Here is a 70847-nt window from a genome sequence, read left to right as displayed (position 1 = left end):
TTGCTAATGCAATTTTTTTTACGAAATTACCCGTAGAACCGCGCCTCCCCCCCCCCCCAACAAAAAATCTTGGTGACTGTAAAATTTAACAAATTAACTGATATTAGGGAATACAAGATTGAACGAAATAATGAAATGAAAAGGGCTAAGACAATTCTTGTCCACTGATGATCTTTTCTACTTGTTTAAACGTTTAAGCAAGGGGCATCTTTACGTTGACGATTTCTTGACGTGCAAGACATGGGGCATGTATGTTTGGCAATGGTTGTACCATCGAGAACACTTCTCATGGGTAATTTCTTCAATGTTTTCTTTCGTATGTCTGGCCGGACACTTATTTAAAGGGCTCATATGCAAAGTAATTTACAATGCAAACTTTGAAATAAAAAACTTCTTTATATCACATTTAACCTCATTTTCATTTTTTCCTCTAATTTTAAACGGTGCTTTTGTGCATTCTCCTTTGTATGCTAATGCAAAGTTCATGTTTATGAGCAAAACTTTGACGTTATTCCGGTCATAATTAGTGTTACATGCATATTTCAACTATGGAATTTCCTTCATACAAACTTGCACAATGCCAAAACTCTGTGTCTCTTCAAAACAAATTTAAAGATTCTAAAATCAGTTCCTATTGTTTAATTTAACCTTATGTTCTAATTTATGAAACTTATGTTTTTCTTTTGCCAAGCTGCTTAATCCTGTTTGCTATTGCTACACATTATATATATATAGTTCTTTTGTTATATGTGTTTGTTTGATTTCATGTTTCATTACGTACTTCCGCTGATGACACAACTTATTATGTATTTTTGGCCCTGTAACTGTTATTATTTTGTTTGTTATATTTCGTCTAACTTATCCAATTTAACTTGACCTGTACATAATCAAATAAGTCTCTTTATTTTCCAAACTTTGTTGTCCATGGGTCCCGTACTCGACAAGCTCTGCTTCCTACGGGTCCCTCCACTTCACTGTTCTTATGACATTGTGTTTAGTATTTGTATTTTCTGTGTTTGTTAATGCTGTACTCTTGTTCTCTGTCTGTGTATGAAGTCGGGAAATAAATGAAATGAAATGAAAACTAAACAGTGTCTTCCAGAATGACATCACCATAACATTCATTTGTCACGCTCAGCAGTCCGGAAAAGCATGGAAACTTGTACCCTTACATAACTCAACCCATCAACCCAAACGGCATGTTTTGTTGGAATCTGTCAAGATGGGTACAGTAGGCCTAAACTGACAGTCTTTTACAGTTTGGGTTGGCACCTCCTACAGAATCAAAGCCAAAAATATGTCTGTGCAGTTGGAATTTGGAAGGATGGGCATGCTAGGGAGTTGGAGATGCAATAAGATTAACCAAAAAAGGATGTCAATGTGTAGTTTTCATACATTTCAGAACAGTAGATAGTTGCAGAAAATATATTCCTGAACAATCATTTCACGGACCCTTTAATTGAGAAAGATAGGTGTGCATTTACCGATTGAAGACATCAGGTATGATTTACGCCGAGATAATTAAGAATCTTACATGCAGGAAATCTTAAAACATGCTCGAAAAACTGTTAAATATATTTGCTCATTAATGCAAAGGAATGCCCGATCAACCCCTTGCTGCTGGTACGCAGACAAAATTGAATGAACAACGGGGTACTTTTAATTTGAGTGCATCTTTTACAGGGACGAATGAAGCTAAAAGACGATAAAATGCCCAGATAGAGAAATTGAATGATTTATTTTGATTGTCGAATTTCGGTCACTGCGTGATCTTTCAATTTCTAAATCTAAATTAAATAAGCCAGGCGTTAAATTGAATGAAAACTTGGTGTAATCGCCACGAAAACCTATATTATTCTACTATCATTTAATATAATTTAATATAATATCAGAAGAAGAAAAACAAATGGTTTCGAACGTGATGAAATTAAGACTTTATTTCCCTTAAAAAAAATCCTCGAAAGTCTCAGATTAGAAAAAAAATCGGCCAAAATGGTGATCCGAACCCATACCGCGGGCATCCCTCGCGGATCTTTTCCAACTGAGCTTATGATTGCATTGCTTGACAAATTCTGGAAATTCATGGTAATAATAGGCCATATATATACCTGTGTACGTATCATAAAAGTATCGTACAGGACACCGAGCTAGCAATCATGCACATGTAATGCGGAGGTTGTTTGGGAAAAAATAATTCGCGGACCGCAATATTATTTCTAATCAGAGTATCCAGCCTACCAAAAATAAATGTTAGTCCCTTCCGTCTTAGCTTTTTTTTCTCATCACAACCTGCACCAGAAGTTTTTCTTTGTGATTATATTCATTCCCAAGTTAACCCTCCCCTTCTAAGATTTTTTTTTTGATTGGAACCTTGACCCAACTTTTTTTTATCGTACCGCCCGACTGCGTTATTATTTCCTTCCCGAGTATCCAGCCTGTCAAAAATATGAATCCCCTTCTAAGCTTTTTTTAATTCACAGAAGCCTGCACCAGATGGGTTTGACAAGTCCGATAAATAGTTATATACACCCCCGACTGGAAATATGCCCAGTTTTGTTTTGTCCAGGCATGCATTGGTAATACATTGTGTAAGAGATCTCCTTGTAAAATGTAAATAAGTTAAGTTACATTCCATCAATAATTGTGAAGTAAAACGCAGTCACGTCTTGTTTTGGTCTGTCTTTGACGCGAGATTGTATTGTGAACTGGTAACACACCACAAGGTATGTCAATTGCCTGTACAGGTGAGACTCTGAATAATAAGTAATTTGGTCTATTATTTTCCTTCCCAGTTTCACGCTGCATAGCGTTTCCTGCTGAGATCTGTTCCCGAGTTTCGCCGCCATTTTCTCCGTGTTTGCGTGCAGTGTTTTTATCTTGAATTGGATATTAATGTAACCTTGCCCTTTCATTATACCCGGTAATATGAAGGCCAATATTCTTGCCGGTAAGTTTTGGTCGTAATGCTTTGGTTGATGTTTTATTTGGTCTTTGACAAACAGCCTGGACGAAAACGTCACTCCACATCGCGGGAAACGCCATCTTGGATTTGAATATGAAATCAATCATCTACACATGTGCTTATCCCCCGACCTATTAGAAGGATTTTACAGTCATGATTATCCTCATATTCTGAATGGTAAACTAAGGATTGAGGAAAGAATGTTGCAACCTGACGCAACTTTATTGTGTACAAAATCCATGGAAAGTGAAGAACATTTTCTTATAATATAAGTCTTTCCTAACAAAATTGGAAAATGTTTCTCAGTCAGAGATTTATGTCTAATCATCATTTTTGCAACGACTTACCTTCATTGAGATGATATATGAAGAAAAAAGCAGCATCAGGTTGCAACATTCTAATTTCAGGATTGAAAATCACCGACGCACATTGAGACAGAAATGTCTGAAAACCAGTCCAAAAAAATATCAACCTTTTGTGTACTGTACGTAAAGTGTAATTGAATTTCAAGTCCGAACATTGCTTGACAAAGAATGTGCATGTACTTCTTTTGGTGTGTACAAAGTCTATGAAGAGCTGATTTTCAGAGTATTTTCTAAATTTCAGATTTATTTTCAATATTTTGAAATGACCAATGTTCATTGAGATAAGATATTTCTTAATGACAAAGTTGGTGTCGGTATGCAATATTCTTTCCATGGTGCTGGGTAATAATTATGTATACTTCGTGTAGACCTCCATGCACCCTTTAAATGTGGGTTTAACACCGTGTGCAGTTCTGAGGATATCAGAGGGGCATTTTTGTACTGTTATGAAAACAGTCTTGTCGTCGCATTTTCCCCTATTTTTGATTTTTTTGGTCAGTGAGTTTTCAAGTAATGGTAGAAGCTTCTATGTGTCACTACAGACAGGGCTCTGGAGTGCTCTGAAATGTGCAAAATAAATCAGGCCCACTTTACCCACAGTTTAGCCATCAAATTTCACCAAAAATGCCACTGGGGCAAAAAGAATGTCTTCAGTATTTCACCAATCAAGTTTGCAGACTCAATTCAATTTTTAAAGGAGACTTTTCTTCAATATTTTGCACATGAGAGGGAAGTCAAGTGATTTCAAAATGGGGCTAAATGCTAGACTGGTACATGTCCAACCATGGTCCAACTATTTGAAAAGACTGACCTCTTTTATTTAGTGTAACTAGTCTGGTGGCTTGACTATGGGAAATGTGTAGTACATTGAGACTAGTTCCCGCTTCATGCCACATGTTTCTTAAATTCTTTGGGCATGGTTGATTGCTGCAGTACTGAAGCTGTGTTGGACTGATTGATTTAGGTGCCAGTCTATTTTTGTTTTCTTGTTTTGCGTGTTTTCAATACCTTCAGTTTTGGGACTCTCATACACAGTATTGAGAGTCCCAAATTTTCGGAAAAGTGTCACTATAGCACTTGGTGGTCAGTCACCGAAAATTGATCAAAGTGTGCATGGTGTTCCTTGTGTGTTATTGGCGTCGCATGTTCAAGCTCTGGCAGGGGTCATTTAATTTAAACATTTGAACTTCGATTTTCGAAGTGGAATTCGTCAGAAACTGGAGAATAGCAGCAGTAATATTCTTTTTAAACATGAATTAATGACGGGAACAAGATTGGGGGGATGGGGGGGGGGGGTGTTTCATACCAAGACGCAACTGTGATATTCCAAACCACCAAGTTTTGTGCCGTCATTGTACAAGTGTGCGTGTATGCAGACAGCCGAGCCGATCAATCGGTTTGATCTCCGATCTTTTTTAACGTTTGGTATATAGAGATTCCACTTGTTCCACAACTTCCACTCGTTATCATTTTTTTCACAACATGAAGAGGTTTCTCAATGAAAACACATGTTGAAAGACAACGGTCCTGAAAGATAAAAACATTGAATTTGAAATTGGGTGCCTATTTTGTAGTTTTTATTTATATGTTCAGTGTTATTATTTTAACAATGTGTGGCGACAACAGATAATTCACTCTATCCCCTAGCATACAGAGGGTGGAAATGGAACTGCCAAGTTACCACGTATTAAATTAAACTATTTCTGCATCCACATCGAAAACCTGATCAGTTATTTTTGACCCTGGTGATTTCCACACTAGTAGGCCTAAACCACTTTTTCTCGAAAAACAAGTTGCAAGATTGCGTTCATTTTGCGTTGCCTGCACTGACTGAACCAAACAATTTGGTCTTACATCTGGAATTTTTCTATATTTTTTACTCTTTCGGGTCAAGTGGAACTTTTGTATTCGGGTCTGTATGACAATTTATCTACCAAATCGCCTTATTGGGTCTGCATGACAATTTATCTACCCAAACTTCGGTAGATAAATGTAAAGAAAAACCTATAAGAGTTCTCTACGAGAGCGCCCTCGCAGTATGGGCTTGGTCGCGTGCAGTCATTCAGGGTGCAGACTGTAAATAGACCCAAATTGCCTACGCCGGCCAAATCACGATTTGCAAGCCCTCAAATTCTCCGGTATTAGAGCATTTTGTGACCTATGAACTGAAGGTTTTGTGGAAAAGTAGAGTGGAAGCCATGTACAGGACTGTTAGCTTGTATTTCTGTATTAATTGGATGAAATCGGCCCTACGGGTGCTCTATTTTGCAATGGAGCGTATGCATTATCAGTACTTCGGTGCTTTATTTAGGGGGAGCATTATCTTCGTACTCTTGGATGAAAGTTCGAATTTAATTTACTTTGTGCCTCGTGGCCTAGCTTGCACAGTTGTGAGTACAAACACCGGCAGTCGTGGACTAGGGCCAAAGGGTTGAGGCACAAAAATGGGTCCACGATTGACCAATAGAACACAATTGAAATTTGTGTGCAAAACCAATGAGAGCTATTGATAAAAAGTTGAAATATAAACAAAGTATTGAGGATCATCGACAATGGAAGGGGGGGGGGGGCGTGCACTATTAGCAGTGTTTCTGCTGCCCTGAAAGATAAAAACATTTAATTGGAAATTGGGTGCATATTTTGTAGTTTTATTTATATGTTCAGTGTTATTATTTTAACAATGTGTGGCGACAACAGATAATTCACTCTATCCCCTAAATATCAACAAAGTATTGAGGATCAGGAACAATGGAAGGGGGGGGGGTGCACTATTAGCAAGGTTTATGCTGCCCGAAGACCTTGACACTATCTTATGGGGCTGTCGAGCAAAAGTAAAAGTACAAACAAAAGGGAACAAAATAAGGAAAGGGGCAAGTTCTCTGAGGGTCCGCTGTTGGGGTTTGTGAGTTGAGTTGTGCATGTTTAATTTCATGCTTTTTCTTAGAGTTTTATTGTGTAGTGGGGCCCCTGTGTTTGTATGTATAGGTGTTGAAGTCAAAGACTTGCTTTCCAAAATGCAACATAGCCATTTGGAATACTGGTGCCAAATGTCTAGAGTCTTAAGACTCCAGAGAGTAAATCACAGCAGAAAAGCTGACTCTCGAGGAAAATTCTTCCCAAAAAGTGACGAAGAATGGCGTTATGGCATTTTGGAGGGAAACTCTTTGATTTGATGTTGAAATCAAGTTCATTAGTGCACAGACTAACCCTCTCTTTTTTTCTTTTGCAGTTTTTTTCTTTCTTCCCTGTCTCTTGTCCGAGTGTACTTGCAGGTATTGACGACGGCCGGGACGGGATGTTCTCTGAGGGTCCGCTGTTGGGTTTTGTGAGTTGAGTTGTGCATGTTTAATTTCATGCTTTTTCTTAGAGTTTTATTGTGTAGTGGGGCCCCTGTGTTTGTATGTATAGGTGTTGAAGTCAAAGACTTGCTTTCCAAAATGCAACATAGCCATTTGGAATACTGGTGCCAAATGTCTAGAGTCTTAAGACTCCAGAGAGTAAATCACAGCAGAAAAGCTGACTCTCGAGGAAAATTCTTCCCAAAAAGTGACGAAGAATGGCGTTATGGCGTTTTGGAGGGAAACTCTTTGATTTGATGTTGAAATCAAGTTCATTAGTGCACAGACTAACCTCTCTTTTTTCTTTTGCAGTTTTTTTTCTTTCTTCCCTGTCTCTTGTCCGAGTGTACTTGCAGGTATTGACGACGGCCGGGACGGGATGTTCTCTGAGGGTCCGCTGTTGGGGTTTTGTGAGTTGAGTTGTGCATGTTTAATTTCATGCTTTTTCTTAGAGTTTTATTGTGTAGTGGGGCCCCTGTGTTTGTATGTATAGGTGTTGAAGTCAAAGACTTGCTTTCCAAAATGCAACATAGCCATTTGGAATACTGGTGCCAAATGTCTAGAGTCTTAAGACTCCAGAGAGTAAATCACAGCAGAAAAGCTGACTCTCGAGGAAAATTCTTCCCAAAAAGTGACGAAGAATGGCGTTATGGCGTTTTGGAGGGAAACTCTTTGATTTGATGTTGAAATCAAGTTCATTAGTGCACAGACTAACCCTCTCTTTTTTTCTTTTGCAGTTTTTTTTTTCTTTCTCTGTCCTGTCTCTTGTCCGAGTGTACTTGCAGGTATTGACGACGGCCGGGACGGGATGTTCTCTGAGGGTCCGCTGTTGGGGTTTTGTGAGTTGAGTTGTGCATGTTTAATTTCATGCTTTTTCTTAGAGTTTTATTGTGTAGTGGGGCCCCTGTGTTTGTATGTATAGGTGTTGAAGTCAAAGACTTGCTTTCCAAAATGCAACATAGCCATTTGGAATACTGGTGCCAAATGTCTAGAGTCTTAAGACTCCAGAGAGTAAATCACAGCAGAAAAGCTGACTCTCGAGGAAAATTCTTCCCAAAAAGTGACGAAGAATGGCGTTATGGCGTTTTGGAGGGAAACTCTTTGATTTGATGTTGAAATCAAGTTCATTAGTGCACAGACTAACCCTCTCTTTTTTTCTTTTGCAGTTTTTTTTCTTTCTTCCCTGTCTCTTGTCCGAGTGTACTTGCAGGTATTGACGACGGCCGGGACGGGATGTTCTCTGAGGGTCCGCTGTTGGGGTTTTGTGAGTTGAGTTGTGCATGTTTAATTTCATGCTTTTTCTTAGAGTTTTATTGTGTAGTGGGGCCCCTGTGTTTGTATGTATAGGTGTTGAAGTCAAAGACTTGCTTTCCAAAATGCAACATAGCCATTTGGAATACTGGTGCCAAATGTCTAGAGTCTTAAGACTCCAGAGAGTAAATCACAGCAGAAAAGCTGACTCTCGAGGAAAATTCTTCCCAAAAAGTGACGAAGAATGGCGTTATGGCGTTTTGGAGGGAAACTCTTTGATTTGATGTTGAAATCAAGTTCATTAGTGCACAGACTAACCCTCTCTTTTTTTCTTTTGCAGTTTTTTTTCTTTCTTCCCTGTCTCTTGTCCGAGTGTACTTGCAGGTATTGACGACGGCCGGGACGGGATGTTCTCTGAGGGTCCGCTGTTGGGGTTTTGTGAGTTGAGTTGTGCATGTTTAATTTCATGCTTTTTCTTAGAGTTTTATTGTGTAGTGGGGCCCCTGTGTTTGTATGTATAGGTGTTGAAGTCAAAGACTTGCTTTCCAAAATGCAACATAGCCATTTGGAATACTGGTGCCAAATGTCTAGAGTCTTAAGACTCCAGAGAGTAAATCACAGCAGAAAAGCTGACTCTCGAGGAAAATTCTTCCCAAAAAGTGACGAAGAATGGCGTTATGGCGTTTTGGAGGGAAACTCTTTGATTTGATGTTGAAATCAAGTTCATTAGTGCACAGACTAACCCTCTCTTTTTTTCTTTTGCAGTTTTTTTTCTTTCTTCCCTGTCTCTTGTCCGAGTGTACTTGCAGGTATTGACGACGGCCGGGACGGGATGTTCTCTGAGGGTCCGCTGTTGGGGTTTTGTGAGTTGAGTTGTGCATGTTTAATTTCATGCTTTTTCTTAGAGTTTTATTGTGTAGTGGGGCCCCTGTGTTTGTATGTATAGGTGTTGAAGTCAAAGACTTGCTTTCCAAAATGCAACATAGCCATTTGGAATACTGGTGCCAAATGTCTAGAGTCTTAAGACTCCAGAGAGTAAATCACAGCAGAAAAGCTGACTCTCGAGGAAAATTCTTCCCAAAAAGTGACGAAGAATGGCGTTATGGCGTTTTGGAGGGAAACTCTTTGATTTGATGTTGAAATCAAGTTCATTAGTGCACAGACTAACCCTCTCTTTTTTTCTTTTGCAGTTTTTTTTCTTTCTTCCCTGTCTCTTGTCCGAGTGTACTTGCAGGTATTGACGACGGCCGGGACGGGATGTTCTCTGAGGGTCCGCTGTTGGGGTTTTGTGAGTTGAGTTGTGCATGTTTAATTTCATGCTTTTTCTTAGAGTTTTATTGTGTAGTGGGGCCCCTGTGTTTGTATGTATAGGTGTTGAAGTCAAAGACTTGCTTTCCAAAATGCAACATAGCCATTTGGAATACTGGTGCCAAATGTCTAGAGTCTTAAGACTCCAGAGAGTAAATCACAGCAGAAAAGCTGACTCTCGAGGAAAATTCTTCCCAAAAAGTGACGAAGAATGGCGTTATGGCGTTTTGGAGGGAAACTCTTTGATTTGATGTTGAAATCAAGTTCATTAGTGCACAGACTAACCCTCTCTTTTTTTCTTTTGCAGTTTTTTTTCTTTCTTCCCTGTCTCTTGTCCGAGTGTACTTGCAGGTATTGACGACGGCCGGGACGGGATGTTCTCTGAGGGTCCGCTGTTGGGGTTTTGTGAGTTGAGTTGTGCATGTTTAATTTCATGCTTTTTCTTAGAGTTTTATTGTGTAGTGGGGCCCCTGTGTTTGTATGTATAGGTGTTGAAGTCAAAGACTTGCTTTCCAAAATGCAACATAGCCATTTGGAATACTGGTGCCAAATGTCTAGAGTCTTAAGACTCCAGAGAGTAAATCACAGCAGAAAAGCTGACTCTCGAGGAAAATTCTTCCCAAAAAGTGACGAAGAATGGCGTTATGGCGTTTTGGAGGGAAACTCTTTGATTTGATGTTGAAATCAAGTTCATTAGTGCACAGACTAACCCTCTTTTTTTTCTTTTGCAGTTTTTTTTTCTTTCTTCCCTGTCTCTTGTCCGAGTGTACTTGCAGGTATTGACGACGGCCGGGACGGGATGTTCTCTGAGGGTCCGCTGTTGGGGTTTTGTGAGTTGAGTTGTGCATGTTTAATTTCATGCTTTTTCTTAGAGTTTTATTGTGTAGTGGGGCCCCTGTGTTTGTATGTATAGGTGTTGAAGTCAAAGACTTGCTTTCCAAAATGCAACATAGCCATTTGGAATACTGGTGCCAAATGTCTAGAGTCTTAAGACTCCAGAGAGTAAATCACAGCAGAAAAGCTGACTCTCGAGGAAAATTCTTCCAAAAAGTGACGAAGAATGGCGTTATGGCGTTTTGGAGGGAAACTCTTTGATTTGATGTTGAAATCAAGTTCATTAGTGCACAGACTAACCCTCTCTTTTTTTCTTTTGCAGTTTTTTTTTCTTTCTTCCCTGTCTCTTGTCCGAGTGTACTTGCAGGTATTGACGACGGCCGGGACGGGATGTTCTCTGAGGGTCCGCTGTTGGGGTTTTGTGAGTTGAGTTGTGCATGTTTAATTTCATGCTTTTTCTTAGAGTTTTATTGTGTAGTGGGGCCCCTGTGTTTGTATGTATAGGTGTTGAAGTCAAAGACTTGCTTTCCAAAATGCAACATAGCCATTTGGAATACTGGTGCCAAATGTCTAGAGTCTTAAGACTCCAGAGAGTAAATCACAGCAGAAAAGCTGACTCTCGAGGAAAATTCTTCCCAAAAAGTGACGAAGAATGGCGTTATGGCGTTTTGGAGGGAAACTCTTTGATTTGATGTTGAAATCAAGTTCATTAGTGCACAGACTAACCCTCTCTTTTTTTCTTTTGCAGTTTTTTTTCTTTCTTCCCTGTCTCTTGTCCGAGTGTACTTGCAGGTATTGACGACGGCCGGGACGGGATGTTCTCTGAGGGTCCGCTGTTGGGGTTTTGTGAGTTGAGTTGTGCATGTTTAATTTCATGCTTTTTCTTAGAGTTTTATTGTGTAGTGGGGCCCCTGTGTTTGTATGTATAGGTGTTGAAGTCAAAGACTTGCTTTCCAAAATGCAACATAGCCATTTGGAATACTGGTGCCAAATGTCTAGAGTCTTAAGACTCCAGAGAGTAAATCACAGCAGAAAAGCTGACTCTCGAGGAAAATTCTTCCCAAAAAGTGACGAAGAATGGCGTTATGGCGTTTTGGAGGGAAACTCTTTGATTTGATGTTGAAATCAAGTTCATTAGTGCACAGACTAACCCTCTCTTTTTTTCTTTTGCAGTTTTTTTTCTTTCTTCCCTGTCTCTTGTCCGAGTGTACTTGCAGGTATTGACGACGGCCGGGACGGGATGTTCTCTGAGGGTCCGCTGTTGGGGTTTGTGAGTTGAGTTGAGTGTGCATGTTTAATTTCATGCTTTTTCTTAGAGTTTTATTGTGTAGTGGGGCCCCTGTGTTTGTATGTATAGGTGTTGAAGTCAAAGACTTGCTTTCCAAAATGCAACATAGCCATTTGGAATACTGGTGCCAAATGTCTAGAGTCTTAAGACTCCAGAGAGTAAATCACAGCAGAAAAGCTGACTCTCGAGGAAAATTCTTCCCAAAAAGTGACGAAGAATGGCGTTATGGCGTTTTGGAGGGAAACTCTTTGATTTGATGTTGAAATCAAGTTCATTAGTGCACAGACTAACCCTCTCTTTTTTCTTTTGCAGTTTTTTTTTCTTTCTTCCCTGTCTCTTGTCCGAGTGTACTTGCAGGTATTGACGACGGCCGGGACGGGATGTTCTCTGAGGGTCCGCTGTTGGGGTTTTGTGAGTTGAGTTGTGCATGTTTAATTTCATGCTTTTTCTTAGAGTTTTATTGTGTAGTGGGGCCCCTGTGTTTGTATGTATAGGTGTTGAAGTCAAAGACTTGCTTTCCAAAATGCAACATAGCCATTTGGAATACTGGTGCCAAATGTCTAGAGTCTTAAGACTCCAGAGAGTAAATCACAGCAGAAAAGCTGACTCTCGAGGAAAATTCTTCCCAAAAAGTGACGAAGAATGGCGTTATGGCGTTTTGGAGGGAAACTCTTTGATTTGATGTTGAAATCAAGTTCATTAGTGCACAGACTAACCCTCTCTTTTTTCTTTTGCAGTTTTTTTTTCTTTCTTCCCTGTCTCTTGTCCGAGTGTACTTGCAGGTATTGACGACGGCCGGGACGGGATGTTCTCTGAGGGTCCGCTGTTGGGTTTTTGTGAGTTGAGTTGTGCATGTTTAATTTCATGCTTTTTCTTAGAGTTTTATTGTGTAGTGGGGCCCCTGTGTTTGTATGTATAGGTGTTGAAGTCAAAGACTTGCTTTCCAAAATGCAACATAGCCATTTGGAATACTGGTGCCAAATGTCTAGAGTCTTAAGACTCCAGAGAGTAAATCACAGCAGAAAAGCTGACTCTCGAGGAAAATTCTTCCAAAAAGTGACGAAGAATGGCGTTATGGCGTTTTGGAGGGAAACTCTTTGATTTGATGTTGAAATCAAGTTCATTAGTGCACAGACTAACCCTCTCTTTTTTTCTTTTGCAGTTTTTTTTCTTTCTTCCCTGTCTCTTGTCCGAGTGTACTTGCAGGTATTGACGACGGCCGGGACGGGATGTTCTCTGAGGGTCCGCTGTTGGGGTTTTGTGAGTTGAGTTGTGCATGTTTAATTTCATGCTTTTTCTTAGAGTTTTATTGTGTAGTGGGGCCCCTGTGTTTGTATGTATAGGTGTTGAAGTCAAAGACTTGCTTTCCAAAATGCAACATAGCCATTTGGAATACTGGTGCCAAATGTCTAGAGTCTTAAGACTCCAGAGAGTAAATCACAGCAGAAAAGCTGACTCTCGAGGAAAATTCTTCCCAAAAAGTGACGAAGAATGGCGTTATGGCGTTTTGGAGGGAAACTCTTTGATTTGATGTTGAAATCAAGTTCATTAGTGCACAGACTAACCCTCTCTTTTTTTCTTTTGCAGTTTTTTTTCTTTCTTCCCTGTCTCTTGTCCGAGTGTACTTGCAGGTATTGACGACGGCCGGGACGGGATGTTCTCTGAGGGTCCGCTGTTGGGGTTTTGTGAGTTGAGTTGTGCATGTTTAATTTCATGCTTTTTCTTAGAGTTTTATTGTGTAGTGGGGCCCCTGTGTTTGTATGTATAGGTGTTGAAGTCAAAGACTTGCTTTCCAAAATGCAACATAGCCATTTGGAATACTGGTGCCAAATGTCTAGAGTCTTAAGACTCCAGAGAGTAAATCACAGCAGAGAAAAGCTGACTCTCGAGGAAAATTCTTCCCAAAAAGTGACGAAGAATGGCGTTATGGCGTTTTGGAGGGAAACTCTTTGATTTGATGTTGAAATCAAGTTCATTAGTGCACAGACTAACCCTCTTTTTTTTTTTCTTTTGCAGTTTTTTTTCTTTCTTCCCTGTCTCTTGTCCGAGTGTACTTGCAGGTATTGACGACGGCCGGGACGGGATGTTCTCTGAGGGTCCGCTGTTGGGGTTTTGTGAGTTGAGTTGTGCATGTTTAATTTCATGCTTTTTCTTAGAGTTTTATTGTGTAGTGGGGCCCCTGTGTTTGTATGTATAGGTGTTGAAGTCAAAGACTTGCTTTCCAAAATGCAACATAGCCATTTGGAATACTGGTGCCAAATGTCTAGAGTCTTAAGACTCCAGAGAGTAAATCACAGCAGAAAAGCTGACTCTCGAGGAAAATTCTTCCCAAAAAGTGACGAAGAATGGCGTTATGGCGTTTTGGAGGGAAACTCTTTGATTTGATGTTGAAATCAAGTTCATTAGTGCACAGACTAACCCTCTCTTTTTTTCTTTTGCAGTTTTTTTTCTTTCTTCCCTGTCTCTTGTCCGAGTGTACTTGCAGGTATTGACGACGGCCGGGACGGGATGTTCTCTGAGGGTCCGCTGTTGGGGTTTTGTGAGTTGAGTTGTGCATGTTTAATTTCATGCTTTTTCTTAGAGTTTTATTGTGTAGTGGGGCCCCTGTGTTTGTATGTATAGGTGTTGAAGTCAAAGACTTGCTTTCCAAAATGCAACATAGCCATTTGGAATACTGGTGCCAAATGTCTAGAGTCTTAAGACTCCAGAGAGTAAATCACAGCAGAAAAGCTGACTCTCGAGGAAAATTCTTCCCAAAAAGTGACGAAGAATGGCGTTATGGCGTTTTGGAGGGAAACTCTTTGATTTGATGTTGAAATCAAGTTCATTAGTGCACAGACTAACCCTCTCTTTTTTTCTTTTGCAGTTTTTTTTTTTCTTCCCTGTCTCTTGTCCGAGTGTACTTGCAGGTATTGACGACGGCCGGGACGGGATGTTCTCTGAGGGTCCGCTGTTGGGGTTTTGTGAGTTGAGTTGTGCATGTTTAATTTCATGCTTTTTCTTAGAGTTTTATTGTGTAGTGGGGCCCCTGTGTTTGTATGTATAGGTGTTGAAGTCAAAGACTTGCTTTCCAAAATGCAACATAGCCATTTGGAATACTGGTGCCAAATGTCTAGAGTCTTAAGACTCCAGAGAGTAAATCACAGCAGAAAAGCTGACTCTCGAGGAAAATTCTTCCCAAAAAGTGACGAAGAATGGCGTTATGGCGTTTTGGAGGGAAACTCTTTGATTTGATGTTGAAATCAAGTTCATTAGTGCACAGACTAACCCTCTCTTTTTTTCTTTTGCAGTTTTTTTTTCTTTCTTCCCTGTCTCTTGTCCGAGTGTACTTGCAGGTATTGACGACGGCCGGGACGGGATGTTCTCTGAGGGTCCGCTGTTGGGGTTTTGTGAGTTGAGTTGTGCATGTTTAATTTCATGCTTTTTCTTAGAGTTTTATTGTGTAGTGGGGCCCCTGTGTTTGTATGTATAGGTGTTGAAGTCAAAGACTTGCTTTCCAAAATGCAACATAGCCATTTGGAATACTGGTGCCAAATGTCTAGAGTCTTAAGACTCCAGAGAGTAAATCACAGCAGAAAAGCTGACTCTCGAGGAAAATTCTTCCCAAAAGTGACGAAGAATGGCGTTATGGCGTTTTGGAGGGAAACTCTTTGATTTGATGTTGAAATCAAGTTCATTAGTGCACAGACTAACCCTCTCTTTTTTCTTTTGCAGTTTTTTTCTTTCTTCCCTGTCTCTTGTCCGAGTGTACTTGCAGGTATTGACGACGGCCGGGACGGGATGTTCTCTGAGGGTCCGCTGTTGGGGTTTTGTGAGTTGAGTTGTGCATGTTTAATTTCATGCTTTTTCTTAGAGTTTTATTGTGTAGTGGGGCCCCTGTGTTTGTATGTATAGGTGTTGAAGTCAAAGACTTGCTTTCCAAAATGCAACATAGCCATTTGGAATACTGGTGCCAAATGTCTAGAGTCTTAAGACTCCAGAGAGTAAATCACAGCAGAAAAGCTGACTCTCGAGAAAATTCTTCCCAAAAAGTGACGAAGAATGGCGTTATGGCGTTTTGGAGGGAAACTCTTTGATTTGATGTTGAAATCAAGTTCATTAGTGCACAGACTAACCCTCTCTTTTTTTCTTTTGCAGTTTTTTTTTCTTTCTTCCCTGTCTCTTGTCCGAGTGTACTTGCAGGTATTGACGACGGCCGGGACGGGATGTTCTCTGAGGGTCCGCTGTTGGGGTTTTGTGAGTTGAGTTGTGCATGTTTAATTTCATGCTTTTTCTTAGAGTTTTATTGTGTAGTGGGGCCCCTGTGTTTGTATGTATAGGTGTTGAAGTCAAAGACTTGCTTTCCAAAATGCAACATAGCCATTTGGAATACTGGTGCCAAATGTCTAGAGTCTTAAGACTCCAGAGAGTAAATCACAGCAGAAAAGCTGACTCTCGAGGAAAATTCTTCCCAAAAAGTGACGAAGAATGGCGTTATGGCGTTTTGGAGGGAAACTCTTTGATTTGATGTTGAAATCAAGTTCATTAGTGCACAGACTAACCCTCTCTTTTTTTCTTTTGCAGTTTTTTTTCTTTCTTCCCTGTCTCTTGTCCGAGTGTACTTGCAGGTATTGACGACGGCCGGGACGGGATGTTCTCTGAGGGTCCGCTGTTGGGGTTTTGTGAGTTGAGTTGTGCATGTTTAATTTCATGCTTTTTCTTAGAGTTTTATTGTGTAGTGGGGCCCCTGTGTTTGTATGTATAGGTGTTGAAGTCAAAGACTTGCTTTCCAAAATGCAACATAGCCATTTGGAATACTGGTGCCAAATGTCTAGAGTCTTAAGACTCCAGAGAGTAAATCACAGCAGAAAAGCTGACTCTCGAGGAAAATTCTTCCCAAAAGTGACGAAGAATGGCGTTATGGCGTTTTGGAGGGAAACTCTTTGATTTGATGTTGAAATCAAGTTCATTAGTGCACAGACTAACCCTCTCTTTTTTTCTTTTGCAGTTTTTTTTCTTTCTTCCCTGTCTCTTGTCCGAGTGTACTTGCAGGTATTGACGACGGCCGGGACGGGATGTTCTCTGAGGGTCCGCTGTTGGGGTTTTGTGAGTTGAGTTGTGCATGTTTAATTTCATGCTTTTTCTTAGAGTTTTATTGTGTAGTGGGGCCCCTGTGTTTGTATGTATAGGTGTTGAAGTCAAAGACTTGCTTTCCAAAATGCAACATAGCCATTTGGAATACTGGTGCCAAATGTCTAGAGTCTTAAGACTCCAGAGAGTAAATCACAGCAGAAAAGCTGACTCTCGAGGAAAATTCTTCCCAAAAAGTGACGAAGAATGGCGTTATGGCGTTTTGGAGGGAAACTCTTTGATTTGATGTTGAAATCAAGTTCATTAGTGCACAGACTAACCCTCTCTTTTTTCTTTTGCAGTTTTTTTTTTTCTTCCCTGTCTCTTGTCCGAGTGTACTTGCAGGTATTGACGACGGCCGGGACGGGATGTTCTCTGAGGGTCCGCTGTTGGGGTTTTGTGAGTTGAGTTGTGCATGTTTAATTTCATGCTTTTTCTTAGAGTTTTATTGTGTAGTGGGGCCCCTGTGTTTGTATGTATAGGTGTTGAAGTCAAAGACTTGCTTTCCAAAATGCAACATAGCCATTTGGAATACTGGTGCCAAATGTCTAGAGTCTTAAGACTCCAGAGAGTAAATCACAGCAGAAAAGCTGACTCTCGAGGAAAATTCTTCCCAAAAAGTGACGAAGAATGGCGTTATGGCGTTTTGGAGGGAAACTCTTTGATTTGATGTTGAAATCAAGTTCATTAGTGCACAGACTAACCCTCTCTTTTTTTCTTTTGCAGTTTTTTTTCTTTCTTCCCTGTCTCTTGTCCGAGTGTACTTGCAGGTATTGACGACGGCCGGGACGGGATGTTCTCTGAGGGTCCGCTGTTGGGGTTTTGTGAGTTGAGTTGTGCATGTTTAATTTCATGCTTTTTCTTAGAGTTTTATTGTGTAGTGGGGCCCCTGTGTTTGTATGTATAGGTGTTGAAGTCAAAGACTTGCTTTCCAAAATGCAACATAGCCATTTGGAATACTGGTGCCAAATGTCTAGAGTCTTAAGACTCCAGAGAGTAAATCACAGCAGAAAAGCTGACTCTCGAGGAAAATTCTTCCCAAAAAGTGACGAAGAATGGCGTTATGGCATTTTGGAGGGAAACTCTTTGATTTGATGTTGAAATCAAGTTCATTAGTGCACAGACTAACCCTCTCTTTTTTTTTTGCAGTTTTTTTCTTTCTTCCCTGTCTCTTGTCCGAGTGTACTTGCAGGTATTGACGACGGCCGGGACGGGATGTTCTCTGAGGGTCCGCTGTTGGGGTTTTGTGAGTTGAGTTGTGCATGTTTAATTTCATGCTTTTTCTTAGAGTTTTATTGTGTAGTGGGGCCCCTGTGTTTGTATGTATAGGTGTTGAAGTCAAAGACTTGCTTTCCAAAATGCAACATAGCCATTTGGAATACTGGTGCCAAATGTCTAGAGTCTTAAGACTCCAGAGAGTAAATCACAGCAGAAAAGCTGACTCTCGAGGAAAATTCTTCCCAAAAAGTGACGAAGAATGGCGTTATGGCGTTTTGGAGGGAAACTCTTTGATTTGATGTTGAAATCAAGTTCATTAGTGCACAGACTAACCCTCTCTTTTTTCTTTTGCAGTTTTTTTTTCTTTCTTCCCTGTCTCTTGTCCGAGTGTACTTGCAGGTATTGACGACGGCCGGGACGGGATGTTCTCTGAGGGTCCGCTGTTGGGGTTTTGTGAGTTGAGTTGTGCATGTTTAATTTCATGCTTTTTCTTAGAGTTTTATTGTGTAGTGGGGCCCCTGTGTTTGTATGTATAGGTGTTGAAGTCAAAGACTTGCTTTCCAAAATGCAACATAGCCATTTGGAATACTGGTGCCAAATGTCTAGAGTCTTAAGACTCCAGAGAGTAAATCACAGCAGAAAAGCTGACTCTCGAGGAAAATTCTTCCCAAAAAGTGACGAAGAATGGCGTTATGGCGTTTTGGAGGGAAACTCTTTGATTTGATGTTGAAATCAAGTTCATTAGTGCACAGACTAACCCTCTCTTTTTTTCTTTTGCAGTTTTTTTTTTTCTTCCCTGTCTCTTGTCCGAGTGTACTTGCAGGTATTGACGACGGCCGGGACGGGATGTTCTCTGAGGGTCCGCTGTTGGGGTTTTGTGAGTTGAGTTGTGCATGTTTAATTTCATGCTTTTTCTTAGAGTTTTATTGTGTAGTGGGGCCCCTGTGTTTGTATGTATAGGTGTTGAAGTCAAAGACTTGCTTTCCAAAATGCAACATAGCCATTTGGAATACTGGTGCCAAATGTCTAGAGTCTTAAGACTCCAGAGAGTAAATCACAGCAGAAAAGCTGACTCTCGAGGAAAATTCTTCCCAAAAAGTGACGAAGAATGGCGTTATGGCGTTTTGGAGGGAAACTCTTTGATTTGATGTTGAAATCAAGTTCATTAGTGCACAGACTAACCCTCTCTTTTTTCTTTTGCAGTTTTTTTTCTTTCTTCCCTGTCTCTTGTCCGAGTGTACTTGCAGGTATTGACGACGGCCGGGACGGGATGTTCTCTGAGGGTCCGCTGTTGGGGTTTTGTGAGTTGAGTTGTGCATGTTTAATTTCATGCTTTTTCTTAGAGTTTTATTGTGTAGTGGGGCCCCTGTGTTTGTATGTATAGGTGTTGAAGTCAAAGACTTGCTTTCCAAAATGCAACATAGCCATTTGGAATACTGGTGCCAAATGTCTAGAGTCTTAAGACTCCAGAGAGTAAATCACAGCAGAAAAGCTGACTCTCGAGGAAAATTCTTCCCAAAAAGTGACGAAGAATGGCGTTATGGCATTTTGGAGGGAAACTCTTTGATTTGATGTTGAAATCAAGTTCATTAGTGCACAGACTAACCCTCTCTTTTTTTCTTTTGCAGTTTTTTTTTCTTTCTTCCCTGTCTCTTGTCCGAGTGTACTTGCAGGTATTGACGACGGCCGGGACGGGATGTTCTCTGAGGGTCCGCTGTTGGGGTTTTGTGAGTTGAGTTGTGCATGTTTAATTTCATGCTTTTTCTTAGAGTTTTATTGTGTAGTGGGGCCCCTGTGTTTGTATGTATAGGTGTTGAAGTCAAAGACTTGCTTTCCAAAATGCAACATAGCCATTTGGAATACTGGTGCCAAATGTCTAGAGTCTTAAGACTCCAGAGAGTAAATCACAGCAGAAAAGCTGACTCTCGAGGAAAATTCTTCCCAAAAAGTGACGAAGAATGGCGTTATGGCGTTTTGGAGGGAAACTCTTTGATTTGATGTTGAAATCAAGTTCATTAGTGCACAGACTAACCCTCTCTTTTTTTCTTTTGCAGTTTTTTTTCTTTCTTCCCTGTCTCTTGTCCGAGTGTACTTGCAGGTATTGACGACGGCCGGGACGGGATGTTCTCTGAGGGTCCGCTGTTGGGGTTTTGTGAGTTGAGTTGTGCATGTTTAATTTCATGCTTTTTCTTAGAGTTTTATTGTGTAGTGGGGCCCCTGTGTTTGTATGTATAGGTGTTGAAGTCAAAGACTTGCTTTCCAAAATGCAACATAGCCATTTGGAATACTGGTGCCAAATGTCTAGAGTCTTAAGACTCCAGAGAGTAAATCACAGCAGAAAAGCTGACTCTCGAGGAAAAGTCTTCCCAAAAAGTGACGAAGAATGGCGTTATGGCATTTTGGAGGGAAACTCTTTGATTTGATGTTGAAATCAAGTTCATTAGTGCACAGACTAACCCTCTCTTTTTTTCTTTTGCAGTTTTTTTTCTTTCTTCCCTGTCTCTTGTCCGAGTGTACTTGCAGGTATTGACGACGGCCGGGACGGGATGTTCTCTGAGGGTCCGCTGTTGGGGTTTTGTGAGTTGAGTTGTGCATGTTTAATTTCATGCTTTTTCTTAGAGTTTTATTGTGTAGTGGGGCCCCTGTGTTTGTATGTATAGGTGTTGAAGTCAAAGACTTGCTTTCCAAAATGCAACATAGCCATTTGGAATACTGGTGCCAAATGTCTAGAGTCTTAAGACTCCAGAGAGTAAATCACAGCAGAAAAGCTGACTCTCGAGGAAAAGTCTTCCCAAAAAGTGACGAAGAATGGCGTTATGGCATTTTGGAGGGAAACTCTTTGATTTGATGTTGAAATCAAGTTCATTAGTGCACAGACTAACCCTCTCTTTTTTTCTTTTGCAGTTTTTTTTCTTTCTTCCCTGTCTCTTGTCCGAGTGTACTTGCAGGTATTGACGACGGCCGGGACGGGATGTTCTCTGAGGGTCCGCTGTTGGGGTTTTGTGAGTTGAGTTGTGCATGTTTAATTTCATGCTTTTTCTTAGAGTTTTATTGTGTAGTGGGGCCCCTGTGTTTGTATGTATAGGTGTTGAAGTCAAAGACTTGCTTTCCAAAATGCAACATAGCCATTTGGAATACTGGTGCCAAATGTCTAGAGTCTTAAGACTCCAGAGAGTAAATCACAGCAGAAAAGCTGACTCTCGAGGAAAATTCTTCCCAAAAAGTGACGAAGAATGGCGTTATGGCGTTTTGGAGGGAAACTCTTTGATTTGATGTTGAAATCAAGTTCATTAGTGCACAGACTAACCCTCTCTTTTTTTCTTTTGCAGTTTTTTTTTCTTCTTCCCTGTCTCTTGTCCGAGTGTACTTGCAGGTATTGACGACGGCCGGGACGGGATGTTCTCTGAGGGTCCGCTGTTGGGGTTTTGTGAGTTGAGTTGTGCATGTTTAATTTCATGCTTTTTCTTAGAGTTTTATTGTGTAGTGGGGCCCCTGTGTTTGTATGTATAGGTGTTGAAGTCAAAGACTTGCTTTCCAAAATGCAACATAGCCATTTGGAATACTGGTGCCAAATGTCTAGAGTCTTAAGACTCCAGAGAGTAAATCACAGCAGAAAAGCTGACTCTCGAGGAAAATTCTTCCCAAAAAGTGACGAAGAATGGCGTTATGGCGTTTTGGAGGGAAACTCTTTGATTTGATGTTGAAATCAAGTTCATTAGTGCACAGACTAACCTCTCTTTTTTTCTTTTGCAGTTTTTTTTTCTTTCTTCCCTGTCTCTTGTCCGAGTGTACTTGCAGGTATTGACGACGGCCGGGACGGGATGTTCTCTGAGGGTCCGCTGTTGGGGTTTTGTGAGTTGAGTTGTGCATGTTTAATTTCATGCTTTTTCTTAGAGTTTTATTGTGTAGTGGGGCCCCTGTGTTTGTATGTATAGGTGTTGAAGTCAAAGACTTGCTTTCCAAAATGCAACATAGCCATTTGGAATACTGGTGCCAAATGTCTAGAGTCTTAAGACTCCAGAGAGTAAATCACAGCAGAAAAGCTGACTCTCGAGGAAAATTCTTCCCAAAAAGTGACGAAGAATGGCGTTATGGCATTTTGGAGGGAAACTCTTTGATTTGATGTTGAAATCAAGTTCATTAGTGCACAGACTAACCCTCTCTTTTTTCTTTTGCAGTTTTTTTTCTTTCTTCCCTGTCTCTTGTCCGAGTGTACTTGCAGGTATTGACGACGGCCGGGACGGGATGTTCTCTGAGGGTCCGCTGTTGGGGTTTTGTGAGTTGAGTTGTGCATGTTTAATTTCATGCTTTTTCTTAGAGTTTTATTGTGTAGTGGGGCCCCTGTGTTTGTATGTATAGGTGTTGAAGTCAAAGACTTGCTTTCCAAAATGCAACATAGCCATTTGGAATACTGGTGCCAAATGTCTAGAGTCTTAAGACTCCAGAGAGTAAATCACAGCAGAAAAGCTGACTCTCGAGGAAAATTCTTCCCAAAAAGTGACGAAGAATGGCGTTATGGCATTTTGGAGGGAAACTCTTTGATTTGATGTTGAAATCAAGTTCATTAGTGCACAGACTAACCCTCTCTTTTTTTCTTTTGCAGTTTTTTTTTCTTTCTTCCCTGTCTCTTGTCCGAGTGTACTTGCAGGTATTGACGACGGCCGGGACGGGATGTTCTCTGAGGGTCCGCTGTTGGGGTTTTGTGAGTTGAGTTGTGCATGTTTAATTTCATGCTTTTTCTTAGAGTTTTATTGTGTAGTGGGGCCCCTGTGTTTGTATGTATAGGTGTTGAAGTCAAAGACTTGCTTTCCAAAATGCAACATAGCCATTTGGAATACTGGTGCCAAATGTCTAGAGTCTTAAGACTCCAGAGAGTAAATCACAGCAGAAAAGCTGACTCTCGAGGAAAATTCTTCCCTAAAAGTGACGAAGAATGGCGTTTTGGAGGGAAACTCTTTGATTTGATGTTGAAATCAAGTTCATTAGTGCACAGACTAACCCTCTCTTTTTTTCTTTTGCAGTTTTTTTTTCTTCTTCCCTGTCTCTTGTCCGAGTGTACTTGCAGGTATTGACGACGGCCGGGACGGGATGTTCTCTGAGGGTCCGCTGTTGGGGTTTTGTGAGTTGAGTTGTGCATGTTTAATTTCATGCTTTTTCTTAGAGTTTTATTGTGTAGTGGGGCCCCTGTGTTTGTATGTATAGGTGTTGAAGTCAAAGACTTGCTTTCCAAAATGCAACATAGCCATTTGGAATACTGGTGCCAAATGTCTAGAGTCTTAAGACTCCAGAGAGTAAATCACAGCAGAAAAGCTGACTCTCGAGGAAAATTCTTCCCAAAAAGTGACGAAGAATGGCGTTATGGCATTTTGGAGGGAAACTCTTTGATTTGATGTTGAAATCAAGTTCATTAGTGCACAGACTAACCCTCTCTTTTTTTCTTTTGCAGTTTTTTTTCTTCTTCCCTGTCTCTTGTCCGAGTGTACTTGCAGGTATTGACGACGGCCGGGACGGGATGTTCTCTGAGGGTCCGCTGTTGGGGTTTTGTGAGTTGAGTTGTGCATGTTTAATTTCATGCTTTTTCTTAGAGTTTTATTGTGTAGTGGGGCCCCTGTGTTTGTATGTATAGGTGTTGAAGTCAAAGACTTGCTTTCCAAAATGCAACATAGCCATTTGGAATACTGGTGCCAAATGTCTAGAGTCTTAAGACTCCAGAGAGTAAATCACAGCAGAAAAGCTGACTCTCGAGGAAAATTCTTCCCAAAAAGTGACGAAGAATGGCGTTATGGCATTTTGGAGGGAAACTCTTTGATTTGATGTTGAAATCAAGTTCATTAGTGCACAGACTAACCCTCTCTTTTTTTCTTTTGCAGTTTTTTTTCTTCTTCCCTGTCTCTTGTCCGAGTGTACTTGCAGGTATTGACGACGGCCGGGACGGGATGTTCTCTGAGGGTCCGCTGTTGGGGTTTTGTGAGTTGAGTTGTGCATGTTTAATTTCATGCTTTTTCTTAGAGTTTTATTGTGTAGTGGGGCCCCTGTGTTTGTATGTATAGGTGTTGAAGTCAAAGACTTGCTTTCCAAAATGCAACATAGCCATTTGGAATACTGGTGCCAAATGTCTAGAGTCTTAAGACTCCAGAGAGTAAATCACAGCAGAAAAGCTGACTCTCGAGGAAAATTCTTCCCAAAAAGTGACGAAGAATGGCGTTATGGCATTTTGGAGGGAAACTCTTTGATTTGATGTTGAAATCAAGTTCATTAGTGCACAGACTAACCCTCTCTTTTTTTCTTTTGCAGTTTTTTTTCTTCTTCCCTGTCTCTTGTCCGAGTGTACTTGCAGGTATTGACGACGGCCGGGACGGGATGTTCTCTGAGGGTCCGCTGTTGGGGTTTTGTGAGTTGAGTTGTGCATGTTTAATTTCATGCTTTTTCTTAGAGTTTTATTGTGTAGTGGGGCCCCTGTGTTTGTATGTATAGGTGTTGAAGTCAAAGACTTGCTTTCCAAAATGCAACATAGCCATTTGGAATACTGGTGCCAAATGTCTAGAGTCTTAAGACTCCAGAGAGTAAATCACAGCAGAAAAGCTGACTCTCGAGGAAAATTCTTCCCAAAAAGTGACGAAGTATGGCGTTTTGGAGGGAAACTCTTTGATTTGATGTTGAAATCAAGTTCATTAGTGCACAGACTAACCCTCTCTTTTTTTCTTTTGCAGTTTTTTTTTCTTTCTTCTCTGTCTCTTGTCCGAGTGTACTTGCAGGTATTGACGACGGCCGGGACGGGATGTTCTCTGAGGGTCCGCTGTTGGGGTTTTGTGAGTTGAGTTGTGCATGTTTAATTTCATGCTTTTTCTTAGAGTTTTATTGTGTAGTGGGGCCCCTGTGTTTGTATGTATAGGTGTTGAAGTCAAAGACTTGCTTTCCAAAATACAACATAGCCATTCGGAATACTGGTGCCAAATGTCTAGAGTCTTAAGACTCCAGAGAGTAAATCACAGCAGAAAAGCTGACTCTCGAGGAAAATTCTTCCCAAAAAGTGACGAAGAATGGCGTTATGGCGTTTTGGAGGGAAACTCTTTGATTTGATGTTGAAATCAAGTTCATTAGTGCACAGACTAACCCTCTCTTTTTTTCTTTTGCAGTTTTTTTTCTTTCTTCCCTGTCTCTTGTCCGAGTGTACTTGCAGGTATTGACGACGGCCGGGACGGGATGTTCTCTGAGGGTCCGCTGTTGGGGTTTTGTGAGTTGAGTTGTGCAGGTTTAATTTCATGCTTTTTCTTAGAGTTTTATTGTGTAGTGGGGCCCCTGTGTTTGTATGTATAGGTGTTGAAGTCAAAGACTTGCTTTCCAAAATGCAACATAGCCATTTGGAATACTGGTGCCAAATGTCTAGAGTCTTAAGACTCCCGAGTGTAAATCACAGCAGAAAAGCTGACTCTCGCTGAAAATTCTTCCCAAAAAGTGACGAAGAATGGCGTTATGGCGTTTTGGAGGGAAACTCTTTGATTTGATGTTGAAATCAAGTTCATTAGTGCACAGACTAACCCTCTCTTTTTTCTTTTGCAGTTTTTTTTTCTTTCTTCCCTGTCTCTTGTCCGAGTGTACTTGCAGGTATTGACGACGGCCGGGACGGGATGTTCTCTGAGGGTCCGCTGTTGGGGTTTTGTGAGTTGAGTTGTGCATGTTTAATTTCATGCTTTTTCTTAGAGTTTTATTGTGTAGTGGGGCCCCTGTGTTTGTATGTATAGGTGTCTCTTTTTTTCTTTTGCAGTTTTTTTTTCTTCTTCCCTGTCTCTTGTCCGAGTGTACTTGCAGGTATTGACGACGGCCGGGACGGGATGTTCTCTGAGGGTCCGCTGTTGGGGTTTTGTGAGTTGAGTTGTGCATGTTTAATTTCATGCTTTTTCTTAGAGTTTTATTGTGTAGTGGGGCCCCTGTGTTTGTATGTATAGGTGTTGAAGTCAAAGACTTGCTTTCCAAAATACAACATAGCCATTCGGAATACTGGTGCCAAATGTCTAGAGTCTTAAGACTGCAGAGAGTAAATCACAGCAGAAAAGCTGACTCTCGAGGAAAATTCTTCCCAAAAAGTGACGAAGAATGGCGTTATGGCATTTTGGACGGAAACTCTTTGATTTGATGTTGAAATCAAATTCATTAGTGCACAGACTAACCCTCTCTTTTTTTCTTTTGCAGTTTTTTTTTTCTTCTTCCCTGTCTCTTGTCCGAGTGTACTTGCAGGTATTGACGACGGCCGGGACGGGATGTTCTCTGAGGGTCCGCTGTTGGGGTTTTGTGAGTTGAGTTGTGCATGTTTAATTTCATGCTTTTTCTTAGAGTTTTATTGTGTAGTGGGGCCCCTGTGTTTGTATGTATAGGTGTTGAAGTCAAAGACTTGCTTTCGAAAATGCAACATAGCCATTTGGAATACTGGTTCCAAATGTCTAGAGTCTTAAGACTCCCGAGAGTAAATCACAGCAGAAAAGCTGACTCTCGAGGAAAATTCTTCCCAAAAAGTGACGAAGAATGGCGTTATGGCGTTTTGGAGGGAAACTCTTTGATTTGATGTTGAAATCAAGTTCATTAGTGCACAGACTAACCCTCTCTTTCTTTCTTTTGCAGTTTTTTTTTCTTTCTTCTCTGTCTCTTGTCCGAGTGTACTTGCAGGTATTGACGACGGCCGGGACGGGATGTTCTCTGAGGGTCCGCTGTTGGGGTTTTGTGAGTTGAGTTGTGCATGTTTAATTTCATGCTTTTTCTTAGAGTTTTATTGTGTAGTGGGGCCCCTGTGTTTGTATGTATAGGTGTTGAAGTCAAAGACTTGCTTTCCAAAATACAACATAGCCATTTGGAATACTGGTGCCAAATGTCTAGAGTCTTAAGACTGCAGAGAGTAAATCACAGCAGAAAAGCTGACTCTCGAGGAAAAGTCTTCCCAAAAAGTGACGAAGAATGGCATTATGGCATTTTGGAGGGAAACTCTTTGATTTGATGTTGAAATCAAGTTCATTAGTGCACAGACTAACCCTCTCTTTTTTTCTGTTACAGGTTTTTTTTCTTTCTTCCCTGTCTCTTGTCCGAGTGTACTTGCAGGTATTGACGACGGCCGGGACGGGATGTTCTCTGAGGGTCCGCTGTTGGGGTTTTGTGAGTTGAGTTGTGCATGTTTAATTTCATGCTTTTTCTTAGAGTTTTATTGTGTAGTGGGGCCCCTGTGTTTGTATGTATAGGTGTTGAAGTCAAAGACTTGCTTTCCAAAATGCAACATAGCCATTTGGAATACTGGTGCCAAATGTCTAGAGTCTTAAGACTCCAGAGAGTAAATCACAGCAGAAAAGCTGACTCTCGAGGAAAATTCTTCCCAAAAAGTGACGAAGTATGGCGTTTTGGAGGGAAACTCTTTGATTTGATGTTGAAATCAAGTTCATTAGTGCACAGACTAACCCTCTCTTTTTTTCTTTTGCATTTTTTTTTTCTTTCTTCTCTGTCTCTTGTCCGAGTGTACTTGCAGGTATTGACGACGGCCGGGACGGGATGTTCTCTGAGGGTCCGCTGTTGGGGTTTTGTGAGTTGAGTTGTGCATGTTTAATTTCATGCTTTTTCTTAGAGTTTTATTGTGTAGTGGGGCCCCTGTGTTTGTATGTATAGGTGTTGAAGTCAAAGACTTGCTTTCCAAAATACAACATAGCCATTCGGAATACTGGTGCCAAATGTCTAGAGTCTTAAGACTGCAGAGAGTAAATCACAGCAGAAAAGCTGACTCTCGAGGAAAATTCTTCCCAAAAAGTGACAAAGAATGGCGTTATGGCATTTTGGAGGGAAACTCTTTGATTTGATGTTGAAATCAAGTTCATTAGTGCACAGACTAACCCTCTCTTTCTTTCTTTTGCAGTTTTTTTTTCTTTCTTCCCTGTCTCTTGTCCGAGTGTACTTGCAGGTATTGACGACGGCCGGGACGGGATGTTCTCTGAGGGTCCGCTGTTGGGGTTTTGTGAGTTGAGTTGTGCTTGTTTAATTTCATGCTTTTTCTTAGAGTTTTATTGTGTAGTGGGGCCCCTGTGTTTGTATGTATAGGTGTTGAAGTCAAAGACTTGCTTTCCAAAATACAACATAGCCATTTGGAATACTGGTGCCAAATGTCTAGAGTCTTAAGACTCCAGAGAGTAAATCACAGCAGAAAAGCTGACTCTCGAGGAAAATTCTTCCCAAAAAGTGACGAAGAATGGCGTTTTGGAGGGAAACTCTTTGATTTGATGTTGAAATCAAGTTCATTAGTGCACAGACTAACCCTCTCTTTTTTTCTTTTGCAGTTTTTTTTTCTTTCTTCCCTGTCTCTTGTCCGAGTGTACTTGCAGGTATTGACGATGGCAGGGACGGGATGTTCTCTGAGGGTCCGCTGTTGGGGTTTTGTGAGTTGAGTTGTGCATGTTTAATTTCATGCTTTTTCTTAGAGTTTTATTGTGTAGTGGGGCCCCTGTGTTTGTATGTATAGGTGTTGAAGTCAAAGACTTGCTTTCCAAAATGCAACATAGCCATTTGGAATACTGGTGCCAAATGTCTAGAGTCTTAAGACTCCAGAGAGTAAATCACAGCAGAAAAGCTGACTCTCGAGGAAAATTCTTCCCAAAAAGTGACGAAGAATGGCGTTATGGCATTTTGGACGGAAACTCTTTGATTTGATGTTGAAATCAAATTCATTAGTGCACAGACTAACCCTCTCTTTTTTTCTTTTGCAGTTTTTTTTTCTTCTTCCCTGTCTCTTGTCCGAGTGTACTTGCAGGTATTGACGACGGCCGGGACGGGATGTTCTCTGAGGGTCCGCTGTTGGGGTTTTGTGAGTTGAGTTGTGCATGTTTAATTTCATGCTTTTTCTTAGAGTTTTATTGTGTAGTGGGGCCCCTGTGTTTGTATGTATAGGTGTTGAAGTCAAAGACTTGCTTTCGAAAATGCAACATAGCCATTTGGAATACTGGTTCCAAATGTCTAGAGTCTTAAGACTCCAGAGAGTAAATCACAGCAGAAAAGCTGACTCTCGAGGAAAATTCTTCCCAAAAAGTGACGAAGAATGGCGTTATGGCGTTTTGGAGGGAAACTCTTTGATTTGATGTTGAAATCAAGTTCATTAGTGCACAGACTAACCCTCTCTTTTTTTCTTTTGCAGTTTTTTTTTCTTTCTTCTCTGTCTCTTGTCCGAGTGTACTTGCAGGTATTGACGACGGCCGGGACGGGATGTTCTCTGAGGGTCCGCTGTTGGGGTTTTGTGAGTTGAGTTGTGCATGTTTAATTTCATGCTTTTTCTTAGAGTTTTATTGTGTAGTGGGGCCCCTGTGTTTGTATGTATAGGTGTTGAAGTCAAAGACTTGCTTTCCAAAATACAACATAGCCATTCGGAATACTGGTGCCAAATGTCTAGAGTCTTAAGACTGCAGAGAGTAAATCACAGCAGAAAAGCTGACTCTCGAGGAAAATTCTTCCCAAAAAGTGACGAAGAATGGCGTTATGGCGTTTTGGAGGGAAACTCTTTGATTTGATGTTGAAATCAAGTTCATTAGTGCACAGACTAACCCTCTCTTTTTTTCTTTTGCAGTTTTTTTTTCTTTCTTCCCTGTCTCTTGTCCGAGTGTACTTGCAGGTATTGACGACGGCCGGGACGGGATGTTCTCTGAGGGTCCGCTGTTGGGGTTTTGTGAGTTGAGTTGTGCTTGTTTAATTTCATGCTTTTTCTTAGAGTTTTATTGTGTAGTGGGGCCCCTGTGTTTGTATGTATATGTGTTGAAGTCAAAGACTTGCTTTCCAAAATACAACATAGCCATTTGGAATACTGGTGCCAAATGTCTAGAGTCTTAAGACTCCAGAGAGTAAATCACAGCAGAAAAGCTGACTCTCGAGGAAAATTCTTCCCAAAAAGTGACGAAGAATGGCGTTATGGCGTTTTGGAGGGAAACTCTTTGATTTGATGTTGAAATCAAGTTCATTAGTGCACAGACTAACCCTCTCTTTTTTTCTTTTGCAGTTTTTTTTTCTTTCTTCCCTGTCTCTTGTCCGAGTGTACTTGCAGGTATTGACGATGGCCGGGACGGGATGTTCTCTGAGGGTCCGCTGTTGGGGTTTTGTGAGTTGAGTTGTGCAGGTTTAATTTCATGCTTTTTCTTAGAGTTTTATTGTGTAGTGGGGCCCCTGTGTTTGTATGTATGGGTGTTGAAGTCAAAGACTTGCTTTCCAAAATGCAACATAGCCATTTGGAATACTGGTGCCAAACGTCTAGAGTCTTAAGACTCCAGAGAGTAAATCACAGCAGAAAAGCTGACTCTCGAGGAAAATTCTTCCCAAAACGTGACGAAGAATGGCGTGATGGCGTTTTGGAGGGAAACTCTTTGATTTGATGTTGAAATCAAGTTTATTTGTGCACAGATTAACCCTCTCTTTTTTTCTTTTGCAGTTTTTTTTCTTTCTTCCCTGTCTCTTGTCCGAGTAAACTTGCAGGTATTGACGACGGCCGGGACGGGATGTTCTCTGAGGGTCCGCTTTTGGGGTTTTGTGAGTTGAGTTGTGCATGTTTAATTTCATGCTTTTTCTTAGAGCTTGATTGTGGCACTGTGTTTGTATGTATAGGTGTTGAAGTCAAAGACTTGCTTTCCAAAATGCAACATAGCCATTTGGAATACCTTTGCCAAATGTCTAGGGTCTGAAGACTCCTGAGAGTAAATCAGAGCAAAAAAGCTGACTCTCAAGTAAAATTCTTGCATAAAAGTGTCGATTAATGTCGTTATGGCGTTTTGAAGGAAAATTCTTTGAACTGATGTCGTTATCAAGTTGATATTGCATGCACAGACACCATCTTTTTTTCTTTCGTTTTTTTTTCATTCCCTCTTTGTTGTCTGTGTTTCCTCCAGGTACTGACTGGATGTTCTCTGAGGGTCTGCTGTTGGCGTTTTCTGAGTTGTGTTCTTCTATGCTTAATTTCATGTTTTTTTTCTTAGTGCTTTATTGTGTACAGTGGGGCCCCTGTTTTTGTATGTATAGGTGTTGAAGTCAAAGACTTGCTTTCCAAAATGCAACATAGCCATTTGGAATACTGGTGCCAAATGTCTAGAGTCTTAAGACTCCAGAGAGTAAATCACAGCAGAAAAGCTGACTCTCGAGCAAGTCCATACAGTGTTTCCCCATTTCTGGAAAACAGGTTAGGCATTTTTGGTTAGGTTTATCATAGAAAAAAAATTGGGTTGAAAGAGTTTTTCACAGTTCGAGAATTTGTTTTCCCACTGGTTTTTCTTAACTACACGAAACCAAGGGAATGTCCACACTTGGTATGTAACGTAAATATGTGTTTGTGGGTGTGATCTGATACACCGTTCCCTCTGGAGACATGTGTACAATAGGGAACAAAAGATTGTATACGTCTCCACAGGACAATTTCTATAGATGAATACGTCTGCACAAGATTTTACTCAAAAACTAGGAATTTCCAAGGTGGGTTGATCAGTCGCAAATGGAAGAGTTTCAACCAAGGAAATTAATTCTGGTTAAAATAAGAGCATTTTGAAACTTCACTTTCAAACTCGAAACTTTTACTATCGTACACGAGAACAAAGAAATGTCTTCACAAGAATACAAATTTCAGTATGGGTGTGTGTGTGTGTGTTTTTTTTTTTTTTACTGTATTGCGCTTTTTGAAATGGTAGGACTTATGGAAGGAGCTGCATTATATCTCGGTTTCAGTTCTGGCTGTGCTGTACTGCCTGCTGTTATGGTTATCGCATAAATCTAGACAATCATGACAATGAGAATATCCTAAGATGTGATATTGTTATAGCTCTTTTGACATGTCTGATGACCATTTGAAATGTTGAGTAATTCATCTTCAATGACAGCCTGTATGCATTTTCTGTTCATGATAGATTGTTATCGAGTCCATTCAGTTCGGAGGATCCAGGGCAACTTAGTATAGAGCTCCTAGCTCCTACAGGGAATTATAAAGGTAACAACAGTTTCTCTGTTACGTGTGCATGTAACATGTTTAGTTGACCAACATTCTCTACACGCCCACGTAAAAAAGCATGATGGTTTATGAGACCTTGTTTGTAAAAGTATTTTTTTATTAATTTTTTTAGAGAAATCGTATTTAAAACTGGTGATCAATCTAAAAGTAGTTCGCTTCTAAACAGTATACAAAACTGTGCTAATGGCATCAATTGCGTGCAAGTGTTCTTTAATAAGTTTTTCATTTCTGACTTTGATACTAACTACTAACAACCCGCATTTCGGGTTTCATTTTGTCGCTCATGATTTGCGTTAATTGACTACATAAAAAAGCACCATTTTTTTATGTACTTCTCTGTCTCCATTTATACAGGTTTCTTTGGAAGAACAGCAGCTACGCTAGGCGTGCTGTATCAACCTTTGGTCAACAGTACTGGAAGATAATTAATGTTGTTCATATACATACATCCCACACGCTCCTCCATTAGACAGCCCGTTGAGTAATCACATCAGCCAAAACGAGGGTGTAGTTATTTGTTTTGTTGTTCACAATTACATCACTGATATAATGAGAACTCGTGTTGTATGCTGAAAACTTGCTTCAAGAACACCTGCAATGTCTTTTGTAAACATAACTAGTCCTCTTTTAGCAACAATTCACTTTGCATGTTTTCCTGAAATATGTATTTTATAGAATTGCCTTGATTGTGTTATGCTCTAAATTATCTCATTATGCAGGCTGCATAAACATTATAACTTTGTCCATGAATATAATTGAACTCCCAATTGACATCAGGCAGCAACAAAATGTCACTATAGCTTCAAGTCGAAACTGAAGACCTTATTTCGAAAGGCTTTTAACATGTAAATTGACTCTGTTGGATTTTAAATAAGTGGTCAGTATAGGCATAAAGCATCATTTTTTTTTTTCATTTTCTGTTTATTTTATTGAATTGGGATTCGTTTTTTTTTTTCGAAGTTAACAATTTAGTGGTCTTTTAAATGAGATATTTTATCTGTAGTATTCACCTACCGGTTTACCTTTATGATTTGACTTAATTGTTGTAGCTAGGTTTTTGTGCATTTTTATTGAATTTTGAATAACCTGAAGTCTTATTGTTTTTATTGTAAGGCGCATTCGATAAATTTTACTTGGAAAATGTGCGGTAGAAATGTTTTTATACATGGGAGAAGTAATCTGAACAATGCCCCATTTTATGTATCAAAATGCCCTGGTCAATACTGCTGGCACTTTCATTGAGCTGAAATTCTGGTTTAAGGTCAAATACAATTCCAAACTGACCTTTTCGTTTTAAATTTTTAAAGTATTTTCAGGAAAGAAACAACAATGGGTTTATGAAAAAAAAAAAAATTCTAGTCAAAGGATACATATTGATAAAAAAAATGCAACTTTTAAAAAGAATGTATCATCTAGTGTTTACAAAAAATTAACGGAAGACGAATAAAGTAGCATTCACGTGTACATCAACTCCAACACATGTGACTCAAATGTATATTCTTTATTAATTAATGCATGGTGTTATAAACACATGTTTCTGAATGTATAATCCATGGTTAACCGTTGATTGCAACCAGTGGTATTATCTATGGTAGTCCATTCAACTGAACTAATGGTATGATCTATTATATGCCATGTGGGCCTATAAGCATATGCACCTGTTGTCAAATACCGTTGAAACCATTGGTGTTATCAGTGCAATACCATTGATTTGATTTGTTTGTTTTTTAGTTTTATGTGTGCCATTGTGTGGAACCAATGGTTTTAATCCTGGTATATCATTCAGTGGAACCATTGATCTCATAAATGGTACACCAGGAGCCATGTGTGTATGATCCATGGTATACCATCGAGATGAACCAATGGTCAATGGTATTATCAGTGGTTCAAATGGTAAACTCATATGGTATACCAATGTTGGCGTTCCAAAACACCTTTGCAGTGGTAACCGTTGAAACCATTGGTGTCATCAGGTCAATTCAATGGTAATGCACGATTGTCTTCTTCAAGGTTAGTCATGTTATCCACGTCTGTTAGCAGTATTAACACCATGCCTGGGCTGAAATGCATTTTTTCCATGGGTGGCCATCCGGAGGGTATGCCTCTGATAATTGTTGGGCAGGGGCCGTTCCCCCCCCCCCCCCCCGAAATTTAATCCAGTGAGTGCGAATATTGTTTTTACTAGATGTGTCTAAAATGTGCTTTTTCTTTTTCCGAAACGGTGTTCTCGTGACATTGCTTATGTATGACCCTTAACCCCTGATTGCACAATAACGAAAAATGCGCATATTTATTAGGTAGGGTATACATGTATGTATACTACAAAATATGGTCCAAATGTCCCTCGTGTTCAATGTTAATGAGAAATCATCATCGTTGCATATTGCCCGGTGTTTTTTGTTTGTTTGTTTGTTTGTTTGTTTGTTTGTTTGTTTGTTTGTTTGTTTGTTTGTTTGTTTGTTTTTTAGCAAATCTGGCAACAGAATTACATAGGCATACCCTCCTTCACTCAAATCACTTTTTAATGGGTTGAGGTTTTTGTCGGAATCTTTTCTGCTGTGATAGTGGAAGGTCTCAAACATTGCCAGTACGTCATTTTCGGTTAATCAGAACTTTTCGTTTATCAGCACCTGATCTGTTTTCTGCAGTTCCGCTCTTGCTTGTAAAGCCAGGCCTGACACCAACTGGCAGCGCAAGGTTTATTTCAGTGAGGTATTGAAAGAAAATCAATTGTCTAAGGTCTCCATTTGTGGAACACTACTGATAACAGAATTAGAACAATGAAATCCAATAATGGTTTTAAATCCTCGTACAAAACGGTGCTCCTATCACGATGTGTTACATAGCTTTCCCTCCTTAGGTACTCTCCATAGCCACACATTTTTTTTTCCGTACAGCAATGCGTCGCTTTTATTCAACTTATCTTCATCGTAACTATTCATTTTGTCTCCGTTTTCAGTGTCCCGTCTCGTGTTTTTTTCTTGTATTAAGGTTTCCTTTGACTGTTTGTTTTCGTGTTTTATTGTCTGTGAATACTGTCCTGTGTTGTCCGTTTATATGATAGGCTGTTCCCTAAAAAGATCAAGCTTCGGCGTGGTTTATATGAACAGCCTACTTTTAGCCATAGGCCTACTTTTCACCCTCCTTTAATTTACTTTGTGGTTTGTAATTACGGATATGCACTATTATTATTCATATAACATAAAATTACCTCTTTTTTGTTTGAAAAACTTAATTTGACTTACTTATGAACAAATATGTAAATAATATGTTTCCTTTGAATTAAATTGAAATATGTTGGCCTCCATACTGCACGAGAAAACGCATACTATCTCACGATGACTTGACGGATCCTACGGCCGTCAAGGGCCGGCCAGATTAATGATGTACTATCCACATTTTGTCGATATGATGATTATTGGTCTTTTTCGATCTATGCCACATTTGGGGCTCTTATAAAATGCACTATATATTTGCCATGCTATACAGACGATTTGAGTGATTTAGGGGTAGGGTAAGTTAAACGGCTTTTGCGATCCCAATTTTCAAGACAGAGAGCATTGTTACCACTCTTAGATTTTTTTGAATTACGAAGAGTGTGTGTATTTAAGAATAAATGGAGTTCACTTACACTTACACTTAAGATTGGATGGGATTATCAATTATAGGCTTAAGCTTTTTAAGACCCCATATCCAGATTCTTTCAAGTAGATTCTGTCAAATCTATTCTTGAACTGATTGACATTCATGGCATTTACGACGTAGGCTGGGAGATTGTTCCAGTTGTTTATTACCCGTTGGGAGAAGAAGTGTTTCCTCAATTGGAGACCTGTATGCATTCTCTTTTTGAACAACTTCAACCTGTGACCTCGGGTACTCGTACTTGACTTGGAGAAGAACTTTTCTGGATCAATATCGTCGAAGCTATTCAGGATCTTATGTGTCTCAATAAGGTCACCCCTTACTCTCCGCACTTCAAGTGTGAATAGGTGCAACTGTTCCATCCTTTCGCTGTACGGTTTTCTTCTCAATTCTGGTACTAGCTTTGTCGCCCTCCTCTGAACTTTCTCTCGAACCGGCAGGGGCTCCATGACTGAACGCTGTACTCAAGATGTGGTCTGGTGTAGGCTTTATACAATATCCCAAAGCTTTCTTTGTCAATGTGCTTGAATGTCCTCTTGATAACTCTTAGACTTTGCATCGCTGTAGCTGCTGCTTTGGAACATTGCAAGCTGGGTTTGCAGTCACTTGTGAGGTGCACACCAAGGTCCTTCTCTTCCTCAACTGCTTGAATGGTTTCTCCATTTAAGGTGTATTTAACCCTCGGGTTTTCCTTGCCCATATGCATGCACTTGCATTTCGCAGCATTGAAACGAAGTAACCATGTTTGAGTCCATGTTTCAAGGGTTTGCAGATCTTCTTGAATCTTCTGACTGCCATCCGAGCCATACTTTCCAACAACATTGTATAGCTTGGTGTCATCTGCAAACAGTATAGCCGTCGATGAGACAATATCTGGGAGGTCATTGATATATAGAACAAATAGAGTTGGTCCAAGCACTGACCCTTGTGGAACTCCACTTATGACATCTGCCCATTCCGAGGATTCCCTTCTTACTCCAACTTGCTGCTTCCTGTTTCTCAGAAATTCCTCTACCACCTAAGTACCTTCCCACCAATTCCATATGCCCTTAGTTTCGATATTAGCCTCTTGCGGGGAACTGTATCGAAGGCTTTGGCATAGTCCAAGTAGATCACATCCAAGTAGATCACATCCACTCCACAGTCTTCGAGCTCATAACAGTCCCCCAATAGGGCAAAGTCGCAGGATTTGCACAGGGGGTGTCCTCAAAGCAATAATACCCCCAGAGAACACGATGCGGAACTTAGGACCGACCATATCTTGTTCACCCATTCTGAAAAGATGTAAAAGGCGAAAACCGGTCACGATGGGACCATTAGCGATAGAGCAGTGGCCGAAAATATGAATTATCTGTTTTTCAAAAAATAGGCTCCAATATAACAGTTTCGGCAGGGGCGGCGGAACCGGGGGGGGGGGGCACGTCCCCCCAGATTTCCCGAAGTGCCCCTTTTCCGGACATCAATGTGCCCCCTGGAGCATAAACATACCCCTCTAGATGAAAACAAAACTTGCCCTAAAATTTCGGATAATTTGTTTTCAGTAACTATTTCCCAAAATGAACTAGGAATATGACTGAAACCAAGCCCCAAAACCTTTACAATACGCCCTAAAACTTGCCGGTTTTGAAGAGCGCCTCCTATTTAGGAAGATGTTACAAGCCCCCCCCCCCCCCCCCCCCCCCATTTGATTTTACGGAGGCCAAGTGTCCGGTGAAAAAAACGTGTCGACACTCAGCACGGATGCAAGTGCCCCTTTTTGGGTGATGCCCCCCCCCCCCCCCCCCCGTGAAAACCGTTCCGCCTCGGCTTAGTTTTGGAGCTGGAAGGTTAAACTACCGCCTGTGCAACTTAAGAGCAGCATATTCGGATGTCCAAAGGTGTCCTACAACAGATCATAATATTTAGACTAATCATATAATTTGTGCGATTTAATGGCTCGGTGATGCGATCTGAGGGCAGTTTCTGACAATTACTTTTTTTTGTTGGAAAAGGTCATTTAAACATCTCTTTTTTTTTTAGTTTGGAGTCAATTATTATTCATAAATACCTCAGACAGTTTAGCCATTCCTATTGGTCGAGAGCCCGTCACGTGGCCGGTCTTAAACGGATGATAAAGACATGGCTAGCTGGTCTTAAACACTTTTCCAGTGTCACATAAAATGTGGACTCCTAAAAATCCAGTGCCTCTTACCGTTTCATTGGTTGAACGTTCACAATCCTCACGTAGGCATGCGCAACACTACCAGTGAGTCAGAATTTTATAGTTCTAAATTCAAAACGCAACGCCCCAGGTGCGTTCTGCGCGACATCGCGTAGAACGTGCCACGCGCGCGTCAATCTCCATAAAAGGGTTGTTTACATCTTACTCGCCAGCTGAACACTCCATTATTTTGCTAGAGGGATGTTTCAAAAAGCTGGAGTGAACTTGTTGAACAAAATCGGGATTTTTGGAAGGAATTACTTGATTTTTTTTTACCGGAAAGGTATTTATGAATGGGAATAAATATGTGCTCGGTCGGTATTAATCACTCTGTTTAAGACTGCTTAGAGTCTGGGTGCTGATAATTACCCGAGCCTCCGGCTCGGGTAATTATCAGCACCCAGACTCAAAGCAGTCTTGAACAGAGTGATTAAAACCTCTCGAGCACACATTTATTCCCTTAATCAAACATGAGAAATCCCGTGTGGGCGTGAGAGCGTGAGAATGTGAGAATAACCTGAAATTGAAATGCGTGAGTCTCACGGTGAGTCTCACGCTCAGGGTGCAGACCAGTAAATCGGTCCGAAATTGTCTGCGCCGGCCAAATCACGATTTGCATGCCCTCAAAATCTTCGGTATTTGAGCATGCTGTGGGCCATGAACTTCAGGGTTTGTAAAAAATATGGGTGGAAGCCGTGCACAGGACTGGGAGCTTGCAGTTCTGTGTAATTTTGATGTAATTTGGACCCTAAAAGCGCTCTATTTTGCAATGGAGTGTAGGCATCGTTTTTCAAAATGGCGATGGGCTTCAGGACTATTTTCAGGGGTGATCATCTTCAGATGGAAATTTCTCCTAAAAGTCATCAGTTGACCCCCCGAAAATTGAAAAGAAAATGAAAGATGATGAAATAAGCTTTAGTTTGATGTGTGTCTCGAACACCTTGGAGAGTTGTGAGTATTTTTCCCGAATTTTTGAATTGGGAGCATTTAGCATTGGGGTCTATGGAAGTTTATTTACTGGTCTGCTACCCTCAATGCGTGTGAGAGTTGGCAGCCCCGGGATCCGACATTCACATGACAGGCGGGGCGGGGGGGGGCCCTAATACACTTGCCAAAAAATGCATACCACTCTCATAATGTAAGAAAGTGGCATTGTTATGAAATCAGTGGTAGCGTTTGTTGTCATTTTGTGTTTTCAATAATTCAAAAGTAATATTAAGAAATATTACTTATATTACTATTCTTTTACAAGGTTGACCTTCCATATACATGTAGTTTGCCAAGCCGTTGTTGGCAAAAAGTGCAAACCAAAGCACCCGTGGCGCGCCCTCTTGCGGCGGTATACGTCAAGCGCGCGGTACAATCAAAATGGCGACGCCCAAAGGAAAGTCACCGACGTTTTCGCGCATGGAAAAACACCGCAATTTGTACAAAAATACAAGTCCCCAATGGCGAGATAGTTACAGACGGGTAAGGAAAGTATTTTTGTTACTTTCAAGTCATAATTAAGGCGATGGTGTATCTACGGGCCCGGTTCCGATAAAGCCTTCAAAGGGAACAAAATCCACCTTATTCTATAGCTTGAGTGACTCCAGCTGACATGCTCATATTCATTCACATGTAGCGCTGGAGGAAGGCCTGTGCGTTTCCATGTGGTAGCAAGAGACCCTAAAAAAATGGCCTCTCCAAAAATTGTTCATTTTCACCTCTAATACCCCACCCCAGAGTTCACCCACATACCTCATAATTTCAGCAGTCATTTACGAAGCCTAATGATCGATTTGAAACAAGACCAACAAAAAAAAAGTGAAAAATCTTGACGATTTCGGTGGCTTGTCCGTAAAAATACGCCTGTTCCAACAGCTGTATTCCATTTTGTTTTGCTAATTATATTAATGTATGCATCACGTGATGATGACATCAAAAAATCGGCGCGCGCGATGTATGTGGGTACCACACCGCTTTCAGGCGCCGCAAGTGAGTTCAATTTTCGTCTGGTGCGTTGTCGCGGAAAGCAAGACAACGAGAATGCTCTCCACGGCAACGCACCAGACGAAAATTGAACTCACTTGCGGCGCCTGAAAGCGGTGTGGTACCCAAATACATCGTGCGCGCCGATTTTTTTTATGTCATCACGTGATGCATACATTAATATAATTAGCAAAACAAAATGGAAGACAGCCGTTGGAACAGGCGTATTTTTACGGACAAACCACCGAAATCGTCAAGATTTTTCACTTTTTTTTTGTTGGTCTTGTTTCAAATCGATCATTAGGCTTCGTAAATAACTGCTGAATGTATGAGGTATGTGGGTGAACTCTGGGGTGGGATATTAGAGGTGAAAATGAACAATTTTTGGGAGAGGCCATTTTTTTAGGGTCTCTTGCTACCACATGGAAACGCACAGGCCTTCCTCCAGCGCTACATGTGAATGAATATGAGCATGTCAGCTGGAGTCACTCAAGCTACTTATTCTAGCTATTGGGTGCACATCTAGCCCAGGTAGACTCCCTTTCCGCCCTACGTAACGGAGGGAGTCCAGGGTATGAAGTGCTCAAAACCGGGCGAAAAAATTTATGACCGATATTTTCAATATGTTTACCTTGTTGGAGAAGGGCTGCTGGGTTCAGAAATTCCATATGCGATGCTGACCGACCTTAATCTGGAAAATAAACTCGAAAGCAACGTTAAACTTGTACGTGTTTGTAGACTCGGGAAAAGTTCCATACTCGGATGCCAATTTATCTGCTGCCAAACATATCAATTGTCACCTCACCTTGTCATTTGAACCAAGAGAAATCCAGGAAGCTGTGTAAAGGTGAAAAAAATTTACTCAAAATGTGTTTTTAGAGCACATTTTGGATGCATACGTCGTGGAGAACTAACTTGAAGCAGCCGGTCAAAACTGATTGTAGTGGCTGAATTGACAGCGGTACGTTATACACGTGACATCAACAACCATGACGTCGCATGAGCCTGCCAATGATAGTGCAATACGTCATTATGAATATTTATTTTCTCATGAATATTTAGTTTATTTCAATGATACTTCAAATACGTCCAAAGATTGATTATTGCAACAGCGATATTGCGCGGCCTAGCGGTTAAGAGTCTCGTGTATCAAGCAAGCGTCAGAGGTTCGAATCCCGATGAAGTAACTGACTGATATAGAAATTAAGGAAAGGAGAGGGTGAGAGTAGAGGAGGGAAAGTGGAGGAATAACCATAAAAAGATGTAACTTTTGGCGCTAGAAAATTAATTGAAAAAAGTGACGTCCGAGTACGGAATTTTTTCCGTAGACTCTTTTCATCAGTTTCTCACCGCCGAGTCTATTCTAGTCGTACATGATGTACTTCTGTGCAGCGTGTAGTCTGGTTCCCTAGACCGGACAATTATTCTCGACGCTCGTATCACGTCTGGTCCGGGGTCCAGACTATGCAGCAGGAATATGCAGTGCGCACGCGCGATTTGCTTAGTAACCACCCTCATACGCACGCGCACTTACTTGAAGGCGCGGTCGCTAATCCAATGACCGAGTGTGTTTTCGCGCCAGTTACCAGAAACATGTTTCGGCTTTGGTCATTGGTTGAGCGTTTTCGTGACATCGGTTGGCTGGAGTGACGTCACGGTTCCAACCAAAACTAAACAAATGAGGACGCTAGTGTGCGTGCGCGCTTTCGTACCAACGTACATTGTACATGACGTACGACTCTGGGAATAAACTGATGAAAAGAGACTACAAACACGTACTAGTTGAACGTTGCTTTAGAGTTTATTTTCCTGATTAATGTCGGTCAGCATCACATATGGAATTCCTGAACCCAGCGGCCCAATAGGTAAGGACATATAGAAAATGTAGGCGTAAATAAGCTTCTGTAACGAGGTAAAACGTAACAAAAATCTGGTCCAAATTTTGGGTGGTCTTATGTAGAGAATTCTCGTCCTGGACGTTAGTCGTAATGCATTGAAGACTTCGTCCAACCTTTACTCCTATAGGTTCAGAACCCCGCAAAATTGTTGTCAGCACAAAACACTAATTAAGTACAAAAACGTCCATCCCAACCAAGCTTTTTCCCACAGAACCGCTGCACAGTTTGCCCCTAAACTCCGTACAATACCTCATGACATACTCACGTTATGTGCACGGAACAAACATCGGTGGATTCTGTCGGTTTTTCGGCAAAAATGATGAAAAATATGCCTTTTCCGCACTGAGCCAACCTGACACTTGAAACGTGCACGCGCGCTGATATCGCAGTCATTTTCGGATTCGATCGCTCGGGGCGCGCCGCGGGGGTACGTACTTGCACTTGTACGCATGCGCATACTATCGTTCCGCTCCTACACCATACCCCCCGTAGCGCGCAGCTCCAAGCGATCGAACCGAAAATGACTGCGATCATTCTGCGCGCGTTCACGTTTCAAGTGTCAGGTTGGCTCAGTGCGGAAAGGGCATATTTTTCATCATTTTTGCCAAAAAACAGACAGAATCCACTGATGTTTGTTGGGTGCACATAACGTGAGTATGTCATGAGGTATTGTACGGAGTTTAGGGGCAAACTGTGCAGCGGTTCTGTGGGAAAAAGCTTGGTTGGGATGAACGTTTTTGTACTTAATTAGTGTTTTGTGCTGACAACAATTTTGCGGGGTTCTGAACCTATGAGGCTCCACAACGTGGAGCCTCACTCCACTACGTGGAGCCTCATAGTTCTAGGAGTAATATTTATTGTGGTCCCCTGCTGTGTGTTATGATACTTATCTCAACTCATATTAACATGTAACAGTTGTCTGGTATACATATTCAACATGGAAAATAATGGTGGGGGAAACGCACCCGACCATTGCTTAGCGCTGGTAAACAATGCGTGCTACTTAATGCAAAGTACCTTGCATTGACCTGTGACATGTGTTTACACTCGACAGTCATTTTGATTTTGAGTGTGCTTCAGTGTGAGTTGACAAAAACAGACCTCCAAAAATTATCTGTAAAAACGTCAGTATTTTACTTTTCATCTTTTCATCATTTGGTGCGTTATAGGTCTATACTTCATGTATCAGTATAATACTTCAATATTGAATATTATAAACCTTTTCGTATCTGAAAAAAAGTTGCCAGTTTTGCTATTGTGAGTTTCCTAGCGTTATGCATAAACATAACGCTAAGGATCATCCTAGCTACCTTATTCCGACCTACTAGTCCGAGTAACTTGGACCAAACTTATCGCCTTTTTAACATTCGAACATGGTCTGGCGATAGTAAGGTCCCAGCTAAACTTCAGTACAACCATCTTAATCATCGATGTCTACTTGTACCTCAGGTGGCATAATTTGGAGGCCGTTTTGAGGGTGAAATCTGATGTGTTTTTTTTTTGGAAAATGTTGGTTTTTGGGACAGTGACAGGATGATGTTGTCCAGCTCGCACTATTACATGTAGCTTGGACCTTACTATCGCCAGACCATGTCCGAATGTTAAAAAGGCAATAAGTTTGGTCCAAGTTACTCGGACTAATTCCGACCTAGTCCGAGTAACTCGGACCTAGTCCGAGTAACTTGGACCCAACTTATCGCCTTTTTTAACATTTGGACATGGTCTGGCGATAGTAAGGTCCAAGCTACATGTAATAGTGCGAGCTGGACAACATCATCCTGTCACTGTCCCAAAAACCGGAGCAACTATAGAATGCAGGGCCACGCCGGAGCAAGGTGTTTTTTTCTGCTTGGAGGCGTAGATCGAGGCCGGCGATGTGAGGATACATGTAGGTAATAGGCTGACAATATAATAATGATAGTGGATATTTTGCCGGAGGTAATGACGGCAAACTAACGATTACTAAAGGTTTGCCGGCGGCAATCCATATCAACAGAGGGCGCTGTACTCTTTAAAATAGGGCTGAATTATAAGATGTATTAAATTCCCAACAAAAGTTGTGTAGCACGTTTGGTGTAATGGTTATGCAAAGGCTCTAGTAAGTGGGATGACTTGCGTTCGATTCGACCGCACCACATTTTAAAGTTTTTTTTCTCATCCCCAAATAAATAAGAATATTCTTCTTTTATTATTTTAACATGTCGCAAACATATTTTGCAGAGTATTACATTTTCTTTTTCAGATTTGTGGCTCTGGAGAATTTTTTTTAAAAGGGAAATAAAGTCCGAAATTATGAAATGGTCTGAATCCCATCTTGTGAATACGAGGTAACAACGATAATTTTGGCATGGAGCCAGACTAAAACTTGTCATCGGAAAATGTTTAAGTACAAAAAAACAGTAACTGCGCATGTTCAGTGCATATTCGGCAAACTAACGTTTACTAAAGGTTTGCCGTCTCCGGCAAAATATACACTGCCTATATATGCAAACCTGCAAAAAGTGCTAAGTACAGCGAATGCACTTGTCTTCTAAGCTTCTCATTAAGGATCGGAAGGGAGGGCGCGCTTATAAATATGTTGGGGCACGAAGTCGCGGAGACGCGGGGCACTGGAGGCGCGGAGTCGCAGAGACATGCACTGATAGAGGGCGCAATTCTCGGCGGTATTTTTTTGAGAACGAAGCATCCGTATCCATTTTAAATGGCCTCGCAAAGGAAGGGAGGAGGGCGACGGGGCACCGGAGGCGCAGAGACGCGGGGCACTGGAGGCGCGGAGTCGCAGAGACGCGCACCGATAGAGGACGCAATTCTCGGAGGTAGGTCGACTGCGGCTCCATGCCTCCACGCAGCCATACGGAGGCGCGGATGTAGAGTGAAGTGGCCCTGCATTCTATAGTTGTACCCAAAGACAAACATTTTCCAACAGATTTCAATTTCAAAATGGCCTCCAAATTACTAGATATGCCACCTGAGGTACAAGTACCGGTAGACATGGATGATTAAGATGGATGTACTGAAGTTTACTTGCGATCCGGAAAAAAGTGAAATTTTCCGTTCATTTCGGAGAGCTCCCCTCGCGATCTTGAGCACGTTAAATTTCCGATCGTGTTTGATGTTTGAACGACGCGATTTCTTCTTCATGCCCAGCGTACATTTGATGGTCCCCGTATCCCAAGTGCAATTCCGTTACCGAGCGCACGCGATGCATCGATTATGATTATGAGTCACGTTTGTAAACACATGTGCATTTCGAACTGTAAAAGGGAATCGGGAACCAGCTTGAACTGGTATCCGCCATAAAAGCTGCGCTAGTTCCCGACTCCCTATTATCGTTCGAAATGCACATGTGTTTACAAACGTGATCCAGTCTAATCATTATCATAATCGATGCATCGCGCGCGCTCGGTAACGGAATCGCACGCGGGATACGGGGACCATCGAATGTACTCTGGGCATGAAGAAGAAATCACGTCGTTCAAACATTAACAGAGTCCGAAATTTAACGTGTTCAAGATCGCGAGGGGAGCTCTCAGAATTGAACGGGAAATTTCACTTTTCTTCCGGATCGTAAGTAAACTTCAGTACAACCATCTTAATCATCGATGTCTACTTATACCTAAGGTGGTATATCTAGTAATTTGGAGGCCGTTTTGAGGGTGAAATCGGATGGTTTTTGTTTGAAAATGTTGGTTTTTGGGACAGTGACAGGATGATGTTGTCCAGCTCGCACTATTAGCTTGGACCTTACTATCGCCAGACCACGTCCAAATGTTAAAAAAGGCGATAAGTGGGTCCAAGTTACTCGGACTACCTTATTCCCAACCAAACATGCCAAACTAGCCGTAGCATAGACCCGTGAACGTGGCTTGTCTATGCCACGCTGTTGTGTATTTTCAAACCTGGCGAAATGGTCCCTCTGACTCCCTCCGTTACACACACTGGACGTTATTTTGCCAATGTAATAAGTACCCACATATGAAGCTGTCTTGAAATCTGTATGTACGTCAAAGCTTTCATTTGACGAAATTTGAGGGAAAATCTGGCCCCAGTTCTTGAAGTCCTGCTAGCTGCCATTTTCTCCCAACTGACGCATGCGCATTGCATTTTATTGTACTGTCCTGTTTCGTATGATTCGACGGCTGTTTACTGTCGCAGCTAAAAGAGACATAATTTAAGACAAGTTTCAAGTCCTTTCCTCTCTCACCGCATCGCACGCGGGCGCACTACTCGCCGCGACACGAAAATAATTTGGCGAGACTGAAATCGAGAGGAAATCTTATTTTTAATTTTCTGAACAAATAACAAGGACCTACTTTATAATTACAAGGAATTCCTAAGCAAAACCTGCAAAGCAAATTTACACCTTACTTTGGAACATTTACACCTTATTTTGGAACATTAGTTCTTGTGCTTAATTTTGTTTTCAATAAAAAAAAAAATAACACAAAAAATGGGTGGATCTGTCTTCCTGTAAATTTAATTCATCATAAAAGAATGTTCTTTTTTTTTTTACTTTAATATCCAAATTGTATTAATAACTGAGTAATGCAGTCATTACACTTTTCACCTCTTGTGCCATGACATTGACAAACATTTCATAGCGAGTTGCTATTCATGCTCTAGTTTACATCTGCTCCTTAAATCAGAAATACCTGCTCCTTGAAAAATTAGTAAAACGGCCAGCATGGAAAAGATCCTTGCTGATCTTGTTGGTGAACTCGGTTATCAATTGAGTTCACCACAGAGACAATCTATAGGTCTTCTTATGAACAACAAGAATGTAATAGCTGTCCTCCCCACAGGATCGGGTAAGAGCACCATATTTGCATCCATACTATACATGATAAGGTTAGTTTATTATTCATTAGTTTGCTTTTGTTTGACAAGTTTAGGTTCACCTGGAGCTTACATTTGTTTGTTCTTGCCAATTTAATTTCTCAATTTTTTTGTGTAAATTGTTCAGTTTTCTTATCTGAACCCTAATTCGTTTGATTGCATCCTCATGACTCTTTCCCCCAATTTTTGGGTTGTGTTTTTATTATTACCTATTTCTCTATTCCCTGCTGCTCATTGGTTGTTTGTTAGTTTGTTTGTTTATTGTTTCTCTACTCCAAGCTGTTTCCTTTTTGTGTGTAATTTGTCTACTTTTCAATGATAGGCCTATTTTCATTCTTTGCAAGTTCACAGTTTGATATATATATTTTTCACTTTTTTCCAGTCTTGTCTAGCAATATTAAGTGCTAATTTTTGTAATTACATTTTTTCTTATTAAATTGTATTACATTTTTCTTATTAAATTTTATTACATTTTCTGATTACATTTTTGCTTGCTTTTATAGTTAAATTGATTTTTTTAAAATATATAATTCATAGTTGCACTGTCATTGTTCTCGTTTCATTTGTTGGCCTAATAAAAACTAATAAAATTATTGTAATAATTGTTGTAATCAAATTCATAAAAAGGAACTGCAATGGATAGACAGCCCATTATCATATCTTTAAGAAAAAGAATAAAGATAAAATGTGAAATTGCTCCCCAACCTATCCCACCCCACATTGCCCTAACCCTACCCAATTACACCAAAATTAATATGTTTTAATTATTAAGTTCTCTGTCTTTGGTTTCCTTCCAAAGTTATACAGATACATAGGCCTACCATCAGTTTGCTTGTTGACTAATTGGTAAATAATGAGGTTGCATGTTTTCAATACATAGCTACACCCTGAAAACAGCCCTCACATTGCCCTGATAGTGTCTTCACTAAGGGCACTGATGATGGACCAAGTCAAAAGATGGGGTGAGAGTGGGTTCATAACAGCAGGCTGCATCTTACCTCCTTCGGAGATGAAAGCAGAGAACAGAAAGGGTGAGTTGTAAATAAATGATCTTCAATGTTCACATTCTGAAGAGGACACTTTATTAAGTAAGGCCGAAACGATACATCGATATATCGGTGCATCGCGATACATTTGTTCACGATACGATATTATTAATAATAATATAATAAATAATAGCGGCAGCGCACCGAAACAAAATTGCAAGCAACTGCGATGCATGAGAAGCACGAAATGTAAAAATAATAATGAGAAGAGTTGAAGTCTCACCTTTCTGAGCACGCGCACGTGAAAGGTTTATGGGGACTCTCCGTCATGTCCCTTTTCGTCAGGTGGTGCATGCATTTCATGTACCGTAATTTTTGGAATATAAGCCGCGGCTTATCGTTGATTTTGCCCATGAAAATGTTTACTGCGGCTTATACGCAGGGCGGCTTATACGCCGAGCCTTGAAGAATAAAAATAAGATTCACATGTGTATTTAATGTACTGGTACAAGAAGAGATGTGTTGCTGAAATGAATTATCAATTAACAAAGACAAACCGAAACCAAAACCGAGCGGTAAAAAGTACGGTGAAAGCTGTCTTAGACGCTTGCGACCAGCCGTACGTGATACCATGGAGGATTCCACCATTGTGATACTAGTGCAGCTGCTGCCTGCAGCATGCTTAATTCCCCAGCGGACCACACCATTTGTGGTAATGAAGGGGTGGTGTTCTTTCTTGGGAACAATAATTACCAATATTTCCGCTGATTAAAAAAAGAAAAATGACGACTAATACTTGTTACGGTGTTCGAAATATTTCTTTATTAGATAATAATTTGTTCAACGTCACAATATATATTTTTTCTTGAAATATATTCAAGAAATGATGTAAAACTAAAAAAGGGGACTGAATCACCCCTTGCAAAATTAATGGATTCGCCCATGAAAATGTCAGCATCGTTTCCTACGGCGCTAGAGGACAAGATCTTTGGTTTTGATTTTTTGAAGAAAGTTACAATCGAAAATTGAACTTTCAACGTAACTACTCACTAGTAATCACACAAATCTGATAAGTTTTGAGGTAAAACGGGACCTGTTTAGTCTTAAAGCAAAACAAATCAGCAACTGTTTCCACAAAAGCAAGACAGCCCCCCATGAAACCTTGTCCCCCCCCCCCCCCAGTCTCCCCCCACTGAGATTTTGAGTTTCTAAAAAAATTATCATTGATCTACATGACGCCCCCCCCATGAAATGTTCCAGCCCCCCAGCGCCCCGCGCCCCCCCCCCCCCCCCCCCCCCTGAAAAGTTCCTGGCTACGCCACTGCTGAAGACATGTGCATAAACTCACCATTTTTAATTTTTTTTTTTGTATGAACAACTATATATTACTCAGTAAAAGGATTTTTAAATCAGCAGACATATTTTCTGAAATTAATGCCCATTCACTTTCACACTCAACAGTCAATGGGTTCTGCTAAGATAGATGGATGTTTGAAATTAAGGTTTTACATGTACGCATACATTGTTACAAAATATCCACCACTAATAATTTCAAAAAATAATTGAAAATACAATTTAAAAAAATAAAGAATGAAAGAGAGACAGAATGAACGAAACAAGTAACAATCGGTGGTCCAGTTGATCTACCGACTCTTTCTGCTTCATGATTGTTTCTGTGTTATACCATGTACATTTGTATTAAACATTCGGGGTTTTCAGGTGGGGAAGGGAGGGGGGCTTGAGAAAAGCTGACAAATGAGACATTTGGGCCCTTTCATAAACCACAACATCTGGAATCACCTTACGGTATTGGAACCCAAAACAATTAAACTGAATTCAAAAAGACTCAAATCTCAAAATGCAAGTAAGCAAAAGGCTGTATGATAATAATCCCCAACAATGTGTTTATTTTTCCAGGGGACATGATTTTCGTGATGCATACAGTCAGGTGGGGCAAATACGCAGCACGCTGGGAGATGGCGTGCCGACACTGCTAGCAACTGCTACACTGACAAGGGCACTGAGGACGAGCATTTTCGACACACTACACCTTGAGCCTGCCGAAATAGAAGTAGTGGCGAGAAGTCCAGACAGGTCAGACCTAGCTTTACAAATGTACATGTTGGCAGACCACATTCGGAATTGCCTCAAATTGTATACATGTTCATGAATGAAATGTACAGGTAAAATGTGAATCACAAAGGTGGTTGAACATTTGTTGCATGACTATTTATCATCTATCATTTATTACTGTCTGCATTTTTCCCCCAAGTATTTGAGCCATATCACATAATTTATCTCTAAAGTATATACCAAGAGTTTGTCAAATCATGCTTTCCAAAACACTTGTGGCAAAGGATTATCTTGATCAGTAAATATTCCCATTGCCATTGACAAATACTGTCACATGGAAGAAAATAGATAATTTACAGTCATCCTACATCTCCGGATCAAACTTGGTCTTTTTCCATGCAGTTATGAATAAATGTAGAACTTTTAAAGCTTTCAACAATTTCCTAATATTTAATACCAAGACAACTGCATATATATTGGTAACCAAGATTACATCCAGCAATGTACATGTGTATTATTTTCGAAGATAACATTAAGTCATGTACATGTACAGTCGAGTCTCGTTATAATAAACTCGTTCGGACCTAGCCAAATTGTTTGTTGTATCAGAATTTTGTATTAAGAGGAACATCAGTCCCATTCATTGTACACATAAATGCACAGTCGGGACCAAGGCTTTATGTTTGTTATAACCAGAATTTTGTATTAACAGAGTTTGTACTAACGAGAGTCGACTGTACATGTATGTCAATCAACACAATGCACATGAACATGAACATTATGTACATAATGACCTTCCACAATAAGTAGTTTACCATATTTTTTCCTCTTTTAGGCCGAACATTTTCCCACAGTTCTGTCCACGGATTAGATCAGGACAAGATCAGGATGACATCGAACAGCCGCAATGGCTGCAAGAGTACCTTGCAGAGCTGCAAACTCATGGCACACAGGCCAAGAAAGCCATAATTTACTGCAGGTATGAATGGAGTTAGCCCAGGTTGGACGAAGTCTTCATTGCATTACGACTGACGTCCAGGATGACAATTCTCTACATAAGACCATGTTTTACCTTGTTATAGAAGCTTATTTCACGCCTACATACTCTATGTGTCCTTATCTATTGGTCCGGGGGGTTCAGGAATTCCATATGTGATGCTGACCGACGTTAATCAGGAAAATAAACTCTAAAGCAACGTTAAACTTGTACGTGTTTGTAGACTCTTTTCATCAGTTTCTCATCACCGTACCGCGTCGTACAAAAGCGCACACGCTAGCGCCCTCCTTGGTTGGTTTTGGTGGGAACGTGCAGTGACGTCACTCCAGCCAACCGAAGTCATGAAAACACTCCACCAATGACCAAAGCCGAAACAAGTTTTATGGTCACGGTCGCTAAAACATGCCCGGTCATTGGATAGGCGATCGCGCTTACAAGTTAGTGCCCATGCGTTTGAGGGTGGTTACTTAGTCTGGTTTCATTTAGACATGAGCGTCGGGAATAATTGTCAGGTCTGGGAACCAGACTAGTGGTTACTAAGCAAATCGCGCGTGCGCACTGCGCGTTCACGCTGCACGCCACGGACGTACGTCATGCATGTACGACTAGACTCGGCGGTGAGAAACTGATGAAAAGAGTCTAAAACAACGTACAAGTTTAACGTTGCTTTAGAGTTTATTTTCCTGATTAAGGTCGGTCAGCATTGCATATGGAATTCCTGAACCCGGCGGCCCAATAGATAAGGACACATAGAATACTACGACGTAAAAATTGGCTTCTCCAACAAGGTAAAAATATTGAAAATATTGGTCATAAATTTTTTCGCCCGGTTTTGAGTACTTCATATCCTGGACTCCCTCCGTAACGTAGGGAGGAAAGGGAGTCCACCTGGGCTAGAATGGAGTATGCATTTCATGTTGGGTGCCAATAGGAATTGTGAAGAAATGAATAAAATGTGTTTCCTTGTTTCTTATCTGGTAGTTTGCTCAAGCACTCTCTAAGGGTACCCTTGTGAAATTTTGACTTTGAAGAATCGCACTTTACTGGAAGCTGGGTGAGGGGGGGGGGGGTGGGGCTGGGAATGCAGAGGGTGTTGCAGTGAGACTGAGTTCTTTTCAGAACCATGCATAATCACAAAAGAGATTTTGCCACATGGTGCTACCGCAACAACTTATCTTATCATTATTACCTTGACCATGCAAACCTTCAAAAAATCAATGATCCTTCTTATTTTAATTTTGAATATTTTGCAGATACATTGGCCAAGTTTGTAAATTGTTTGGCTTCATCATGGCAACACTGGGCAAATCAGCATGGGTCAACAATGAGAAACTGCCAAAGAATCTCAGTGTTGACATGTACCACTCATCCCTAGACATCGACAGTCAAGAGAGGGTAGTAAACTCATTTACTACCGATGGAAATCTCCGCTGCATCATTGCCACAATTGCTTTTGGCATGGGAATCGAGGTGCACAAAGTCAGGTATATCTTCCACTGGGGGCTGTCCAAGACCATCGTTGACTACTGGCAGGTTGTTGGTCGCTGTAGTCGGGATGGTGAGCCAGGGACAGCAGTGTTATATCGGACTCCAACCCGTTTTCACGTCACAACTGACATGGAGTTTAAGGAGATGGTGTCAGGATTGGAGAGTGGTGAGGTCCCGTGTATGAGGGAAGCTATTCTGTCCCACCTGTGGATGGACGAGATAGGTCCACAGCCTGTACATGATGAAGACAGCTGTCAAAGCACATGCATTGAGGAATGCACATGCACAAAGTGCATGTGCTGCTCAGTTTGCCGAAGTCGATGCCCCTGCAGAATTAAAAAATGAACAGAAAGTAAACACTGACCAATCTGGGGATGTGTTGTTAATCGTTACAGCAATTTTTCAGTACATGAACATGTCTGTATGTTGAAAGTTTAGTATGACTTCCACATTTAGCTAATCCAATTCCGTATAGATAATATACCGGTACAACATTTGCTTTTGCTGGGGGGGGGGGGTGTTTACCAGAATTTTAAAAAACTATTTGTATACTAACTTGGTCATATACTTGATGCTGGAAATGAGATGGGGACTTGTTTGTGTAAGATCGTATGGAGGCGTCTGGGTGTGATCAAGGGTAAGAGGTAGCAATCCAGGATCTTGGGTGTTTTTTCCCCTCATTTTTCCCATACAAAAATTAGGGTAGGGACTTTCAGAAAAGGGTTGGTAGGGAAACCGGAAGCAGAACTATTTTTGTTTGGCTTAACATGTTGCAGGGTTCTCATTTAAGTTGTGTTTTATGTACATAAAAAGTATGTATCTGCTGATAGACCTGAAGAATATTTAAAGGGGTTAAGGTTAAAGGAATTTCATGTTGCCGAGAATGAAAACATGTATGTGATGTGCTTGTTTGGTTCTAAAAGTTATACATATGGGTAATAAACCCTACTGCTATTTAAATGTCACAAACTGAAAAGCAGTCAAAATGTCCTTCCACTCCCCCTGGCATACTTTTAACAAACCAATTGGGGTCTTAACCAATATTGACTCAAGTAATAACACGGCTCCAAATGGATGTTTTCATATTGGTCAAGAACCCCATTGGTTTGTTAAAAGTTAATAATATGTAGTGTACAACAATGTACTACTAACATGTAAAAACTTACCTCTTTCACAAAGATGATTTCTGATCCCAGATGAGTAATGAAAATTAAGGCAGAAATACATTCGTGTCCGGTGAAATTGTACGTGCCGCTATACATGCCGCTATACATGTAATACAGATGTACAATGTATACAGGTGCAGATATGTAGTGAGCAATCCCCACATGGGTTATGTAATAAACCAGCAATGCATGACCGTTGATTGGCTGTTGCCTTCAGGCGACCAAGCCATGAGTCAGTCGTGTTCCTGAATCCAACCCGTGTGTGTGTCTCCTCTCATTGAGTGTGTTCCACCCCAGTCAGCAGCGCGACTCAACCCCTCCAGCCGAGGACATCTTGGTAAATATGCCCAGATACAACATTGGCGATGAGGATGGTGTACCGAACACTTGCACATTTCTACATTGAAACACTTACACGAATGTAGATTGAGAAGCATAAATGGCCTGAAAAATTATTATGTACATACACATGCAGTAGCCAGGAATTTTTCAGTGGGGGGACTGGAACATTTCATGGGGGGGGGGGGGGGGCGTCATGTAGATCAATGTTCATTTTTTTTAGAAACTCAAAATCTCAGTGGGGGGGGGGGGGGGGCAACTGGGGGGGGGGGGCGACAAGGTTTCATAGGGGGGCTGTCGCCCCATGAAACCTTGTCGCCCCCCCAGTCGCCCCCCTCCCCCACGCCCCCCGTGGCTACGCCACTGTACACATGACCTACAGGTCATGACTGTACAGGTTGACCTACATGTGTACATGTTGGCATAGTACATGTAGGGTTTGTACTGTGTACATGTGGGTACATGTACCTTGTTTGAATGTTCCAGGCTTCCCCCCCCCCCCCCCCTCCATAAAAATAATTACCCCATAGTAGCTATATGTGCTTATACAAATCTTTCCAAAGATTCGAATTTCTTCATTGAAAACTTGTGCTTAAACGTGTGTAAACATGAGATGTACATTGCACATGTACATGTACCCACTCAGAGGTTGTACATGTACCTTAGGCCTATGGCTTTGATTTAAAATGGAACAACTGGTACTTTTTTTAAATACCGGTAGGCCTTTAATTTTTGATAGAGACCCCATTATAGTACTATTAGTCATTTATTTAACACAAACAAACCCAGGATACATGTACCTACATGCATTGTTTTGTTCGGTTAGTAAACTGCTAGGTCACCCTTTTGTGTACAAAACTCCCGGTGTCCACCAAGTTCAGATGAAATCTGAAGATGATCAAGCTTTAGTACACATACATGTATGCATTATTAAAAAAACAAAGTGCTCTATTTCACCAAAGAATTTTAGGTTGGCACAAATTCTAGTTATATTCAGTTATTATACTCACTTATTTCAGAGTTTAGATTACAATGTGCATGTACATGACCTGTACTTTTGATTTTTTTTTTCTGCATAAATTTCAGGTTCATCAAGGCACAATCTCTAAAACAAGATCAATCGTCTGGTAAATTTAAGTTATTATGAACGGAAGAAGGTTTCCTTGACTTACTTCAGGTATATCTTGTATTGTTTCAAAAGTCTTGTTCAAGGGCTATTATTTACATTTGTATGAAATGTGTTCAAAATAGAACAGGTGGAATGCGTCATTGTGGCTTTTGTGCCAATCTTTCAATTGTCATGTCTCATGTCTCTTATTGGCTGTATTTTGTAACACAAAGGTGTCATGTATCATCACTGGAAATTGGAAATTTACCTACACTCATCCATTGACTTGCTCAGTTTAACAAGTTTTTCACCCATTTTCTCCGGAGACTTGATGGTTACTGCATGCCTGAAATTTGGAAAGGAACGATGGAAGCGTCCAGGAACAAAGTCAAACAAGCAATCATCTTGGTATTCTGTTACAAACAGCTGCACGTCTTTGGCATACTTTTCATAATGGTGTCTTGACGATGTTCCTTCAATCCCTACAATGGACTGGGAAAAGAGGTTGTCAAGTTGGCGACCATATGCCCCAGCCATTTGGCTGCATCGATGCACTTGCTGTTTTGTATACACCCCCCTTGATCTCTTCAGCATCTCCTTATAATCCCGATTAAGAAACTCATTGACTAGATCTAAACCAAGATTTCCCTCCTCCCTACCTGTCAAGTTTGCTACCCTATTCCATGTGATGTCATGGGCAATTCTTGCAGGATAGAAGCCATTTACTGCAGCTAGCATATTATGACCCAGAATGAAATACTTGTAGTGGTTGTTATTCCAAAATGGAATCATGTTGAAACGCCAGTGCTTCATCAGGGCAGGGCCATCACCAACACGTATGGAATCTCGTAAAGCAAGGTGGTACAGACCGTCATACAACAAGGCCTTTGAGTATTCCAACTTGCTATCACCACCATCTGCCATTTCTGTTGATCCTTTCTTCTCGCATTCTATGCAGCAGAACCATTTATCAGGCAAGTCATCAGCCCCTGCACCAATACAATCAGGGTGGTACCACTCATTTTGGGTGCATCCATCTTGCATCTCGCATTGTACCATTTCATCCTCATGGCCAGTCTTCTTGTGACAGTGGCAATAAATGTAAGACTTAGTAGAGCACCACCAGTCACCTTTAGGAACCTTCTGGAGCTGAACACAAGAATGGTGGAACCAACTGCAGTCAAAATTTGAACACCTTACCATATCTTCACCTGTACTCTCCCCACATTTGCAACCATCATCTTCAGCATCAGTAGCATCCTTCATCCCTTCAAGGTGATGCACGTGTACACATGATGAAGCATGCTTGCTTTCAGAATCAATGCCCTTTTGTGAGCACACAGTATTGACTTCTTCAGACAGAAATTGGGGCCAAATGAAATCGACAACCTCATGGGTGAGGTTGCTAAGCCATTCACTCTGCTCTGTGGGACGCTCACAAGAAGGAAAACTCGACGGTGCATCAGTTGTTGTTAGAATCCGACCAAGTTTCAAAGCCAGCATTGTGCAGTAAGCATGGGTGGTGAATTGGAGCAAATCAGCCACATGATTGAAATTTTCCATCACTTTCTTGTTCACAGATTTGTGATTGAAATCTTGCTTTAATTGATAGAGTGATCCTCGCTGAGTTGAACTGTTACCTTTGAAAAATTTGGTAATTGTGTCTTGAAAAAGAATGCCTCGCTTGTGGAATTCCTGTGGGCATGGTACTGATCCCTGGAGTCTTGTTCTCATAGTGTGACCTGTACATCTTGACTTTTGGGAGACAAGCATTCGCTCAATCGACAATCCATCGGCAAAGCAAACAATAGGATGCATATATTTACTGTTTGTTGGAACATTCTGATGGAGGTTCTCCATGATCCGAACAGTTCCAGGCGTGGTGGAGGGGTTTTCTTCAATGACACCCAAGTTGACTATCTGACTTTTACCCCTCATTTGGTCACTATAGACATGTTTGGTCGAGGGCGAACACTTCACATTCCCAAGAAATGTCAAATGCATTTTAAGAATGCGTTCCACAACAACACAAACTTGAGCTTTCAAATCATCCCAATCACACTGAGAGGGCAGAAACTTACTCAATGGAATGCTCTTTGCGTGGACAACATCACAATATGACTCCTCACCAACAGGAATTCTGTTCTTTGTGGCAAATACATTTGCCCAAATCTTGAATTTTTTACCTTGCTCACGTGATTGTCCACGTGCTGTTGTTTGGATCTGGACATTATCCCAAGTAATACAGTATCCAGGTATCCCTGTCTCATCCCCTCTGTTGCCCGCACCTTTTGGAACTGGATCATCTTGTTTACTTACAAAATGTACATCCCCTGGGCTTTCCTGTTGTGTCTTTTCTTGAGATGAGCTACATGAAGGTACATCCACTTTGATTTTTTCTTCTTGCGATGGACCAACTTGGCACAAGCCCCCAGTACTGTCATCACAACTGCTTAATGATCCATCTGAACATGTACCTCCACTCTTGTCACTGTCCCAACCATCACTATTCCATTCCTCGCCTGAAAATAATCTCTTTTTAGCACCCTGAACAGGTGTACATGTTGATTCAGATGTAGGTCTTTCCTCTGCTTGTGTCATGATGCCTTCAATTTCATGTTGCCACTGTTTCACTTTGGTTTTGGAGTGCAAACACGCTTTGTCAAGGGTGCTTCGCGTGGCTGACATTCCTTGGCAGATTCCAAGACCATGTAGACAATCAATGAGTGCTTGGCTGCAACCGTGTTTCCAAAGTTGCAGGGAAAGACAACTCTGGATGAACTTGAAAATCACGGCCTTGTGAGAGTACAACATAACGGACAGAAGAAAACCAACACGCATTTGAACCAAGAGTTCAGCTTCTTCTTTATACGTTATTTTCCAACCACAGAAGATCTGTGGTCCTGGTCTAGTTTTTCCCGGGTCTGGGAGACTACCTTGAAGTGCATTCACAAGTACTGGCATGTGTAAAGCAGCTTCCTCAACAACCTCCTTCCATTTCCAGGTATGAAGGTTTTCGAAAGTACTGGCAGACCGAGAAAAGTGACCCTTTTTGGGGTAGTGTTTGACTTCTTCCTGAATCTTTTTTCTTACAATTTTCAAGAAAGCTTCGCTAGCAGAGCTACTTTCCAAAAGCGCTCTGAAGGCTATTTCATATTTGCTGTCATTTATGGCAGACTTGGCCCTGTCTTTGAATGAAATTTTATTCGTAGACCTGCATGAATTTGGAGATTTTATCCGCCGGTCCTTTGGAGTTCGAATGCTCCATGGTGTACTGAGCATTCTCTTCTTCATGCTCTTGCCTTTTATTTTTGGCGTCACTTTGATGGTTTTTGTTACATAATTCTTGCACGACCAACAAATGTATCCATCTGTTCCTCCAAAATTACTTGGTGAGAGATGCAATGCTCGAATGCCAACCCTTTTCCATCCCTTATTTTTGTTTTGCTTCTCTAAAGGATGCTGACAATTTAGACAATTATTCAAATCCATGGTCAAAGTGAAGTTTGATGATGTTTACTCAGGTGATGCTCAACTGAAACAACATGTAGTGGTACCCTTCAACTCACCAACAAAAACCAAAACAGTGCTTTCAATGTCTGTAATCGCATCAGAGGTGACAGGTCTATACATGTACAAACCAAAAAACAAACGTTTGATGATATTCACTGAGATTCAGTGTTTAACGACTGACAAAACAATGTACGGTACTTTGAGGATTTTCAATAAGCTCCAGTACTAAATATGGAACAGTCTTAAATGCCTAAATTAGATATGACATGCACACGTACATTTACATGTGCACTGTAGACACGACATCACATATGCATACTGGAAACTTTAACATGATGTACATACACACATTGATCAATATAAATGCAAACCAATGATAGCGCGTAGCGCGTGAAACTGCCTCTGCCAATAACAGTTTAAAGCTTGGAAGTTGAAATTCCTCACACAATGTTAAAATAAAGACAGTCAGTGCAGCAGCTAGTGCAGTGAGTAGCCTACTTGTAAAATGATGTACAAACCGGCGGTATGTATATCATATACACGTACATCTACACGTATATATGTACTGTATGCACATGTATGCACATGTAATGTATGCACATGTAATGTATGCACATGTATGCACATGTATGCTACATGTAACAAGACATCACATGTGTGCATACATGTACATGTACTTGACACACATTACATAGACCCCCAGGTCTTCATCAGTACATTATACCAACACAAAATAGTAAATGATCGCTGTGAGATTTTATCTATTATTTTTAATCCCAGTTACCTTGATGGTTACCTTTAAACTATTTACAATGGAGTTGATGCTTTCATAAGTGTTTCAATGATTTTTATGTGCGCATAGTGCTCATTCAGAAGTGAAAATTCTGACCTGTATTACGTATTCTGTACACACGCGATCCCACCCAGCCGAGCAGTGCATGCTAGTGCATGCTAGTGCATGTGCACCCGTACACGAGATGAGCCGGGCAGCCAATCATTTGCGGGTTTCTTTTTTTTTCGGGGTTGCGACATGAAACAGCTTTCAATGTCCAAGCGACAGGAAGCAGACGGGTAGCTTGGAGGGCTCCGATAATTTTGCACGCAAATGACCCTGGGTACTCATCCGGGGTCATTTGTCAGGGTCACTTGTCAGGTTAAAATCTAATTTCTACACGTTCGTATGGGTCTTTATTGATGGCAAATTTCGTCGAAATGACACAGCCTGAACACGCGGACAGGCAAATTTAGATTTCTAGGTGAGTACTCAATATCTATACGAAATTATGTATGGCGGATCGATTTCGCTAGGTTCGAAAATACACAACAGCGTGGCATTGTATACAACGCCACGTTCACGGGTCTAGCCGTAGCATAGCCCCATAAATGTGAGGTGCCGGTCAACTCGGTCCGTGACCAACTCGGTCCGTGACCAACTCGGTCCGTGACCAACTCGGTCTGAGTCAACTCGGTCCGTGACCGACTCGGTCCGTAACCGACTCGGTCCGTGACCAACTCGGTCCGTGACCAACTCGGTCCGTGACCAACTCGGTCCGTAACCAGCTCGGTCCCATGGGAAAATGTGCGCAAAACGACTGCATTTTCTTGTAACAAGGCAAGGCGGTCTCGAGCGCGTGTTTTTTTTCTCCAGATCTCCGTACGCACTTTATTGCCTCAATTACTAGGTAGCATGTGGACGGCTCTGGCCTGGGATAGCTTGTGGAGCTTAAATAAATATAAGAACTTTGAAATAAAAGTATCATGCACTACCCACGTGTACGTATGCCGTGGCTATAGGCTGCGCTGCCGGGTTGCCGGCCCTTTGGTCACGCGCGGCGGGCCGTGGGCATAATGCAGCTGGGTGCGTTCGGAATAGTGCCGAATGGTGCACGGCCGGTGGCATGTCCCACCCTTGGCCGCACAGGCATCCCCACCGGCCATAGACACAGTGCACGGCTGGTGGCAGTGCCGCGCCTGACCACACAGCCCCACCGGCCATCGCCACGATGCATGGCCGGTGCACCGTAGTTTATTTTGCCATTGTGTTCATAGCAAAAGCCATATTTTAAACATTGTGTTGGTATATTGTTTGGGTATAGTCTCAAAAAAGGCCTCTATCCTTTTCATGCATGGATGAATATCATTGAAACTTTTACTGAATGTGGTCAATATCCAGACCGAATGTTGGCTGAAGAGAACAAACTGGTAACCTTTCCCGTTTTTGTGGGAGACGAGGACTATTCCAAAGGATTTATCCATTTTTTTTTATGCACCCTGTACATTTTTATATGGTTCTTGTCCTCAGCGATGTTTTGACAGACTCAGGAGCAGCCGAGAAAACCTCCTTCAGAAGTTCCGTGGCAATGAAGCTGCTGCAGATGGAGGCAGCCCAGGCCGAGGGTCTGTGGTCAGTGAGTTGATGGCAGAAGAATGGAAGCTAATGCAATGGGAACAAAGACAGGCAAGAGTGGAGATGAAACTGACTCATGGACAAATGGATGATGATGTAAGAATTCATTTATGTTTCTCTTAAAACTGTATACAATTGTTGCCTGTTGTGATGGGATCCATGGTGTTTTGTACACCCAAGGGTGCAAATGGCACCAGAGGCGAAGCTGGGGGTGCCATTTGCACTCGAGGGTGTACAAAACACCATGGACCCCAATCACGGCAGGCAACAATTGTTTTGTTATACCATGGTAATAGATTCCAACCGTCTGAAATGGTGGATTTCCTGCAGTTGCCGTGCATTAATAGCGGAAGTATTATTTTGAAAAGATCTGCGATTACTACACCGTGAATATTCACACAGAATTTTTTTTCATTGCACAGGAACACAAATTGTGATGCAATCAAGCTAAATGAGTCGTTTGTCGGGAACTTTTATTAAGAGATACATGCCAAAATAGGGCCACTTCATCACATCACTTCATTGCATCTCTTGGTGTTCCAACTTCTATAATTTTTGAACTAAAGATGGTATCAGCATGTGGTTTTTACAGCAGTAATGCTGAGATGGTGCTCTTTTCAAATCTGTAATAAAAATTGTTTTGACCAGGGTCGACAAACGACTCATGAAGCTTGATGGCATCACAATTAGTTTAGCTTTTCCCAGAATAGACCAATCCATTAATCCCTGCCCCGTTACGAACCAATCACAGCTGGGACCAAGGTCTATGTGCGTCCATCCAACATAATGCATGCGCGTTCATCCGGCATATCGTACGCACGTGTGTGCGCTGTCTGAAGCCTCTTACCCGGGTTATTTCTATTATACAAGGCGGTGGAAACAACACTTTCATCAGTGGGGACGATCAAGGTAATGTGCAATGTACCCCGTGGGGTACATCACTGATGTACCACGGGGTATACATGAACACCCCTTACACAGTATATGCTTGTGGCACATCACATGCTCGGTTCTCGACCAATTAAAAATCATGATCTATTACCGTGGTCTAACAAGTACATGTGTATTCGATAAAAGTTTTGGTAAAGACATTGATAGGAGAGGGAAGTGACTCTACAACATTTACTACTCCAGTGATCTGTTGAGGATCACTCCATAATGTTTGGACCAATCACAGCCATGATTGAACTAGAAACTATCACAAAATAATTGTTCACTTTCAAACTAATTTTATTCATGTTCACAGTTCTAAATGAATATTTTAATATTTTCAGATAAAGATTATTCATTTTTGTTCGGAAATATATGGTACAACTTCAATGGATCGCTGTACCGGTGTACATATAATGATGCAATATGCATCATGAAATGTACATTTACCAAGATCGCAATATGATACACATCCACTTACATGTAGTGTGCGTTTGCATTTGCGGTAATTTTTTTCCCGATGTTCGCAATTCTGTTCTAAACTTTCATTTCAGAGCCACGCCATTTGCAACTGTCAATTTTTTTAACAAATAAAGATATATCAACAAAGTTAATCTCTCTCTTGTCTGAAATGGGGCGTGTTGGTCAAAACTGATTCCTGATAACATTATTACTAAACAGATTTTGGCATTCAATGGTGATGCTGTATATTGGCATTCTTGTATCAAAACTGTCACTAATCAGGATAAATCCATACATCCTACCAGTGTTTCAGCTCATTTATTCTATAGGGAGGGCATGAACCGGGGTAGGTGTATGAAGGTGTATTACATGTATGTTAAACCCTCACACTATATTAAAGCTATAGTCCATCATTTGCAGCCATCCGAAAAGCAACTGGCGTAATTATTGTTGAAAAACATACTTGGTTGAAAGATAGTTAGGGGACTAAACTCCCTGTGACATTCTTCTTTCTGGCAAGCTGTCATTTTGAAGTAATCAACGAAAGAAGGCCTTTCCAATGGTGAGTCTTAAGACGCACCGTAGGAAAATTTAAATTAGTAGTTCATTTTGTTATTCGGCGAAGCGCGCGCAAGCATTGGCACGACGCACACGCGCCCTCGGTTGCTATAATTTGTCGGATCAGTGCGCGACATTGCGTATAGCTGCAATCGGCTCAGTGAGAACGCGTCTCGGACGCTGAATTCAGGCCAAATTCAAAACATGATTCAGCAACTTTTGATGTGAAATTGAGATCCTGGAATGCTGTTTTTCTCGGAATATACAGCTGAAGCTGAGCTGAAACTTCATCAGGTCAGTTGTTCAGTATCCTTCATTAGATTTTGAACACTTTTGTAGCTTCAAACGAACAAAATGCACAAATTACAAATGATGGACTATATCTTTAATATGAGCACTTTGGTGCCATATTTCACACCAGTTGGTTGTGAGGTTTATTGCAATTATTACAGGAACAGTGACAGAGGTTTTCATTTTGATGATGTACATGTAGCGGGTTTGGTTGACTTACACATAATATGCGTACTCCACTTATCACTCAGTCAATTGCAGTGATTATTTCTCTGTTGTTTCTCTTTCAGCTTCTTGAAGACTTGAATAACGATGTGGTTATGTCCCTTGTGGAAGAAATCCAGAGAGAGTTAATGGCAGAAGGTAACTGCTCACTAGGCCTATATCTAAAATTTCAGACTTGTCTCCAGGCCTCAGTTTAGTGTTAGATTCTGGCAATTTGGTTAAAGAAAATGGTATAAACTTAATGAGTCTCCTTCAAATGATGTCATTTCCTACAGACCATCCACGTGCATCGGCATTTTGACCGTCAATTTGCATAACGCGGTTTGGCTGCATCGTATTTCGAACCCATTTCGAGCAACAAGTGCGCGTGTTTGGAACATTTTCAACACTGCGCAATGCGTGCTTGTAAAATACGCAGTTGCAGTTCTCCTACAGAGATGGCGGTCATTGAGTGAGCCCTATATTTAAATAACATCTCTGTGAGCACCCTGAAGACATGTTTTGGTGCTGGAATAAACAAAAACAAGCCCCTCAGAATGTGCATACCGTATAGTCTGCATGTGTACATGTAGTAAGTGTCCAGGTACAATGTAGCAATAAACTACCATTTGGCTACAGTACAGTACTTTCCATTAGCTCATTTGTGTTTCTATTGTCCCACAGGCATGACAGGAGTTATAAATTGTGATAATACGTCAGTGTTCTTTCGTTATTATTTATCTTAAATTTTTTTTTTTTTTCATTTTTGGTTTTTTTTACCAGTACCTCAACTTTAATTTCAATAAAAGCTGTACCAGCCAACACAATTGTGTGCTTCTCAGACTAGCAATACATCAGTAAATAAGATATTTTACACAACGCCTATTTTGCACAACGTGCAATTGAAAGAATAAGTCATTCAGTATTTGAAATGATCCATTCCACTCGGCTTTGCCTCGAACGTTCTCTATGTCAGCTCATGAAAGAATTCTTACCATTGCACTCATAAACGTTCATTATTTGTATACTATATTTTGCCTCTATATTTATTTAATCTAAAGTGCATTTATGTGTTCTAATCGATAGAGAATGCCATCATAGCAGAATATGAAGCCAGCTTGCAATTGGCTGAAGCCTCATTGAGTGCAACGGTGGAACAGCTGGACATAGATGAACTGAGCTGTCCCATTTGCAAAAGGTGAGGAAGTATGCATAAAATGTGAGATGAATTCTTGAGACAAAAAGGCAGTAAAACAATCCCCAGGCGCCTTGCACCTTGTGTACATCAGCTGGTTGGTGCACTGTTGTCTGTGTCTGTGTGTACCAGGCATTATGATGCGATCAGAAATAATCAAATCAACATTCAAATTTGCGAAAACCCTAATTTCAAAATGAGATCTCGTATAAGATCTGCAGCCGATTTCACGAAACTTTACGCATTTTAGGTGGCATAAGTTGTGGCGTAGCAACTGAAAATTACCTACCTGTATGTTTACCTGAGCAAATCGTGATTGTCGTGGATCCTGGTATCGCACAACTTATCAAGGTTGCTACAAGACATAACTTCTTGTTTGAGCTAACAAATTTTTGTTTTATCGGTGATGGAACGATTCTGAAGAAATTCTGACAAAATCATTTTCAAAATGGCGGTCTGAGGTGATTCAAAGACCTGTTTCGAGAACGAATGAATTCATACACAAACAGCCGTCGTAAATGCTTTTATTATTCTAGTCCAAGATGTTTGGATTATTTAAAACGTTGCACAGCAACGTGTAATGGCAGGACCTTAGATATGTTGCCCTCAATATTTGCAGACTGACTACGACCACTCGGGTATTACAAATTTCAGGTTTGTCAACTGAACCAGAAGGGTCACATTGTCAACACAATCAAATGTTTTAATGTGATCTGTGAAAAGAATGGCTGTATCCTTGGTAGGGGAGTGTTTTCTGTTTTCACTTACAGAGAAATGTCCTTTAAAAAAAAATTCCCTAACCATGTGTTTTGGTTGCCTTGACATTTTCTATTTTTCTAGAAATCCCCTGATGTTGAGTAAAGGAGTGATCTTCTGTGCATGTGGCATAAGGATAAATACTGAAGTAAGTGTTTCAATAAGCATGAAAATGTATTTGTCATTTCATAAGTAACATGTAATGAATAATGTCAAAAATTCTTTGTTGTCATAGTTCATTTGAATAGTGTCACTTGACTTGACACTGAATGGATTGTGACTGGATAGTGATTGACTTGTGAGATGTACAAGTATTCTTCAGGGGAATTTGCTTCAGCACCCGATTTCATGACACTCATCCTAACTTACCATGAATCGCAGCGCTGTGACGCATCCTATCTCTGTGATGCATCGCAGCTGCGATGCGTTCTGCGATCCAGTTCTCAAAAAAAATGTCGTAACTGCGACATGTCGTAGGTGTACAGGGTGAGTCAAAAGAAAGCGGAACCCAACCCCCCCAAAAATATATTTCATATTAAAATACTAATAACTGGAAAGCCAATTTCATAAGCTACTTTTAGATAAAAAAAAATTGCCCAATCCGTTCAAAGAATATCACCATTTAAACACAATGACGTTAAAACCTGTCTCGTCCAAAAAAAATTGACGGTTTGGAACAACAAAGAAAATGACACAGAATACTTGTTTCAACAACTGCCACCAATTGTAGTACACAATATCTTTATTTATAAAATCTATTTTTTTTAAAGACAGGCATATAAAAGGGACTTTGTTGAATATTTTTAACATTTAAACCGAGCTTTTATCGCTGCTGACGTTTGAAGACAATTGCGAAGACTATTCTTGATATCGCATTTTTTTTAACGAGACAGGTTTTAGGGGTCATTGAGTTTAAATGGTGATATTTTTTAAACAGAGTTTTTGATTGCTTTTCAGTCATTTTTTCATCTAAAAGTAGCTTATGAAATAGGTTTTTCAGTCATTATTATGTTTGGTGCAATACATATATATTTAAATATGAAATATTACTTTTTGGGGTTTGGGTTCCGCTGTTTTTTGACTCACCCTGTATTTATAGCATAGCTTGGTGACTATTGTAGGTATTTATTCAGCGTACTGCATCACCAGATATTCAACAAAGAGTCTTCAGATCTCTCAAAAAGTTTTAAAACGTAACACAAAATGGCAGACCTATGATGCAGTTTTAAAGGAAAACAAGCTCTCAGTGGACTGTATAGCTACAATGTACTTTGAAATTTTAACTGCAATTTTCCAGGTTAATTCATAATTATGCAATGCATTTTCTATTTACAACTTTACACACGTTGTCTCGCTATTATAGTCTTGTTATGTATTTTATTAAGGCATAAAGCTGGCTAACAAAAGGACTCTTCTTATTTTGCGATGACCACTTACCATGTCGTAACTTGCAATGTGTTTTAAGCCGTTGTCAAGGCACTTACGACGCGTTCAACACATCGCAAGTTTCGTTAAATGGATCATACGACGCGTCGCTAGTTGCGATGTGTTACATGTTGCAACTCGGGTTTCGATGCGTCACAGCGCTTTGTGAAATCGGTTGCAGAATTAATAACTGACCTTACTTATATGACTACATGTATTCTGTTATATTTTAGAACAACACATCTTGAACAACAGCACTTTCCAACAAATATAACAAAATATTGAAATACATGAGAGTTTTGTTTCAATTTAGGAATGATGACAATCTTTCAATATATTGATTTTGGTTGTCTTCATAGCAAGACTGCATCACACTAGCTAATGTCAGACAGCAGTTAGAGAATGGAGTTGGGCAGCACAGTGCACTTTGTCATGGCCAGCCTGTCTTCACTGTTACTGATGCTTTCAATGCACAGAACCTGGTGTTATCATGTCAGGTAAGGTCTGTTTGTCAGATATATTCAGTTTTACCTGAATATATCCCTGTCATCTGACTGGTGGATCATTGATCACATGTCATTGAATTATTCGTCCCAATGCATGACGCGGGCGTGGCGTGCAGCGCACAGTGCAATGGAAGTTCTATTGCACGGTGAATAGAACTTGCATTGCACGGTGTCATTGCTGCTGGTGGTGGCGCCGTTTCAAATCGAGATAAATTGAATATGATTGTTCTCAACCTGTTTAACAGTTTACATAAATTTAATATGATGAACTTGTCGAAGTTTTAAACAGTTTTTAACCTGAATAAATTGGCTATTAAAAGTCAACCAATCAGATGACAGGGTTTTATTCAGGTGTTATATAAAACAAATAATGAATGTTTCACGTTCGTGGAATGGAAAGAATAATTTCAGTCAGTGACAGATGAAATGTTCCATTCCACTCGGCGACATTTCATCTGTCACCTCATGAAATTATTCTTACCATTGCGCTCACAAACATTCATTATTTGTACATGTATAATATTACCCTTCAGTCATGACATGTTATAACATCTTGTAGCCAGGATATCTAGAGTAATGACACAGTACATCTATGACTGCATCAGGTATATCTGGCAACAAAATTTGAGCTTTAAATCCCCAAACCTTTTTGTAATAGCTCTGGAACGTCTTGGCCAATCAACATGAAATTTTATGACTTTTCCTTTTATCAAAGTTTCAAAATAGTAAAAAGCAATTCAACCTCATTTTGACACACTAAGGTTGCGTTCCTATTGAACTTTGTAAAAAGTTATCGTTGAGTGATTGTTAATATTCCATTGGTCATGCTATCATGCATCTGCACTTAATTTTGGCCCGTGGAAGGTGATTTGTTGCATAAACTTTACCCTACCGCACTCTCTTAGAATCTTATGAGGGTACCCTGCTATGACTTTTCAACCCAACAGCGGATGTGATTGTAGAAAATGCATAAAATAATATCGCAGAACGCAACAGAAATTCAGTAGAATCTCACATACAGTATGTAAGCCTACATATGTGGGCATCACAGAGGTCAATAAAGGTGACCCACACGATCATACGTTAGTTCTAGTTATAGCAGTGGCCGTCCGCACAGGACTTTTCAGTGAAACTAACAATGTCATTCTTCTGTGACTTACATGTAGTTGGTCCCTGTAAAACAATTGTTGGTCAACACTTGACAATGTGGGTAGTTAACTTGCTACTTCTACTACTTAATTTGGTTCAAGTTGACAAAAGTTTCTGTAGTGTCATATTGCCAACACTCTCTGTTAAGGAGAATACACGTGAATTCGTAAATTAAGAATCCACACTTGCGAGTGTATTCTTCGACATAAACCATTGCGTCAACAGACGTACATTAACAGGCCATTGAGTGAAGATGAAGAGACTTGCATATCTCGTGTCGAGTCATGGTCATTAGGGTAATTTACAAGGGAGTTTTTCGAGGATCTTATACGTAATCGAGCATTGTGGCGTGTTTAGCATGTGTATCGCCACACCTGTACAACCAAGTCATTTTGTGTGTAGGCTCTTTTCGTCAACATGGATAGTTCAGACAATGATTTCTTTCTGACTCAAAGTAGTTTTTGCAGTGACAGCGGAGAATCTGACAGTGAAGATGCATTGGAAATTTGGGAAGGAAAGTTTTCACGCAGACGGTCCTATTAATGCTCATTATGGAGAACAGTTGTCCGATATGTTCAAAGTGTGGATTCGTAATTCCGAATCCACACTTTACTAAAGATTCGTTGTTCCGAATCCACACTTTGTGACCAATGTAACAGATTCGTAGTTCTTAATCCACACTTTTAACAATGGTGTGATGTCATAGCAATGGTTTAAGTGCACTTGAAAGTTGTGCAATTCCTTGCAAAAGCGGACATTTTCTCATTCTGTAATTGACCTTATATTTATTCCTAATTCGTAAATGAAAACACAAATTTTCTTTTCAAAAAGTGAAGGTGAAAATGAAACGTAGTACCTTATATTTCCACTTTCATCTTTTGAAAAACTTCTTTCATTTACGAGTTATGAATAATAATGAGGTCTGCTACGGAATGACAAAATGTCCGCTTTTGCGTGGATTGCCCTGTTGTACTTTGAAATCGCACTTAAAAATGGTGGGTTTTTTTCCATTTAGAGAGGAAAAATCATCAGAAGAAAGAAAATAGAACTTGTTGAAAAAAAACGAGGGTATCTTTAGGACAATATCATCAATGCTTATAAACATATTTCTCTCCTTTGCGCAGACGTGTGACTTCCTTTACATTGTGATCTGAGATTTCTTCACTCCACCTGGACTGATCTGATTTGGGCCTTCCATTCTCTTCTGAAAACCATTGCCAAGGTGCAAAGCCTTAGTAAACCTTATTTTTTTAGTACATGAAATCAAGGGGAAAATGACCAGACTTAATACCAAGGAGGAAGAAATGAAGTATATGTTTAGTATCGTCGACTTTGTGTCTCAGACCATGTAATAGTAAACTTTTTTGGTCAATATTAAAAATATTTATATATATATTTATTTTGATATGTGTTTGTGTTTCTATCTAAATTTGCACGTGTAAATATCTGTATGTGTAAACCATTCCTAACGTTTCTCTCTTCACTTGTTGGAAATGGCCAAATGTTCTATTGTTTTTAATAATGTGCCTGGTGTTTATCTTTAATAGTCTTGTTCTAATCTCTTTTGTAGGGTAACTGATTTTCCTCTTAAACATTTCCCTGGAAAACTGAATTGAATAAATAAAAATTCATTTTTCTTTTGAGATAACGTTCAGGGTTTTTTTTAAACCGCATAACCATGTGCACCTAAAGACATTAAAAAAGGGGGAAAATTATTTAATTTCTGTTCACTTTTTAATTCTAAGGATTATTACTCTTTAATACATAGGGCAGTCACTAGTGATCGCCCAAAGGGTAATAGTTTGACAGAAACTTTGTTCAGTCATTTCCGTTTCACATCAATCACATTCACATAACATACATGATAAGGCAGGTAACAAGTTTCTTAGTTTTTGTAGTTGAAACAGAATGTATGATTTATTGAAAAGGAAAATCATATCGAAGAGGGAAAATCAGTGGCCTTACTTCTGCATAAGATAGGATCACACTCATTTATTTGGACATATTTTTAAAGTGTATCTGTCGTTGAAAGTTAAGTTATTAAATTAAAACAAATCTTATACAAATATTACCGTGACGAGAGTATCAAATTACTTGTGTGATTGTCCATCACTGCTATAGACCAATCGGGGCATGCTGTCAATTCTATCACGAAGGCCCCCTTCAATGGCAAAAGCATTGTGCTAGCTATTGTTCAGATTATCCATCTAGGAGCAGTTATGTTGTACAATAGAGTGCTCAATGGCATCTTGAATGGTGCCTCATGAGTGTACGGTGATCAAGTGCCAGATTTGTCTATACTATACTAAGAGCAAAGGGTGGGTTTGTTTGTCGTTATATTGAGGACACGCATGTGAAACATCCTTATGTAATCACGTCCCCATAGTACTGGCACGCTCGTGTGTAGTCCCCATAATGTAACTACGGAACAAGTATGTATCGAGTATGTAAACACCGATACAAACGTCCACGAGTGACCGAACGTCCATGATTGAAATTTGTGTACAAAACCAATGACAGCTTGTTGATAAAAAGCTGGAGTAGACACAAAGGAATGAGGATTAGGGACAATACAAGTAGGGGGTCAAAGATTGCCGGTGTTTGAGTGAAGCACACAATTGTCTGCACGGTGGGGGTTCGTCCACAAAGCAGGACAGGCCGCAGAGTAGGTGCGGCAAGTCTCATATCTTAAAAAAGGAAGCAAACTTTTAAACAAAATTTGTGTATTTCTACAAATTTATTTACATGTATCTTTATTTGCATATTTACATATTTAACTGTCATATCGCATACATTACACAGACCTGATACGATTGTCTTTAGTTTGAAATCAAAGTTCCCCAATTAACCTTTAAATTCAATTAAAGGGTTCATGACATGAAATATTTTGTGGATATATCCATTCCTCTGCAATGTACCATGGTCTCTCAACAACAGAGGACTTCGTTGCTGTGACGTCATTCAAGCCAAACAGTGTGCACTTAAGGGGTTTTCTGTTCAAATTGTGCATTGAAGATACTCGTGCATATTGTTTGCTCATTGAAAATAAACTGAAAATTACAACGAATCACGAAAAGTAAA

At 40.6% G+C, this 70847-nt stretch overlaps 1 protein-coding gene and 1 long non-coding RNA gene across 2 annotated transcripts; both read left to right on the top strand.

The window, feature by feature from the left end:
* The first annotated feature begins 30568 nt into the window (after positions 1-30568).
* LOC119722505 lies at positions 30569-33110 on the top strand. The gene is made up of 3 exons (XR_005270450.1): positions 30569-30606; positions 31566-31645; positions 32021-33110. It is a non-coding gene; the product is annotated as an uncharacterized LOC119722505 (long non-coding RNA).
* A 5716-nt stretch (positions 33111-38826) lies between these two features.
* Positions 38827-69837, top strand: LOC119729678 (RPA-interacting protein B-like). Its single transcript, XM_038202353.1, has 7 exons — positions 38827-38978; positions 60186-60386; positions 62822-62894; positions 63822-63933; positions 64771-64834; positions 66471-66608; positions 68891-69837. Exons 1-7 carry the CDS (start codon positions 38877-38879, stop codon positions 68918-68920), a joined length of 720 nt encoding a protein of 239 aa, XP_038058281.1. The 5' UTR covers positions 38827-38876; the 3' UTR covers positions 68921-69837.
* The last annotated feature ends 1010 nt before the right edge of the window (positions 69838-70847 follow it).

The sequence above is a fragment of the Patiria miniata genome, unplaced genomic scaffold (genome assembly GCF_015706575.1).
Source record: "Patiria miniata isolate m_02_andy unplaced genomic scaffold, ASM1570657v1 HiC_scaffold_1, whole genome shotgun sequence".
Lineage (NCBI taxonomy): Eukaryota > Metazoa > Echinodermata > Asteroidea > Valvatida > Asterinidae > Patiria > Patiria miniata.
The sequence above is the reverse complement of the archived record's forward strand: the minus strand, read 5'-3'. Positions and strand labels throughout refer to the sequence as shown.

What these genes read in the sequence shown, in the direction of transcription:
- LOC119729678 (XM_038202353.1), top strand. Translation starts at nt 38,877, where the DNA reads ATGGCGACGCCCAAAGGAAAGTCACCGACGTTTTCGCGCATGGAAAAA. An exon ending in ATGGACAAATGGATGATGAT is followed by an intron (nt 60,387 to 62,821) that starts GTAAGAATTCAT and finishes TTTCTCTTTCAG; the next exon opens with CTTCTTGAAGACTTGAATAA. An exon ending in GAGAGAGTTAATGGCAGAAG is followed by an intron (nt 62,895 to 63,821) that starts GTAACTGCTCAC and finishes TCTAATCGATAG; the next exon opens with AGAATGCCATCATAGCAGAA.